The sequence below is a fragment of the Helianthus annuus genome, chromosome 2 (genome assembly GCF_002127325.2).
Source record: "Helianthus annuus cultivar XRQ/B chromosome 2, HanXRQr2.0-SUNRISE, whole genome shotgun sequence".
NCBI classification, from domain to species: Eukaryota; Viridiplantae; Streptophyta; class Magnoliopsida; order Asterales; family Asteraceae; genus Helianthus; species Helianthus annuus.
Genome location: NC_035434.2, coordinates 162415488 through 162487576, shown reverse-complemented (window position 1 = coordinate 162487576; position 72089 = coordinate 162415488). Strand labels below are relative to the sequence as shown.

Sequence of the window (72089 nt, the reverse complement as noted above, 5' to 3'; positions counted from 1 at the left end):
GGGAACGTTTGATAAATAAGCGGTAACGAAATCGAAAAAACGTCAAATTTTTCCAAAATTTACACTAAAAACGTCAAAAATTTTCCGGCCAAGCGGTAACGGAGGCTACCCCTTACATCAAGGTAGATCCGCCCCTGTACGAAGACATAGTATGCTTTGGGTGCAAAAATGTGGAATATAGTTTTATTTCAAAAGTTTGTTAATCAGAGCCGGCCCCAAGGGCTTATGACTCTAGGCAAAGGCCTAGGGCCTCCAAAATCAATGGCCTCATAATTTATATTTTGTTTCATATACTATATTAGTTTTGGCCTACATAAACAAAGTGTAAGGCCCAAATATAACAGCTCTATTTAAAAAAAAAGGAAAACTTTCTTGCAGCCTCCAACCCTCAACGCGCAAGTGTATCCCCAAAAAAAACTAATCATTGCTTGGATGTCTCAACTATCTATCTCAATTGCAGATTCTCAAGTCTCAAAACAGTAACAACTATTATTTTGCAACATCTACTAATCTTGTGTTGTGTATATATATTGATGATTGCTCAGCCCTACAAAATAATTCAGTTTTGCGATTTTAATCTTTAGTGTTTGTGATTTGGATTTGCTATCGAAACTTTCTTATTTTGATTTGCTATTGAAACTATTATTTTGTGTTGTGTATATATATTTGGATTAGCTATTAAAATTAAAAGTATTATTTTGCTACTAATTTTGATTTTCATTTGAAACTTCTTAGTTTATAATTTTTTGGGTCTCAAGCCCGGGTAAAGGAAGAGGGCTTTTAGTTTATATTTTTTGTTGTTTGCATACCCTTTTTGAAAAAAAAATGTATACAAATTAAAGGGCCCCAACTTTGTGTTTCGCTTAGGGTCTCCAAAAACGTAGAACGACTCTGTTGTTAATGGTTATGATGTCGAGTATGGAGAAACTTGATTACTATGTGATTCGTCTCACATTGGTTAACTTTGTAAAAAAGTTGTTAAGCTGAATGCTCACTTTATGGAAAAGACAAAGAGGTCCTTGATTTTGAACCATGATGTATTGCAAAATACATACTTTTATCGTGTATAGTTTGTAAGTTTTATCGTTATTTTTAGCTTAGTTTAGTTTAGAATTGCGTGCTATTGATCTACATTGCGTTTTCCAGGTCTTGATACATAAAATGCTGAAATTGGAGCAAAACCGAGCTAAAGTGTCAAATGTCAAGTTCCGGAATCAATGTATAAAAGTGTTAGAATAATTTTGAAGTTTTTGGAAGTTGGAGCTGAGTTTAGAGGTGAACATTCTGTGAAAAAAGCTCACTCGCGTAGCACTAAGGTGATAGGATACTCAGTCGCGCTACGCGACTGAGGTAGCGTTGACTTGGCTGACTTTTGAGTGACTCGCGTAGCGCTAGCGTGAAGGAAAGACCAGTCGCGCTACGCGACTGGTGTGAATGAAGCATCTGATTTGTGGATCGATTAGGGTTTGGTATAAAAAGAATTATTATCATCATTATGATATAATATACGAACCAAGAACCCTAGGAGACTTTTGAGAGCAGATTTTTGAGTCTTTCGAGGTGATTTAGCTTGCAAGAATCATCCGGTTGAAGCACGGAGCGTAGGAAAGAAGATTGTTCGGGTCTTATCTCCCGGTTTTCATTATTTTCTTGTTTCGATACTTTGATAATGAATTCTTGTTTTGAATTTGATTTGTTTATGTTAGACATCATGTTTCTTGGCTAAACCCTAGATACTACCTAGACTAGATGATGGTTTGATGAAAGTTTGGATCTTTTAACGGTTTTTTATTGTTTGACTATGGATTGATTTTGAAAGTAAAGTGTTCTAGATATTCTGATTTGGTGCGTGTGCGTATTTACTTTTGATTGTGGATTGTTTGCTGTTTCACATAGATTTTAGTGACGGTCTTTATCACATAATAGATCTGTGTTGATTATTTGCATCCTTGCGGGTTCGGGTGATCTTTGGGTAAATCGGCCGATAGCCTTAGAAACAGTAATTGAAATATAATTAGAAGCAAATATTCTGCTTAACTTGTCGCTGAGAGGCTCGAGTTAGTTATTAGGTCGCGGTGCAATATATAGTTAAATTAGATTTTGAGAGAAGTCGAAGTTAGTTCCCTAATTGCATTTGTGTCTAGTAAACCAAGTTAGAATCTGGAATTGCCTTAGATTATCGCGCTGAGAGGTAGATAGTCGTATTAGGGCACTTTTAGAGTCGATAGAGGACTGAGAGGAAATCTAACAGTCGGTAATCATAACAGCCTTGTAGGGTTTCCTAGGTTTCTTCCTGAGAAGGGTCGGGAAGTCTTAGCATTGAAATACCTTAAGGTTTAGTATTTAACGATCCCGGCTCCATACAACAATAAAACCGTTAGAAGTCCATTCATAGTTAAACTGGATTCAAGTCTAGGTAGTCCTTAATCTCATCTGAATCAAAACCCTAGTTTTCGTTCGTGTCTTAGTTAATTTCAATTTAATCATAATTTTAGGACTTTAGTAAACCCCCCCCCCCAAACACAATATTCGTTTAGTCGTGTCAGTGTCTAGTCTAAGTTGAGTCGTTAACGTAATTCATAGAGTCCTTGTGGGTTCGACATCCGGACTTACTTTGCTGTGCTAGAGTTGACCGGTACACTTGCCGGTGAGTAGTTTAGTCAGGTTAAAGAGTCTAGATTTTTATTACTTGAGTCTTAATTTAGGGTAATTTTAGTTTAATTAGTTGAACTACTTTTTCCACATCAAGTTTTTGGCGCCGTTGCCGGGGACTCTTGGCAGTTGCGTTAATTGCTTAATTTGGATTTCAACTGATATCGTTACGTGCTTTTGTGTGTTTGTGAGTCGTAGGAGTCCAAGTAATTTTAGTGTCTTCTTTTTCGTATTTTTCGAGTCCTTTGTTGGAGTTGTCTTACTTGTTTATTCTTGGTTTTGCAGTTCATGCCCCACACGCGTTCGCAGGGACCAGTGAAGCCACCAATTGACAAGTCTTCCTTCTCCACACCCAGTTTTTCGGTAAGAAAATCTTCAACTTCATCTACCGCCCCTTCAGACTCTACTCTCCAATCTAAATCACCGAACTTCGACTTTACCCCTAAGTCATCACCCCACAATTCCCCACCACCCTCCCGTCACCATAGTCCACCACCAGTTCACCAAATGGCCGAAAACCAAACTGTCCACCAGCGTTCCACCGCGGGTTTTACCGCAAACTCACCCATCACCCTACCTGAAATCGCCAATGATAAGTCTTGGCAAATTCCTTCATACATCATGACTGCCATTAACAACTCTTATCAGTTTCATGGTCGTGATGATGAGGATGAGCCAGCACATATCAATCGCCTTACCCGCCTGTGTAGCACCTTTGGCATCGAAGGTGTTAACCTAGATGCCCGTTTCCTCCAAGTCTTTCCCTTTTCACTTGCTAGCCGCGCAGCCACCTGGCTTGATTCGCAGCCACCAGGTACTTACACCACTTGGGCTGGACTTAGAGATGCCTTCCTTAAGAAGTACTTCCCACCCGCGAAGGCCTCTCGCCTTCGAGATCATATCCATTCCTTCAGAATGGAGCCTGATGAACCCTATCACTTAGCTTGGGAGAGGTTTCAAACTTTACTCTCGCGTTGTTCCCAACATGGATTGTCGGATTGGGCCTTAGTAGAAAAGTTTTATAACGGTCTTACCCCTGAGTTCAAAGCCCGATTCGACACATCCGCAGGAGGCCACCTTATGGGAAAGAAAACTGTGGCTGACTGCAATGACCTCTTTGAGAGCTTCGCTCATGCTGATATAGATCATAGTGCTACCGGCAGGAATTTCAATCCTGTGATTACTCCCTCATCTTCTCGAGGAGTGAACCAAGTCGTTTCAGACTCAAAGGTAGTGTCTCAGCTTGAATATATCACCAAAGAGTTGCTAGAAATCAAGAAGAAGGTAGATAGATGTGAGGTTTGTAGAGGTGGACATGACACCATAGATTGCCCAACCATTACCCTAGAGCAGGTCGAGTATATAGCAGGTCAAAATAGGGGTCCAACTAACCCGTTCAACAATAGTAACTCTAATTGGCGTGCTAACAATTATCGTTCCTCAGGTAATCCCCCTGGTTTTCCATCAGGTCAATATCAAAGTAGGGGGCCAGTTTTTTACTCTAGTGGGGGTCGGGTCAAACGGGTCAATTTGCTAGTTCAGGAGGGCAGTTTAGAGGTGAGGGGTCAAACCAAGAGGTTCAACCTAAGAGTGAGGGGTCAGGAGGTAGTTTGTCTAGAATAGAGGACCTTCTTTCCCAATTATTGGTTAAGGATCAGGCTACCCAACGTACCTTAGAGGACCACGCTACGCTTTTAAAGAATAATCATTCAAGCTTCTTAGACCTTCAAAGGCAAGTTGGGGATATTGCACGCCAGTTGCACGAACGACCTCCCGGTCAATTTTCGGGCAACACAAAGCCCAACCCATCTGGCTCTTTGAAGGCAATTTCGACCCGTAGTGGTAGGACCTTAGGAGAGATAGTGAGACCCGAGAGTATTGAGATAGAAGAGGAAGAACCCGTAGATGAAGAGATTGAAATGGAGGCGCCCGGTAAAGTGCAACCTAGGTTAATCCCAGCAAGTACCGCACACACCGGGGCGCCTTCGAGTGAGAAGAATGTAGGAAAGAAACCCGTTCAAGTCGTTCCTTCACCGAATGTTGATATTTCCCGGGCTCCTTTTCCTTCCCGCCTTAAAAATCAAACCTATTCCAAAGAGTACGGGAAGTTTTTAGAGATCTTTAAGCAACTTAGGATCAATCTTCCGTTCATAGAAGCTCTCCAATCCATGCCCAAATATGCAAAATTCCTAAAAGACCTTCTAAAACGCAAGGATAGGTTAGGAGAGGTTTCTAACATCCCCCTTAGTGGAGGATGTTCCGCCGTAGTGTTGAACAAGGTTCCGGAGAAATTGACGGATCCAGGCCTTTTCACCATCCCGTGCTTGTTTGGGAGTGATACCGAGTGTAGGGCCCTAGCCGACCTAGGAGCGAGTATTAACTTAATGCCATATTCCATGTATGAGAGGTTAGGTCTAGGAGAGTTGTCACCTACACGCATGTCTTTGTCGCTAGCCGATAGGTCCGTCAAGTATCCACGAGACATTATTGAAAACCTTCTAGTCAAAGTGGATAAGTTTGTCTTCCCTGTAGACTTTGTCGTTCTTGACATGGAAGCCGACGAAAAGGTTCCCATCATTCTAGGGCGTCCATTCTTGTGTACCGCCAAGGCCATCATTGATGTCTTTGACGGGAAAATCACACTTCAAGTCGGTGAGGAGAGGGTCACTTTCGAGATAGCACGCTCCATGGAACACCCTAGTGGTTCCGATGATCTTAGTAGTCCTTGTCATTCGGTCTATTTCATAGAGTCTTTCTTATCGTGTGTTGACCATTTCTTTGACTATATTAGTGGAGCCGACCTAGTTGAGAGTAGGATAAACGAGATAGTTGAGAAGGTAGAGGAGGTTGTTAGTGAGAGTGAAGAGGTAGACGAGGATGAGTGGGTCCCCGAGGTACTAGAATTGAGTGAAATTAAGAGTGAGAGTGAGAGTACACCTATAGAGAAGCCCGCCCCTTTAGAACTCAAAGTCCTCCCGTCCCACTTAGAATACGCTTTCCTAGGTGAGAGGTCCGAGTTTCCCGTCATTTTTTCGTCTAAGTTAGAGGAGGGAGAGAAGGGTAGGCTATTAGAGGTGTTGAGAGTGAATAGGGAAGCCATTGCATGGCGTCTTTCGGACATCAAGGGCATAAGCCTCGCCTATTGTACCCATCGGATACTCATGGAAGATGACTATAAGCCGGTGGTGCAACCTCAAAGGCGTCTTAATCCGAACATGCAAGAGGTTGTTAAGAAAGAGGTTCTTAAGTTGTTAGATGCCGGGGTGATTTACCCCATTTCCGATTCACCATGGGTTAGCCCGACCCAAGTCGTCCCAAAGAAGGGTGGGATGACGGTGATCATGAATGAAAAGAATGAGTTAATCCCTTGCCGTACCGTTACCGGATGGCGTGTGTGCATAGACTACCGAAAGTTAAACGACGCCACCCGGAAAGACCACTTCCCCTTACCATTCATTGACCAAATGTTGGAGCGTCTAGCGGGTCAACAATTTTATTGTTTTCTCGATGGATTTTCGGGTTATTTTCAGATCCCCATCGCCCCGGAGGATCAAGATAAAACGACGTTCACATGCCCTTACGGCACTTATGCGTATCGCCGCATGCCTTTTGGGTTATGCAACGCTCCGGCTACTTTCCAAAGGTGCATGGTTGCCATATTCCAAGACATGCTTGAGACTTCCATGGAGGTCTTCATGGATGACTTCTCGGTTTATGGCACCACTTTCGATCAATGTCTTTCTAATCTTGATAGGATGCTTAAGAGGTGCATAGAGACAAACCTTATGTTGAATTGGGAGAAGTGTCACTTTATGGTGACGGAGGGGATAGTGTTAGGACACAAGGTGTCAAGAGAGGGTATAGAGGTGGATAGGGCCAAGATAGATACCATAAGTAGATTGCCTCCACCTACTAGTGTTAAGTCCGTTAGGAGCTTTCTAGGTCATGCGGGCTTTTATAGGCGTTTTATCAAAGATTTTTCCAAAATCACACGCCCGATGACTAGGCTTTTAGAGAAGGATGTACCTTTCGTCTTCGACGAAGAGTGCATCAAGGCGTTTGACTTCTTAAAGGAAAAACTCGTGAGTGCCACAATACTTGTGTCGATCGATTGGAGCTTTCCCTTTGAGCTCATGTGTGATGCAAGTGATTATGCCGTAGGTGCGGTCTTAGGTCAACGAGTCGATAAGCACTTTCATCCAATCTACTACGCGAGCAAAACTCTAAATGATGCTCAAGAGAACTATACCACCACGGAAAAAAAAACTCTTAGCCGTAGTGTTTGCGTTTGAGAAGTTTCGCTTGTATCTTGTGCTTTCCAAAACCACCGTGTTCACCGATCACTCCGCTTTGCGCTTTCTCTTCCAAAAGAAGGATGCAAAGCCACGTCGTATTAGATGGATTCTTTTGCTCTCCGAGTTCGATATAGAAATTAAGGATAAAAAGGGAGCGGAAAATGTGGCCGCCGACCACTTGTCACGATTAGAGGATCCAAAGAGAGAGGAGGTTCGTGAGGATTCCATAGGAGATACCTTTCCTCACGAAACCATAGATTTTGTTAGTGCCGAGGTAGAGGGTTTGCCATGGTTCTCGGATTTGGCAAATTATTTGGCAACCGGAGATCTTGTGAGGGGTATGTCGTACCAACAAAAGAAAAAGCTTCTTAGGGAGGCTAGGAAGTATATTTGGGACGACCCTTACCTTTTTAGGATAGGAGGAGATAGAGTGCTTAGGAGGTGTGTTTCAAAGGAGGAAGGTTTAGACATCCTTAGACATGTGCACGAGGGTTTAATGGGGGGCCATCACGGAGCAAATGTGACGGCACAAAAGGTTTTTGATAGTGGGTTTTATTGGCCAACGGTAGTTAAGGATGCCGTAGAGTTTGTTAGGACTTGTGACCGTTGCCAACGTACCGGCAACATCTCATCCAAGGATGAAATGCCTCAAAATCCCATCCAAGTCTTGGAAATCTTTGACGTATGGGGCATTGACTTCATGGGACCTTTTTCATCTTCAAGTGGGAATAGGTACATCCTCGTGGCCATTGATTACGTTTCAAAGTGGGTCGAAGCTCAAGCTTTGCCCACCAATGATGCCCGAGTGGTGGTGAGATTCCTTAAGAAGTTGTTCACGCGTTTCGGAATCCCTAAAGCTATCATAAGTGACCGTGGCACGCATTTTTGCAATTCCGCCATGGAAAAGGCACTTGCACGCTACGGTGTCACACATCATCTTTCCACCGCATACCACCCGCAAACTAGTGGCCAAGTAGAGAATGCTAATCGAGGGGTGAAGAGAATCTTAGAGAAAACGGTAGGAAAAAGTAGAAAGGATTGGTCGGAAAAGCTCGACGACGCTTTGTGGGCATTCCGTACCGCCTATAAGACACCGTTAGGCACAACACCCTTTATGATCGTGTATGGCAAAGCTTGCCATCTTCCGGTAGAATTAGAGCACAGGGCATTGTGGGCATTGAAAACCGTAAACCTTGACCTTACCGAAGCCGCAAGGAGGAGATTCTTCCAGATTCATGAGTTGGAAGCATTGAGGGATGCCGCTTATGAAAGATCATGGAGTATCAAGGAGAAAACAAAGGCATTGCATGATAGGAGGTTGCGAGGTTTGAAGGATTTTAAAGTAGGTGACAAGGTACTTTTGTTCAATTCACGTTTGAAATTAATAGCAGGAAAATTGAAATCGAGATGGAGTGGACCGTATGTGGTGAAAGAAGTGTTTCCGTACGGCACGGTGGAGCTCTACGATGAAGTAGATAAGGGAGTTTGGAAAGTGAACGACCATCGCTTGAAACATTACTTGGGAGGTCCAATTGATTCTACCGAAGAGGAAGAAATTCCTCTAGAGGACCCACCCACCTTCGCCGAACAGTAATTGCGTAAGGCTTCGTTTGTAGAGTTTGTACCGTTTGTTAATTGCATTATTTCTTGTGTTTTTCGTAGTTTTTGTGTTTGCGTCTTGTGTGTTTTTGAGAAATTTTGCAGGAAACGTACCTTGAAAAGCTGGAAATTTGAGGAAAACGCGGATTCAGGTGAGTCCCATACTTAGAAAATATTTTGGGATGATTTGGGAATGGGTTGTTAAAACATCAAAATTTTTCTAAGGCAAGAAAGTGGAAATTTCACGTAACATTCTGTCCAAAATAGCCAGTAGCGTAGCGCGAGGCATACACCAGACCACTCGCGCTACGCGAGACCCATGGGGTTCACTAGCCAATTTGAACCTTTGACCCTTTTGGACCTTTGAACCCTTTCAACCTAACCTTTTCACTAGCGTAGCGCGACACATACACCACATCACTCGCGCTACGCGAGTGACATGAACAATCAGAAAAAAAAATTAAAACCCTAAATTCTATCCCCAAATTCACAAACACCACACCGTCTACCACTTCTCCACCCGATCGCCCACCACCATCCTCACCACCAATCTCCGCCGATAGCCACCTCCATCGCCACCAATCACCACCATTAACCACCTGTCCACCACCATCATCATCCTCCGGCGATTACCCCAACCGTCCACTATCATCACCCGATCACCCACCGCCATTCACCCACCATAATCTCCAACCCTCCGCCGATCACCCACCACTTCACCGATAACCACCATCACCTCCACCTTTATCTCCATTTACCCACCGCCATACCTCCAGCAACCACCCACAACTACTGCCCGTCCACAGTCACCAGACCATCACCACAGTCATCTCAGTTGCTCTCCGAGTCGGTCGCGTATCAGGTATGTGTGTTCCTGCTGTAACTTACGAGTCGAGTCCGTTGTGTCGAGTTGCGTCTGAAGTTTGTATATGTGTCGGTGTTGATTCCAGTTTGGTCTGCAGGTTGTCCAGTATATGCGTGTTTGTTTTGTGTCGTTTTGTGTCGTTAGATTGTCAAGTCTTATACTAAGTCTGTCATATCCGAAATTTCTGCCTTTCTGAATATTGTGCTAGGGTGCGGGTGGCACGGGTTGGTTTTGACATTTTGATTGATTTGAGAGGCGTGAGGTTGGGGGTTTGATAGCTTATATAGGGGAGGTTTTGTCCGCGGACTTATTGATCATGTTATTTGGACGCGGACGTTTGTTAGGATAGAATGCCCCTCAAGTGTGGGGAGGCGTTGCGCGGTTTTCACATAAAGGTCGCATTTTTTACAAAAATTACGCGCCTCGCTTCCATTGCTTCCACACTTCGGAGTTGTTTTGATATCTCGGCACTTGGGATTGCTCGAGGGCGAGCAAGGTGCCGGAAGGGGGTAGAAGTGTATGTTGCGTCATTTGCGTCAAGGTGTCGTGTTTTGCGTCGTTTAGTGTCGTTTTTAATTTATCGAGTCGTCTTAGAGTTTTGTCCAGTGTCGGTTTGCGCAATGTGCATCGCTTGATCATCGGATCGTTTCGCTCGTACTCAATCTCCATTCGGGCGAAGTTCGATCCGGTTTTCAAGCCGATATGCGTAAAAAGTCACTTATATCGAATAACGGCCGCGAACGAAATGCTATACGGCCGTCGTTCGACTGTATATTTTTATATTATTTTTGGCTAAAAAAAAATATATATATATATATATATATATAAAATTAAAAAATTTAAAAATCAAAAAAATAGTTTGTTATTCCTGATGATCTGCTTGTTTTGTCTTGAATATCAATTGTTTTGCAGATATGGCGAGTAGTTCTCGATCGGGTCGGGCACAAAAAAGAGCTGCGGGGCAGACTGCACCGGGACAGGATCCGGTGATTATCGAAACGCCCATTATTCAGATAGCAGAGGATGATCCCAATCTAAGGAAGATTGAATACTCGACATCATACAATTTCATACCGGATGAGTTGATGAATAGGGCAGTGAACCATCCGATCCTTAAGTTTGAAGAAGATACGTATGAGTGGGATAAGTTTAAAAAATTTAAGAAAATGGCACTGCTTCAGCATAGGGTGATAGATTGGGAGTGGTTGACTGAGATAGGTGCAGAGCAGGAGGTTAGAGAGTTGTTAGGAGAGAGGTTGATAGACGCGATGAATTGTATTGACCCTCACTATGTAGAGCTTGTGTTAGAATTCCACAGCACGTGGATGCATAAGGAGGGTAAGTTTGAGCAGGGAAATGCGTTGTCATTCAGTTTCGGTAGGAAGGTGTACGAGATGAACGTACCTAAGTTTGCGATTATTTCGGGGTTATATACTGAGGAGGAGGTTAGGAGACCCGAGTTCTCGACTTGTTTGAGGGGTGCGTATTCAGAAAATAGGAGGTATAGTGTTGGAAAAGCGGAGTTGAAGGCGCTTTGGGAGTCGATTTCGGATGCGGATTTTGGACAGACAAATCTGATTTCGACGGTTAGGAATCCGATATATAGGTATGTGTTGAGGTTGTTAGCGACGACGTTGGTTGGGAGGAAGTCTGGGGAGAATAAAGCTAACTGGATTGAGCTTTTTATTTTGATGTGTCGGGTGCAGAGGAGAGAGTTTAATTTGGCCACAGTGTTGGTAGATTCGATTAGTCGAGGTAGGAGAGGTGGCGATAGGGCTAGGTTGGATATGGGCCCCTATATTACTAGGATTGCATCACATCTTGGGGTTTTGGATATATATCAGCCTCAGTTCTTGCATAGGGGCCCGACGACTGCGATTTTTGGGTTAGAAGACCTGCAGAAGGCAGGCATCGCGTCGTGGGAGGCACCATATGGTTGGGAGCCGATTAGAGAGGGCCCACCTGTTCAGCCACCGCAGAGAGGGCCAGTAGATGTTGAGCCGCAGCAGGAGGCAGGACCGTCAGGTGCACAGCAGCCGCCACAGACACCGGTACAGCCGGTACGTCAGGCTGAGAGGAGAGTCCCGTTACCAGAGCCCCTCACTTTAGAGTCATTCTCTGGCTATGTGGAGCAGAGATTTGACAGATTGGAGCGTATGATTGAGTTATTACACAGGGGACAGGGTGCACAGACGGGTTCCGATTCTACTTATCATGTTTATGAGGCGAGCAGCCATGAGACAGATAGTGGTTAGAGATCGTGGATGGATAGCAGGTGGATGAGCAGCAGCTGATGATTATATCTTTTGATGTTTATTTTGTCTTTATTGTTGTTTTCATCCTTGATTGATTGGTCTGTATTTGATATTGATACACGTTAAACAGGTTGGGTTGGTTGGGTTGGTTTGATGAACACTGATGCATCTATTTTGATATATATATATATATATGTGGTATGTTGGTAGGTTGTTCATTGTTTGATAGGTGATTATGTTAGCCGCTTTCGTTCGCGTGTCCGAGGTTGAGTTGTTTGCTGAGCGCGTTTCGAATTGGAGGGCTTATGTGGAAATGACTAGCACTTTGACAGTCTCACATATCAGCTAAGTCGTTTCCCTTTTGTTGTTGTTGTTTTTATTTTTATTTCGTCGTCTAGTTTTTTTAGTTAGTTCGTTATTTATTTAGTAGTTGTTAGGTAGTGTCGAGTCGTGTTTTCGTTCTTGCATTAGGGACAATGCAATCTCTAAGTGTGGGGATGGGAATACATGTAAATAATCGAGTCTTAATTATAAAAATCCAAAAAAAAGTTAAAAAATTGAAAAAAAAAAACAAAAAAATTGAAAAATCAGAAAATGTCTTTCGAAATAAAAAGAAGTTTGCATTTTTGAACGGAAAATGATAGAAAAGACAAATTTTTGCTCGGATTGAAATAATAATAATATGAGATTATAATAAATCGAGCTTGCGTCTAGTTAGGGATATGTGGATAGGCCCGGGTTTTGGTTCTAAGTCCCTTTGAGTTAATATACCTTAATTGTCGGTCTGCTAGTGGGTTCTCGCCTGGGAAATATGGGAAACTAAAACCGGCGAAAATAGTATAAGGGGTGCCGTTATAAGCTAAGATAGTTAGAGTTTTTTTATCATATCTCGCTGAAAAAGAAAAAAAATATAGAATAAAAGTGAGCTAGAAACTAAATGAGAGTAACACATTCCTATGTAGTCTGGGCTGGGGATAGCGACTCTACAGCAGGATTACCGCTAGGGTGTGTGAAATCGACTTGCCGAATAAAAGTACCGAAACCTATGTAATCTGTGATTGGGGATAGCGACTCTACAGTCGGAATACCGCTGGGTTAGGGAAAGCATCGTCTAGTCTCATGAATGAAAAAAAAAGGAGCAAGCTAGAAAAAAAAAGAGAAAAGAAAAAAAAAATTAGATTTGATATCAAACTCTCTTTATCTTGGTATAAAACGGTTAGGAATTGGTCAAATGATCGTTCGTTTAGCCCTATAAGCTTGAGTTGGGAGTAGGTGGACTGTTGATTCAAGCGTGAGACCCTAGGTAGACTGACCGCACTTAAACTAAATTTACATGATAAGGGTTTAGGATTAGATTCGGGTTTAAAGTGGACAGATATATTCGCAATCGCAGCTAACGCAAGCTTTGGTTTTAATTAAGTATATCTATGATTTTCGGTCCGAGTAATTGTTTGTTTCTGATTCCGTTGCATAATTCTTTTTCGTGGACGAAAAAAGAGTAAGTGTGGGGATATTTGATGTATTGCAAAATACATCCTTTTATCGTGTATAGTTTGTACGTTTTATCGTTATTTTTAGCTTAGTTTAGTTTAGAATTGCGTGCTATTGATCTACATTGCGTTTTCCAGGTATTGATACATAAAATGCTGAAATTGGAGCAAAACCGAGCTAAAGTGTCAAATGTCAAGTTCCGGAATCAATGTATAAAAGTGTTAGAATAATTTTGAAGTTTTTGGAAGTTGGAGCTGAGTTTATAGGTGAACATTCTGTGAAAAAAGCTCACTCGCGTAGCGCTAAGGTGATAGGATACTCAGTCGCGCTACGCGACTGAGGTAGCGTTGACTTGGCTGACTTTTGAGTGACTCGCGTAGCGCTAGCGTGAAGGAAAGACCAGTCGCGCTACGCGACTGGTGTGAATGAAGCATCTGATTTGTGGATCGATTAGGGTTTGGTATAAAAAGAATTATTATCATCATTATGATATAATATACGAACCAAGAACCCTAGGAGACTTTTGAGAGCAGATTTTTGAGTCTTTCGAGGTGATTTAGCTTGCAAGAATCATCCGGTTGAAGCATGGAGCGTAGGAAAGAAGATTGTTCGGGTCTTATCTCCCGGTTTTCATTATTTTCTTGTTTCGATACTTTGATAATGAATTCTTGTTTTGAATTTGATTTGTTTATGTTAGACATCATGTTTCTTGGCTAAACCCTAGATACTACCTAGACTAGATGATGGTTTGATGAAAGTTTGGATCTTTTAACGGTTTTTTATTGTTTGACTATGGATTGATTTTGAAAGTAAAGTGTTCTAGATATTCTGATTTGGTGCGTGTGCGTATTTACTTTTGATTGTGGATTGTTTGCTGTTTCACATAGATTTTAGTGACGGTCTTTATCACATAATAGATCTGTGTTGATTATTTGCATCCTTGCGGGTTCGGGTGATCTTTGGGTAAATCGGCCGATAGCCTTAGAAACAGTAATTGAAATATAATTAGAAGTAAATATTCTGCTTAACTTGTCACTGAGAGGCTCGAGTTAGTTATTAGGTCGCGGTGCAATATATAGTTAAATTAGATTTTGAGAGAAGTCGAAGTTAGTTCCCTAATTGCATTTGTGTCTAGTAAACCAAGTTAGAACCTGGAATTGCCTTAGATTATCGCGCTGAGAGGTAGATAGTCGTATTAGGGCACTTTTAGAGTCGTTAGAGGACTGAGAGGAAATCTAACAGTCGGTAATCATAACAGCCTTGTAGGGTTTCCTAGGTTTCTTCCTGAGAAGGGTCGGGAAGTCTTAGCATTGAAATACCTTAAGGTTTAGTATTTAACGATCCCGGCTCCATACAACAATAAAACCGTTAGAAGTCCATTCATAGTTAAACTGGATTCAAGTCTAGGTAGTCCTTAATCTCATCTGAATCAAAACCCTAGTTTTCGTCCGTGTCTTAGTTAATTTCAATTTAATCATAATTTTAGGATTTTAGTAAACCCCCCCCCCCCAAACACAATATTCGTTTAGTCGTGTCAAGTCTAAGTTGAGTCGTTAACGTAATTCATAGAGTCCTTGTGGGTTCGACATCCGGACTTACTTTGCTGTGCTAGAGTCGACCGGTACACTTGCCGGTGAGTAGTTTAGTCAGGTTAAAGAGTCTAGATTTTTATTACTTGAGTCTTAATTTAGGGTAATTTTAGTTTAATTAGTTGAACTACTTTTTCCACATCAAACCATAATCTTGTTGGGGTTGAGATACTTGAACATGTCAAGCCAATAGTGAATAGAAGATGGTCCAATGTTTCATTCAACCAGGCGGTACGAGCCTTGAGCCAGGCGAGGCGACTTGTGAAGTCGAGTTGTCGAGCCGGATTGTGATAATAAATAGGAATTGAATTGATGTTCCTTTTGATTCAGGTGGCTTTGATCGAAGGCAAAACTCGAGGAAGAGTTTTTCGAAGAGGGGGGTATGGTGGGGGTGCAAACGAGCCGAGCGGCTCGCGAGCTACTCGAGATCGGCTCGAGAAAAAGCTCGAAACAAGCCGAGCTTTATCGAGCCCAAGCCGAGCTTGAGCCTCAAAACAAAGCTCGTTTGTTTATCGAGCCCGAGCTAGAGCCTCGCATGTGAAAAGCTCGTTAGGCTCGTCGAGCCTTATCGAGCCTTAGTGTAAACGAGCCGAGTCGAGCCGAGCTCATTTAAACTTGTTTACAAGCCGACCTCGAACCTAAAAATAAGCTTATTTAGTAAACGAGCCCGAGCCCGAGCTTCACTTATTGAGCTCGCGAGCCTAAAAAGTCTATTATTTATATTATTTTTATTTAATATACTAATTAATAGATAATAAACGAGCCGAGCCCGAGCCGAGCTCGAGCTTAAGAAAATACAAACGAGCCGAGCTCGAGCTTTGAAAATGAAGCTCGAATCGAGCCGAGCTCGAGCCCGAGCTCTTATAAGTTAATCGAGCTCGAGCCTGGTATGACTTGATATCTAGTCACTTGATTGCTTACATTGATTCTGCATCGGTATGACTTGATATCTTTTGGAATTGTGTATGGAATTCACTCTCAGATTAAACAATTTCTTGAATACACGAAATCAATAATTAGATAAAACAATCTTTTTTAAGAACAAGAAGTTCTTCTCCGTGAAAACTGAAGTATGAAATCGTTGTGTGTTTATTAAACCTCAATACGTTCTTCGTATACGGTTAACCATCGCAACATTTCAGTTAATGGTTAATAGTTGGCAATTACAACTGTTTGCAGCTATAACATTTAAATTAGATATATCCGTGGTTAACATTAGTGGAAATGTCAAGAAGACTCAATCAATGTTAACCAAATTATTATAGATCATTGTTTAGTTGTCACTGATCGATTGCAACTCATTTCAATGTGATTATCTTGATCTTGTTGTTTGCTTTTTAGCTTAGCTTGGCATTTCAACCCTGTAATCTAGTTGATCATTCTGTGTTAAACACATTTGTATCTAATTTAGGTAAATCTAACTTGTGTTGGTGGGTGGGTATTGATCTTGTTGATGGGTGATAATGATATTAGAGCTGACTCGCTGAGAGTATCCTGGAAGCAAATTTTCTATAATCTATGATAGAGGTATGATTTGTCTACGTCCCCCACTCCTCAAACCCTACCAATAGCAAGGGCAGACCTACCCACAATGGTAAGTGGGCGGTCGCACCCCTTGAAAAAAAAAGATTTTAGTCTTAATTTTCGTCAAAAGTCCCAACCGCACCCCTTGGATTTTTTCAACCGCACTGCTTGAAATTTTTCAACCGCCCTCCTTAGAAAAAAAATATGATGAATATATAAAAAAAATTAAACACTGATTATTATGAATATATAAGTACATAACACAATTTGTATAATTATTCTTTAACCACTTATTCACTTTACTTAACCCAATTTACAATCTAATTTTATTAACCCAACCCAAAAAATTATCCTTTTTACTGATTGCTTTTTATATTGTTATATGTGGAGATTAGGAGAAAATATTGATGTATAAGTGTTTGATCTTTTTATGTTTTTTTTAGTAGTTCTAGACTTGTAGTTAATGATTTTGTTGTTTTATTTTAAGCTTTGTTTGTTTAAATGATTACTAATCTTATTTTGTTTAAGTGTTTACTGTTTAGTGTTGTTTTATGAACTTATGGAGCAATTTATATGTGATAAGACTACAGGTAGAGAAGTTACGACGCGATTTCTCAAGAGGAACAAGGTTGGACCACGTTTTTCGTCGGATTCTTCTAATTAAAGACCAAGCTATGTCTTAGAAAAGTTTTTTTTTGTTCTACTTAATGACTAGGTTAAAAAACCCGTGTATTACACAGGGTTTGATCAATAAATTATTAAATAGGTATTAATGAGCCGGAAAAATATACGCCGCAGTTTAAAAATAATAATTAAATAAATGAAATATTCATAAATAGTTCAAAAAATAAGCGTTTTTAACATTTGACCTCCTAGAGATCAAACATAACTCAAACAAATCTATTCATAAAAAAATTAGTTGAAGTTATCACATCTACAATACATATATAAACATATACAAAGAGCAAAAATAAGCCATGATATAAATCAAATTAGGAATAAAAAATGTTAATTACTCGAATACTTTCGGCTATAAGGGGGGAAGGGGCAGCCTCGGTTAAGGGTGCTCGGCTTCGAAGCCGCATGCGAAACAACCCCGCCACCCCTTCATTCGAGTAAGCGAACAGCTAGGGAAGCTGGCTACTCTTTATTGAAGGTGAAGTTGGGGGTTTCTGACCTTTTAACAATCATATGACCGTTAAATTTATTGAAAAAGTTAATTTTATTTATTTTAAATCATTATAAACACCTATCTCACCATTTTTATTTTAATAGCATTCATAATCTATCAAACCTTCCACCATATTCTCAAATACCCATTTTTATTTATGACTAATTTCTCAAATGATGATCTCGGTGTTTAGTGTCAATGGGCACTTATACAAACATGGGTACTATTTAACCAATGGGATCTAGCCTGCCTAGTCAACGTTTATGAAAACGTTTCCACATCCAACCGATATGGTTGCAAAGAAGTTTAAGAAATTGCAAGAAGGGACAAGAAAAGATGTGGAACACGCTTTGTGTTCTAAAAGGAAAATGAGGCATACTTAGGCGACCCATACAGACCACAAATGTTGACAGGATTAGGAGCATGACGTATGCGTGCATGATATTGTACAACATGATTTTTAAGGATGACGGGCATGTCTTCTCGCCAGTCCACATAAGGGATTCTTTAGTTTAACCCGTTTTGGACAATGATGCCCTTGGTGAGATTATGGATCCACATACGCATTTCCGACTTCGCACTGATCTTGTGACACATATTGCAATTTAAGATCCATATTATTTAGAAGATTCAGACGAGGAATAGTTTATTTTTATTTTGTATTATGTTCAATAATTTATTTATATAGTTAAATTATGTTTATTTGGTATTTATATGTTTAATTTATTTTATGTTAGAAAAAAGTTTCGGGATACTCTAGAGTATGTGCCTCTAGTGTTTTTAGAATACTCTAAGGTTGATTTAATGTAACAGTGCAGGATTTGGTATTTAATTGTTTAATTATCTGTGATTTTAGGATATTTAAGGTAGATTATCTCACAGTGCAAGATTAGCTAGTCTTAGGTGGTGTTTGTTTTTTGGCTAGAAGCTCTTCTGAGCACTTATGTCTGCGTCGCGCAGAGGCGCGCAGACATAAGATTCCTGCAGCTTGTTTGTTTTCTTGAAGATCTGCAGACCAAAAACGTCTGCCTCACCTCTTCCCCAAGCAGACTTGTCCACAAGTCTTCTAACCTCTGCAGACCTTTCTCCCCCTAGCTCCACCTCCACCTGCCACCACATCACCTCTCAGCCACCACCTCCACCTCCACCTGCCGACACCACCTCCACCTCCGACACCACCACATCTCCGCCATCACCTCCACCATCGTCAAAACCCACCACCAAACCCATCAATTAAAACAAAACCCAATCGGAGACCATCATCATCATCGGAGACCTCCACCTCCGAAACCCATCACCTCCACCTTCAACAATCACCACCTCCATCTTCACAAGAACCGGTCGGAGAAGGAGGTGGCAAAGATCGTCTTCAGAAACCCCCAAATCGAAACCCACCGGTTCTCTCCCTCCTTCTTCCTCTCCGGTTCTCTCCCTCTTTCCCGTTCTTTCTACAGAAACCCCCAAATCGAAACCCACCGGGCCCTTCTTCATCTCTGGTTGCGACGGGGTGGGTGGTGGCTGAAGTGGTTTAGGTTGGTTGTGGTGGTGGCAGGTGGTGCGGTGGTGGTGGTGACAGATTGTAGAGAGAGAGAGAGAGATAACACAGAGAGAGACATCTGTGGTTTGTGTGTGTTATGTGTGAAGTGTGTGTGTGAAGATGTTTTTATATAAAAAAAACAAACCCTCTTCTCCTTGCAGACTGCAGACATTTGATCCACCTCTTCTCCTGAAGATGTCTGCAGATGTGGTCCGCAGACTGCATACCTTTTCTCGCAGAAAAAACAAACACCACCTTAGACTACTTTAGGCTTATACCTCTTCGCCTAATTATAAGAGAAAAAAATACAAAAGAATATGTTAGAATCATATACTAAGAAGTGTTCTATTAGTTAACCCTGATACAATAGAACATGTTAAAATCACATGTTAAAAACTATGCTATTGATAAATCTAGACGGATATAAATTAAATATGTGTAATTTTGTTTTTTTAGTTAATTTAAATTTAAATTAATGACACGAATTGTTTTTAGATATTTTGTTTTTCAAAATAACTTAAACTAATGCCACAAATTGTTTTTAGATATATTTTTTTTAACTAAAGTAATGTACGTAATCTTAAAATTCTTTTTTAAATATTCATATCGTTGTTGATCACTATTGATATCTCTGATAATATTTTATTTTATTTTAATTTAATTTTAATAACATTTTTATTAAATATAGGAGATAAGTTTAAAAATTATTATTTAATAGGAAATAAAAAAATTGAAAAATAATGACAAGAAGCATGAGAAAGGGAAATAGAGTTACTTTACTTACTTATGATGGTTTTTTATGTTGTTTACTGTTTCACTTAAAACTTTGTTTATTAATGTGATAAGAAGTTAAGAAATAGAGTTTGATTGTTTGAAAATTGAAATTGACCCAATCTAACCCGATCTGATTTGACCCGTGAAAACTTTGTTTGTTTATGTTTACTTGTTTTACATGATCTGACCCGCTATGAATCGAATTTTTTTATATAGCTATGGACTTAAAATCTTTAATTTTTTTCCGCACCCCGGAAAAAATTACCGAGTCCGCCACTAACCAATAGTTGATAACCCATGATTTTATTAGTGATATTTCACGGTAACTTGATAACTATTAATTTTATTATATATAAGTTTATATTTTGTCGCATAGAGCTCTCTTAAGAATCCTCAAATTCTCAAAGATGGGCCTGCACATCTTCATACATAATAATCTTGAACTAATAATAAAAAGTATTTAAAATAATTGATATGGTGATTGTTTATTTTGTTGAAGATGTTCTTGAAACTTGTACTAATGTGGCGTTGATCACTGCTTTAAATTCGTTATGGAGATTAAATATCACATGCTACTAAATATTATTATGTCCTTACAAATTTTATAATACAATTAGGATATATATATTTACTTATTTTTCTCAATAATACAACTTAGCATATATACGATAAGTTTGGATATATTCCTTCTATCTTGTATTAGAATATATATTTTACAAAACTATTTCACTTTATATCATCTGGATCACACGAAACCGTTTGCAAGATAATATAAAAAACGATCACGAACATTTATAATATTTTTTTTGAACGGCCAACAACGAACATTTATAATATGAATAAAGTCAGATGAAATGATGCAGAGAAACAGCTATGCATGCATGCATGCAGATATCAGATATGGTTGATGGGCACATTTTCCAAAGATTCCCTGCAACTTCCCCATTAACCTATTCTCAATCATCACTCTTTCTTTCCATTTTTAGGATAAAACTATAAAAACCTTGAAAAAAGGGAAATTACCAAAATCTTATTTAACCAACAACTTACCAAAAATCACCCTAATCAGTCCTTAGAACAAGGCTTCCACAATTGGATACGTCGATGAATGGTACAATGACACGTGTCCAAAATATTTGATGAGTCTGTTGTCGGCGTGTCAAAGCCAAAAAGGTGGCTGATGCGTCAGTACCTGACTCCTCGTTTTGGCTTGGTTGACTCCTTGTTGTGGCTTGGCCGACTCCTCATTTTAGCTTGGCTGACTTCTCGGTGTGGTTTGGAAAAACGTCATATGACAATAGAAGTATAAGAGATTTTTCATTTAGTTTGAAAAACAAAACGACTATTTTTTCGTTCATGTTGGAAGAAAACGCCTCAAGCCACCAAATAAAAGGTTTGCGTATTTATAAACTCCACAAAATAATATGGTATCTAAATTTAATAAATTAATAAAATTAAAAAATCATGTTGAAAATTAAAATAAAATTTGAGGAGTCAGCCGAGCCACAACGAGAGGTCAGCCGAGCCACAACGAGAGGTCAGCCGATCCACAATGAGTAGTCAACAAAGCCACAATGAGGAGTCAACCAAGCCAAAACGAGGAGTCAGTCAAGCCACAACGAGGAGTCAGTCAAGCCACAACGAGGAGTCAGCCAAGCCAAAACGAGGAGTCAGCCAAACCAAAACGAGGAGTCAGGGACCGACGCATCAGCCACCTTTTTGGCTTTGATGCGCCGGCGGCAGACTCATCAAATATTCTGGACACGTGTCATTGTACCATTCATCGACGCATCCAATTGTGGAAACCTCGTTCCAAAGACTCATGAGGGTGACATTTTGATAAATCAAGTTGGTCAAAAGACATTTTGGTTGTTTTCCAAAAAAAAAAAAAAAAAAAGCTTCAAAATATTTTGTTAAGCTTCATTAAACAATAATTTAATGGTTTTGTTTGATTGAACTTGTTTGATGATTAATATAGAGGTTAAAATACACGTAATTTGCTAAATTTAATGTAACCAAGCCCCCCCCTTTCTCCTCCTGTTTTTTCGTTTAAATGTGTAAGTTTTATTGAATGTTTTCGAAAGTTTCATATGTGTTATGTCCGGCCTTCTATTTTTTTCTTTAAAACTTTTGACTATTTATATTTAAAAGTTTAAGATTCGTCACTGAACGTAGCCCCGTCATGGGTGAAGACCAGACTAGATCAAATCGAGACCAGTTTTGGTTGAAAAGCGATACTGGGGACAAGATCAGTTTTGTCTCGGTCGATTATGGTCGAGCTAGTTCTTTGATTTTTTTTCAAGCTAGTTGTGGGTGTACTATATACTGTATTGTGTATTCTATAATACTCATGAGTCATGAGTCATGACCTAATATTTTAACCTCTCATAAACAATTTTTAGCTTTAACACTACGTTTTATGGGACTCTAGTCTGAAAGAAAAAAAAAAACTAAATAGTATACGAATGATGAAGTTAAAAACTACAATTGCTATATATTTTTGCGTAGAATTTATTTGTTATCAATCGAACAAAACCGCTAGAGTCTGGATTCTTGTTTGGTGAACATAAAAATCTAGCATTCAATGTTAGTAAAAAAAATAGAGAAAAATGCCCGGATAGTCCCTGTGGTTTCGTATTTTTTCACCTATAGTCCCCAACTTTCTAAAATTACCTGAATAGTCCCCAACTTTTCATTTTTTGTTCCCGGATAGTCCATGGGTCTAACTTAAGTTTGTTTTCTCTGTTAAGGGGGTGTGAAATGACAAAATACCCTTTCCTTTAAAAGGCCAAACCACAGGGACTATCCGGGCATCTTCTACATTTTTAGAGAAAAACCACACCACCACACTTTCCGGCTAAATTAAGTTCCGGCGACTTTAATATATATATATATATATATATATATATATATATATATATATATTACAACTTTAACAACAGCAATCAAATCTTAAATTATCTTCTACTCCCCTCTCTCTCTCTCTAAACAAAGAACAACAGATCTCTGTAAATCTCACACACAAATACACACATCTTTGAAGAAATGAAACCCTAAATCTAGATCATTCTCCCTCTCTCTCCCCTTTCTTTCTCTCTCTAGCGGCTGTGGTAGTGAACAGCGGGGTTAGGTACGGCGATGGTTTTGACGGTGTGGAAAATTGGCGGAGATCGTGGTGGTTCTGACGTTCAGTGATGGTGCTAGTGGCAGTTGATTAACGATGGTGAAGGTTTGCGGTGGCTGTTGGGTGGTTTTGATGAACCGACGGTGAAGGTGATGGAGGCCGGAGGACCCGTCGGAGAAGATGAAGGAGTTGCAGGTTACACGGCGGTGGTCGGCATAGATGATGAATGTCAATTCGAAGTTGAACGTGGTGCAGACGGAGAAGAAGGAGATGACGACGGAGATTGTGATGAAGGTTGGGTGATGATGAACAATGAAACAGAGAGGTGGTGTGATAGTTAATGACGGAGGTGAACGGATGTCGGAGAATCGGAGAACGGAACAAGGTTGCAGGTTGGTCGACGGAGGTAAGTGGCAGGTGGTGGTTGTGTGGAGCATCAGAGATCGACGGTTGTTCGCGATTGCGCCGGTGAGTCAGACTCGGTTTCTCCGGTGACGGTTACGTCGCCGGTGAGGAACGTGGTGTTTGTGGTTTGACTCGGTGTCTGTGGATTTTGTTTGAGTTTTTAAAAAATCGATCAGTAAAGTTGTAATATATATATATATATATATATATGTATATATATTAAAGTCGCCGGAAATTAATTTCGCCGGAAAAGTTCGCCTGAAAGTGTGGTGGTGTGGTTTTTCTCTAAAAATGTAGAAGATGTCCGGATAGTCCCTGTGGTTTGACCTTTTAAAGTAAAGGGTATTTTTGTCTTTTCACACCCACTTAACAGAGAAAACAAACTTAAGTTAGACCCAGGGACTATCCGGGAACAAAAAATGAAAAGTTGGGGACTATTCAGGTAATTTTAGAAAGTTGGGGACTATAGGTGAAAAAATGCGAAACCACAAAGACTATCCGAGCATTTTTCTCAAAAAAAAAAAAAAATACTTTGTATCATTATTTTACATTTTTATCAAGGAGAGAGATTCAAGGAAACATATTAAAATCGATGAATAAGTTTTTTTTTATATACAGTGCATTATAACGAAATAAAACATTTTTTTTTATTTCACTAATGAAAAAAAAAACTAATTCATAACATCTAAAAAAAATCAACCCTCAATGTTCCTTCCTATAAATACTACCTCCACTCACTCTCATTATCATACCTCACTTTCTCTACCATTTACTTCTTCTTGTGAGTTTGAAGCTGGTTCACCCATGGCCTAACATGGTGGTTGCAGAATGTCCGGGTGCAGCCAAGGATGACTTGCCGCCGGCCAACCGTTGGACCCCATGCATGGATCATCCGTCGGCAAGTTGTCCTTGGCTACATTCTTCATTATGCTTCTCATGCTAGGCTATTTATCATTTTTGGGTGATATTACATTTGATATTGTTCGATTCTTGTCAAAAACATCTTTTGCAATTAAATGTCTTCATATCGTTAATGAATTAAATGATTCATGTTCGCATATGTATCTCAAACCAAATGTAACAAAACATAAGGGTTAAATACATAAGTTATGCTATTTCTAAATTTTAATTATGAACATGATTATGAAATAGTACTATTTCATGTTTATAATTACACTAGAATATTGTTGAAATGATATGTTTATGGGCTCTCATTCTATTGGGTTCAGCCATATATTTTGGGCCTCTTGTTACTAATTTGTTTCATATTGCTAGTTTGTTGCAACAGTTTTTGATGTGTTGGATATTTTGGAGGGTGTAAAGTGGTAGTATCAGGGGTTGAAATGGGCATCTTCCAATTCTTATGGTTCTTTGTGTAACCTTTCAAGTGCAGCCATATATAAGAGTTCTCTCTCTCATTCGGTTATTAATTCACTACAGAAATCATTATCTTCTATATATTAAATCTAGGGTTTCATTATCCTTCATCTGGTTTTGTATGCGTATCAGTCCATATGATGAGTTGATCTCTTTCAAGTTTGGTTGAAGCTACTGAATCGTTTTGGAGTCACTGTGCATCAGAGTTTCTACAAGTCTTTCAGGAGATTAGTTCTTTCTACTCTGTTATTTATTTGTATCCTTTGTATTGTAGTTGTTGTTGTTAGATCTTTGATAGATCTGGTGATCATTGTTCCTGAACATCTGATTGTTTGTATCAGATGTTTATTGTTCTGTATTCTGTTAACAGATCTTACTATTTGTAAGATCTAGGGTTTTGGGGGGTGTTTTTCGGTTTGGGTAAATAATAAAGTTTTGTCACCGTTTTTGTCGCTTCTTTGTTGTTCAGTATTGATTGAATGTTTGGATTGTTGTTTTCTCATACCATTTTTTGACATGGTATCAGAGCCTAGGCTCCGATCTATGGTCGATATTGATTCTGGTGTTCTTCCGCTATAATTTTTTGACGATTTTTTTTTGGTTTGTAGATCTGAATCCCTTGGTTGCTTATTCTCTATTTCTTGACAGTTTTTTTTTTGTGTTCATTGTGAGCTCTTGCATGATACTTTTCTTTTTAATGATTACGGCAGTTATTGTGTTGTTAATCTGCAGCTAGAGTTGTGAGAGTTTTTTTTCTTTGTATTTGGTTCATAGATCTGTTGATCTTAAGTGTTGATTGTCAAGGTTTTGAGTATATAGGATAGTTTCTCGTTATTGGTCTTTAAGTTTAAGAGATTTAAGTGCTACGGATTAGGGTCATGTATTTTGTGTTCTCGTGTTTTGGGTCTGAATCTATTTTTTTAATAAGTGTTGTTCTGTTTTGATCCTTTGCTTGAAGTGTGCAGATTGGATTTGATTAGATCTATTTGATTATTGACTGTAGCTAATCTGATCTTTTGTTTGGAGTTAGGATTTATGTTCTTAGAAACCGGTTGGGTTATTGTACGTGTGATACTGAAGTTGTAACCCTAGATCAAGGGTTTGATGTGCGGCTGAAGGTTTGTTGCGGTTAAAAGTGCTGTGAAGACTCTGCGTTGGTCTTTATAATCGCTTGTTGATTATAGGTCAAACTGACCAGAGGTTGGTATATTTCTTGCTGATCTGTGATATTGTAATCCTAGAAGATTACATACTCAGATTCTTTTGAAGGAAGTTATAAGCACCCACTGTAAGATCGTTCCTACCCTCTCCTTTTGTTCCTGTTGTTGATTAGTTGAAGTCGGGGTAGTGAGGACTCGCATTATTATTTGTTGGTTATAGTTGATTATATAACTATTCTGTGTTTCTTGTGGTTTTTTTTTTTTTTTTGTTATGTGTCTTAGGTTTTGGCTCCTGTATTAAGACCTGTCCAGGCACTATAAGTGACGAACCTGGAATCTGGAAACTGATACAGCTTCGCCTTAGTTTTTTTTTTACATCTAGTTGATTATTGTCTGTTAGAGGTTTTTTTGTTTCTTGGCTGTCTTTATTTCTTGTCTTAGTTTTACAGTTTTTTACATGTTAATATTTGTAAAAAGGTGTTTGTCATATGGGTTGTGTGTGAGTGTTCCCTCTGTTTGTGTGGTTTGTGGTAAAGAGGTTGTTTAAAATTCTTTCATTATATGACTATTGAAATTGCTGAATGGAACTTTGTTTTAATATCATAAAAGGTTTATAACAGAGTTTTATTTTTAAATTTAATGGTCATCTTGGGTCTTAAAATTGTGTTATAAGAGCTGTGTTTTTTTTGCATGATTGGTCGCTTGATTTTCATGATAGAGGCTGTTGTCTAAGTAAAAAAATTGGTTCCTAACTCTGTCATACGTTGTCTAGTCTATAAGTTTGTCTCTGATAGTTGAATCATGTGGTTCATTGTATTGGTTCAAGATAGTTTCTTGTTTGTTATTATGGCCGTGTTTGTGGGATATTAAGTCACTTGTTTTTTTGTATGTTATTATTTGTTTAGGCTGTAATTGTTGTTTGGTATAGAAGTGTGTACTTCTTGTTGTTATTGATCTTGGTTCTTGAATCTTGTTTCTCTCTATAACTTGTTGCTTCTCTGTACTCATCATAGACTTGGATTTTTTTTTTAGTTAGAATTCTGTTTATTTTGAGTAGAGTTGCTCTGTATCATGTTAGAGATTCGTATTGTTTGTTCCCGGGAGTATCTACTGTTTCTTGGATTTGCTTGATTCTTGTAGATTTTGTATAGGTTATCGTGCAGTAATCAGTAGGGTTGTCTTGTGAGAGTTTATTGCTGCTTCTAGTTAAAGTTGGTTATTGTTGGTTGATACTCATGTTTACAAGTCTTGTCTTTGTCATGAAAGTAGTGTGATTTTATGTTTTTCAGATGTGTCTGACTGTAATATGCTTGATCTGGTTCATATATGGTGTTGTCTACATTTTCCACAAGATGTAGTATGATTTATACAAATGAACTTCATTGTCTTGGTAAGATAAAGTGTTTTTTAAGGAACAAGTGTGTAACTAGGATCCTGTCTATTGATTATGTTGTTCTGAAGTCAGGTTTGTTTGAATTGTTTTTTTTTTGGGTATGCTAAATAAGATTAGCATATGTTATGTGTGGTTCAAACTTCAATTTTTTTTTGGAATATTCAATAAATTTGTACGTGTTTTCTTGTTTTTAGTGAACCTTGTATCTATATGTCTTGATAATAGAATATTGTATGTTCATTGTATGGTTCAGTATTTTCAGTCATGTTTAATAGGTTGTTTCTCATGAAAAATTCTATTTCTGTTGTTATATGGTCTTCTACTTTCATTAAGTTTAAACCTGGAAATGTTGTTGGTTTGTTCAAGGTTATACCGGATATTATGAGCTTAGTTATGTGTTCTATGTATACTGAGCTTTGTTCTTGATTAAAGTTGCTAGTTGTGATAATCTCAAGATTTTAATATTGTTCTCTAACCTCTGTCTTGGGTTATGCAATTCATCTTGTCTTGAACAATGGTAAAATGTTTTTCCGACTATAACTGTTTTTTGATGGTTCTTAGTTCTTTAAAACTGCATCAGGATGGTTTGTTTGACCGTGTCTTCATGATCTTGAATGTTTTTACAGCCTTGTATCTTTTCTCGTGTGTGAGATGTTTTTTTATTGTAAAGTCATGTGACATTATTTCTAAAGAGTTGGTTTTGGCTGTTATGTGTATGTGTTTGATTTGGATCATGTGATCCTCAGTTAAATCAGGTTTGTTGTTGGGTCTTGTGATTCAATCGTAATGGTGTAGATGTTTTCTTTGTTCTGAATCGTGTGATTCAACTCTGTTGTTTGGACCGTTGTAGTGTTTTCTGAATATTGTCCGTATGTCTTATTGTTTTAGTGTGGTATGATTAGTCGAACCTTGTGGTTTGAGTGTTCTTTAATCTGTTGATCTATCAAGATTGTTCTTGATGTCTATGTCTGCCTTGCTTGAGGTCTATATGTTGAGAATCTTTGTCTTGAATGTTGTTAAAATGTCTTTGGTTTGCAGTCACTATGTCTGCTTGTCTATAGTTTTGTTTGTATGGTTAGTTGAGCTGTGTGGTTCATGTTTAACCAAAGTTTTGACAAGATTATTTTGTATATGTGACAGCCTTGTATGTTTTCTCTTGTGAGAAATATTGTTCTGGTTGCAAATTGTATAACTTTGTGATTAATCAGGATTTGTATGGCTGTGTCTTATAGTCTTGTGTATGTCTTGATATTCTCAGTCTTGTTACTTGTATGTATGTGATGTTAGCCTTGTATATTTCTTTTATGTAAGAGATATTTTTTTGTTGGTTATAAAAGCATGTGACTGTGCATTTTGCCAGAGTTTGTGTAGGCTATCATTGTTGTCTAGTGTTCTTAGTTAGAACTGTTTCTCTGTCTTGTTGACTGTTTTTTATAGAGAATTCTTTGATTTGTTGTTAGTGTTTGTGTTTTCTTCAAAGGATCTCTTGTCTCGTATTGTAATTGTCTGGATTCCTTGTATATCTGAGTTGGAATATTGTTTCTTGAATTTCTATTTTCTTGGTTTATTTCTCTAGGTTGTTGTGAATATGACTGTTACAGGTGGATCAGTTAGTATTCTGTGTTATATAGTTCTTTGATAAAAACTTGCTGATAACTTTGTTTTACCTGTTAAAGCTTAGTAAAAATATCATATCAATTTGTATGTATCCTAATTTCATGAGAGGTCTTCTCACTTTGAAATAAATATGCATATTCTGTGAAAAGGTTTTTTGCTAGTATTATTGAACTTGAAAAGGTTCATATAGATGTTCAGGTTGCGTAGAAAGTGAGTGTTAACTGATGAAAGGAACTTGGTATTTTTAGACGTGTTTGCCACCTGGATGAAGGGGGCATGTTAAAAATGTTGTAAATGATATTTTCAGGCTGTCATTCAGGTTGCAAAATGGGTATTATTAACATGTATAGTATATGAATGTTGGGTATGTTTGATTTGTTTAGACCCAATTGAATGAAGGGGGGATGTTGAAATGATATGTTTATGGGCTCTCATTCTATTGGGTTCAGCCATATATTTTGGGCCTCTTGTTACTAATTTGTTTCATATTGCTAGTTTGTTGCAACAGTTTTTGATGTGTTGGATATTTTGGAGGGTGTAAAGTGGTAGTATCAGGGGTTGAAATGGGCATCTTCCAATTCTTATGGTTCTTTGTGTAACCTTTCAAGTGCAGCCATATATAAGAGTTCTCTCTCTCATTCGGTTATTAATTCACTACAGAAATCATTATCTTCTATATATTAAATCTAGGGTTTCATTATCCTTCATCTGGTTTTGTATGCGTATCAGTCCATATGATGAGTTGATCTCTTTCAAGTTTGGTTGAAGCTACTGAATCGTTTTGGAGTCACTGTGCATCAGAGTTTCTACAAGTCTTTCAGGAGATTAGTTCTTTCTACTCTGTTATTTATTTGTATCCTTTGTATTGTAGTTGTTGTTGTTAGATCTGGTGATCATTGTTCCTGAACATCTGATTGTTTGTATCAGATGTTTATTGTTCTGTATTCTGTTAACAGATCTTACTATTTGTAAGATCTAGGGTTTTGGGGGGTGTTTTTCGGTTTGGGTAAATAATAAAGTTTTGTCACCGTTTTTGTCGCTTCTTTGTTGTTCAGTATTGATTGAATGTTTGGATTGTTGTTTTCTCATACCATTTTTTGACAAATATACATTTAAAATTTTCACATGTTGCATATAACATTTTATAACTGGCAAAATAGTGAAATGATATTGTCATATTGACATATTGTTATGATATTAAAACCGCTGTTATTATCAAAATTGTATTACAATATGGTAAGAATACGGGGTGTGGAGAGGCTTGCGTTGGGGGCACTGCATAACATGTGGCAGGTGTGGGCTTCACCAGTCCACACCCAGAAAAGTGGGGTGTGGAAGGGGCGTGGCCAGGCCAACGTTGTGGAAGGGGCTAGCCAAATGGTCATCAACACCCAGCCATACATTGCCAGTCACGTCACCCCAAGCCAAGCAGTATTGCCACGTCAAGCGGGCAACGCTAACCAAAACGCCAACCCAGGGTGGAGCAGCCGGCGTTAAAAGGCCAATAACGCCCAAAATCCACGCCCACACCGACGAGTCTAATATTTCTTACATACAATGATAAAAATGAAAAGGTAAGTTGCATTGCATTATAAAATAACTATATTATTATATTTATGATGTGTATGATATATTTTAAGCATAACGTGTGTTCTTAAAGTAGGATTCGTAAAAATGATGGGTTTTTTTTTTTAAAAAATCATTAATTGGCGTCCCTAACCTCAACTTTAGCTTAAAAAGACAACAAAACAAAAGAGTGATTATATATCTTTTGTTAATCCGCTAGTAAGCATGGTTGCTAATGAGATACAACAGTTGGAAATTTGGTGGTGGGTAATCTCATTTGCAACCAATGACTAACGATGTCAATAAAGGATCACCGTCGGAAATTAGTTCCCTAACCTCAAACTATAGCTTATAAAATATGGTCACCCAACCCAACTTTAGGGATATAAGACCATCTACAAAATCTAAAAACACTAAAAAACATGTCTCGTCAAGTGTTAAAAACACTCTCCTTCAAAAACACCCAAAACACACTTGATAAGAAAACCTAAAAAGTAAAAACACTAAAAAAAACATTGACACGTTATTACCAATTTTTATTTTCATCCACTCATATCTCTTTCTATATATAGTATTGAAATAGTAAAGTGGCCCCACTCAAATCTGTTTTTTCATGTTTTTAGCCAAGAACTTCCTCCACAATAGTAAAACCAGGTGATGTGGCGTTTTTGAAAGCTAAAAACGAAAAAAATCTGCTATTTATGGATGTTATAAGACAACAAAGAAACAAGGACATGTAGCAGGGATGCAAGTATGCAATAAAGAGCAATGGCCAAGTTGATGCAAGGAAACTGTAGAGTTGAAGTTAGGGGCTGTTTGGTAGCCTCTTAATGATCATTCAGATGCTATCTCTTAATGGTTTAAAACCTCTGAATGAATAAGAGGTAACCTCAAGTCTGAATGGTTAAGAGGTAACCTCTAAATAGTAAACCATCACATGTCACATTCTTCTACCTTCTCATTGGTAAAATCTTAATGGTTACATTAAGAGGTTGCCTCTTAATGACCATTCAGAGGCTACCAAACAGCCCCTTAGTGTTCGTTTTGTGGAATGTAATAGAATTGGAATTGGATTTAAAGGAATTTCTTTGAGATCCCATAATGTGTTGTGTTGATATAGTTATCAACGAAACTGAAATATAATACGTGTAAAATGACATAACTACTTTATATTCAGAAAGAAAGAAGGATGTGAACCGACGATTTACATTCAATTCTAATTCATTTTCATTCTTTTGTTGAAACAAACAACATAAGGTGTGAATCTACATTTTAATTTTATTTAAAATCCATTTTATTCTTTGAAACAAACACTACCATTTAGGTTAAACAGATCATAAACCCTCTGTTCAATCTTCCTTGATTGTATGATCAATAATCTTTTCATACCATTGTCATCAGCAAAAAAACAAGCACATGTTACAATATATAAATAAACCTGTATATACATACATACACTAACACCATGTTTAAAAGTAAAAACAAACTTTCTCTCATATACATACATATATTAGACAAATTTAGGCTTCTAAAAACACACTTGCAGCTCAACTTTTGTACTATTTACACAACAAAAAACATAGTACAAAGCTACCCTGTACATACAAACACTAATATACTACTAACATTAAACATATGACCATTTTTTTATAATCTTAATTCTTAAACACACATCATCTCCCAGAAGACAACAATGTTTTATTTTTATTGTCTTCTTTCTTTTCCAATGTCGATTTAAGAGGAACAGGAAGAGGGAGACTTGACTCGGATGATGAGTTCGACGCTGCCACCGCTGGCATTGGCGGCGGTGCAACCTCCTTTTGCGGGTGCTCGGGTTTTGGAGTATACGCAAAAGAAAGGTCCGGGTTGGCCCCGAGTGCCACTAATTCTTTCTCCTCTAGACCTTTTGGCGGGCCTAAACTGCATCGTTCCGGCTTGTGTTTTGCTAATGCGTCTTTAAATTTCTTGATCTGTGTATATATTATTATTATTATTATTATTATTACGTTAGCAACGCGCAATAAAGGATGATAAACGGATTTGATAAGCAATCCCAAAAATTGATTATTGAGTGAAGTACAAGGATGGTCCTTGACGTTGACCAAAATTTTAGATTTGGTCCCCAACTTTCCAAAAGTACACGAATGGTCCCTATGGTTTGCACTTTGTAATATATATTCCGTCCCCAACTTTTGCTAAAAGTGCAGTGGTTTGCACTTTGAAACGCATTTAGTCCCTAATTTGGACCTGTTGAAACCTTTAGATTTGTTAGTTGGGGACTAAATGCGTTACAAAGTGCAAACCACAGGGACCATCCGTGTACTTTTGAAAAGCTAGGGACTAAATCCGAAAATTTGGTTAACCACAGGGACCATCTGTGTACTTTACTCTTGATTATTTATGACTAGAAGCACCATAATTAGGCAATCACTTTCAAAACATAATGCCAAACACCCCCAAAAAAATTAAAATAAACGGTAAAAAGAGGTTATGTGGACACGAACCGTAGCATTGGTACAGCTAAAGCTACAAAGACGACCCTCAGCGCCTCTGTAAAACCGAAAGAAAGGAAGAACATGAACATTGAGGCTATAACACATAGACTTGTGCTCCTCGTAGTTCACTTGTAGAAATTGTACGTCCGGATTCATCTCTGCTAACTGACATAACTGCAAATCACACAAAGAGAATTAGGTTATAAAAAATGAAAATTTTGCAATGCAATGTAATACACCTTCTTTTTAAGACATATTTAGAGGGTGATTGGAATCGTTTATATTAGGGGTGCAAACAAGCCGAGCTGAGCTTGACCAAGCTCGAGCTTGGCTCGTTGGTAGTTTTTCAAGCTTGAGCTCAGCTTGGGCTCGGCTCATTTATTATCTATTAATTAATATAAAAAAAAATAATATGAATAATAGCCTCCTGTAGGCTTGCGAGCTCGATAAGTGAAGCTCGGGCTCGGGCTCGTTTACTAAACAAGCTTATTTTTAGTCTCGGGCTCGGCTCGGCTCGTAAACAAGTTTAAATAAGCTCGGCTCGACTGGTTTACTAGACAAGTTTAAATAAGGGGTAACTGTTATTAAATATTAATAAACACTAATATTACACTAAGGCACGGCGAGCCCGACGAGCTTAGCTTCACATGCAAGGCTCGAGCTCGGGCTCGATAAATAAACGAGTTTTATTTTAGGCTCAAGCTCGGGTCGGACTCGATAAGGCTCGGCTCGTTTCGAGCTTTTTCTCGAGCCGATCTCAAGCAGCTCATGAGCCGGCTCATTTGCATCCCTTAGTTTATATAAAACCAACTTATCGAACACCAAGGATAAACTTGTAATTTTCAATCCGCAGAGAATATTTGGTTTGAAATAAGCAGATTCAAAATGCTTATCGAAAACAACTTATTTCACACTAAATTAAGCAGATATCTATAAACACTTTCTTCATCCAAACACTATAAAGAGATTAAACGTTCTTGCAATTTGTCTGTTCTTTACGTTATAAAACTAATCGAGAGAAAATACACTAATTTAAGACATACCTTGGGATGAAGAGCTTTGCAACCGCCACAACCAGGTGAAAAGAAATCGACAACAACCAATTTATCACCCGCGTTCAAAAGCGATTCAACAAGATCTTCCGCACCTGTTATTTCCTTCATGTTTGGTTGAACACCTTTCTCCCACCATCTTAAAGATTTCCCAATGCTTATACTCATCTGTTTAATCCCAATTTCAAAATCATTAATCAGGTTTAATCACTTAATTCGATCATTTCATATTACATTTCATAAAAATAAGCTGCATACTAAGATAAATCGAAAACGGAAAAACAAGAAACCGGATCGAATTCTCAACCATCAAGATTTAACAGTTTTCTTCCAAGATTTATAAATATCAAGATCCAAATCCTCATTTCTCAAAAAAAAAAAAAAAAAAAAAAAAAAAAAAAAAAATCAAGAAAGATCAAAAAAGTTTATACCTTTTGTGGGGTCTTTGAGCATAATAGATAATAATCAACTAATAAAACATTATGCATGAATTTCTATCTAGGTTCTTTGAGCATAACAAAAAAAATAATATTATTGAACTAATTCATATATAAAATAAAAATAAAAAAAAACTTGATAACAAGATAAATAGAACCCACTATTAAAATCAAACCCTAAAACTAAATTTCAAAACAAATCACTTGACATCAAAACTAAACAATGAAAAAAGGTAATAACATACAAAAAATAAAAAAAATAAAAAAAACAAACCCTAAAACTAAATTTTAAAACAAATTACTTGACATCAAGATTAACCAATAATGGGCAATAAAGTGATACAAAAAAAAAAAAAAAAAAATTCTAACCTTTGCATCAGAAGCATTAGCCCCATGGGTACAAACCCTTCTTTCTTGACTTTTTAAAGTCAAACTCCGACCAAAAAACTCACCATCACCAGATGACCGGGCGGTCAAACTTGATCCTAATTTTGACCAAATCGGCATCTTGACCATAACAGGACCCAAATTCTCCAAATTACTACAACCAAAACCACAATTACCACCAGAAAACACACAATCACTACTCATAATCTTCGCCATTCAATTTAATTGCAGAAAAATTGGGTCTTTTTGAGGATTGAAATTAGGGTTTTTGGATTTGGGTCAAAGGCGAAAAAGGGGAAATTCAAAATTTCTTGTTGTGTGTAAGAAGGAAAAGGGGTTGTTTCGAATTTGAGATTGAAGAAGTTGTTGTTGGGTCAATTTCACTTTTTTGAGTTTTTTTTTTTTTTTGGATAACATAATCCAATGGTGGATAATGTGGTACTGGTTTATGATGATGGGGACTGTTTTGTGGTGTTATTGGTTATACCCCTTGTGTTTCTATGAGAGTTTGTTTTAGTCCTCACTCCTCAGGAATATATAGTTTGTTTATAATTGGGTTGGGGGGAGGGGGGTTTGTTAGGCAGGCCTTACATGCATCCCTGAGGATAGATAGACTAATAAAATAAAATAATAATAATAATAATAATAATAATAATAATAATAATAATAATAATAGTCGTAAGAAATACTACATAAAACTTGTTTGATGTAAACGAGTTTAAAGTTCAAACATTAATTATCTTAAGCATAAAACAAGTTCAAAGTTCAATTATCTAGTTGTAGAATAATTAAGAAAGCAATATTTAATCTAATAAAAAAGATAGTCGGACGACTCGACCTTTGATGGGCCATTGTAGGCGAACAAAACTGTCAATATGGCCTACTTCAGTTCAATCCAATTTTTAAAGCAATCACATAAGAATACTTTTTAAACTGATTCAACCTTAAAATGAGCAATCTCAAGTCTCAACTTATCTTGAGTTATAGTACTATGCTATAAACAGACTTTCCATCGACACCAATCATGATTATACTATGCTATAAACAAACTTTCCCTCCATCGGATTCTCATAAAAATCACATATGAAAACATGCATGCGATTTAACTAATCTTCCATAAAATAACTCTTTGGTGTAAATCTTGATTAAACGTTAAACATACAAAATCAACTCTTTTTAAATGGTTTTTTATCATAACTTTCTTTCTTGTTATTTACTAAGACTCTTATTAAAATGCCACAACAACAAATTACGAACAAACAACAGGTAAATGGGCCACAACCTGTGCCGCCACCCCCTTTTGAGTTGCAAAACCCATTCTACTAAAGACGAAACGACTCTTAAAAGCCGAGAAATTACTATTCACGATTCATTGGACTCTGAATTTCACGACTCTTTTCATTGATATAAAAGTTATACTTTGAATTATACACCCAAAACCCAAAGAAATGAATAAATACAAACCTAGGGGAAAATAAAGAACAACCACAAAATTCAGGGGGCAAAATGTATATATAAATGAGATCTAGGACCACGGTAAATAGTAAATATGGATAATGGATAAGATCCTATATGGTCGATGGTGAAGCACGTGACCAACCCTTTATCACCCACGTGGTACCACAAATGTTAAAGCTGGAGAATGTAAATTCACAACATTACCCTTGTGTGAAAAAAACAAGTGGATATTATTTGGATAAAACTATTATCAGCACAAAAATGGGGACACTACATGTTTTTGCCACCCACGTTTCCTACCTTATACAGTTTTCATGATAGCCACGTGTCAGGGTAAAATCACTTCTTTGATGAAACTTGACCCGACCCGAGTTTACAATGTGATATGTAGCATCTTTGATGAAACTTGACCCGATCCAAACCCAGAACCTACTGATTTTTAAGTCTTATCTCACTTTCAAAATACCCCTAGGCTATAATGTCATGTGCATGTAATTGCTAAATAGAGTTAACTCTTTGTTATACGTTAATCTAGTGTACTAAAACATATAAATGATTTGAGTAAACCTTCTCTTTAATTTCTCTCCCAATCTAAAATTCAAGATAACATTGGTATTGAACTCTTCCAACAGTGAGCTACAATGCCAATTTATGTGGACAATTTAACTAGGGGTGTTCTTCGGGGTTTTTTTTTCGGGTTTTGGGTTTATCGGGTTGGGTTGTTTGGGTTTTTGAGTGAGAAAAAGTGACCCGATAATCGACACATTTAAAGCTCGGGTTGTTTGGGTTTAGGTTATTCGGGTTCGGGTTAGTTTGGATTTGGTTATTCGGTTTTCAGGTTTAGAAGTAAAATGGAAAAAAATATATATTTTTTTCATAAAATATCATCAAAATTCCTCATACTACTAAAAATATCATCAAAATTCATTATGCTACTACTAAAAAAAATATCATCAAAATTCTTACATTATTTAATAATATGGTATGATAATGTTCAAAAATCTCAAAACCTAATCTTCCTCATACTAAACACTCCAAACCAAAACACATCTATAAACATAAAAAGACGGCGATAAACATTCGGGTTTTTTGGGTTTTTGCTTGGGAAAAATTGACCCAATAACCGATCCATTAAATGTTTCAGTCGATCGGGTTCGGGTTTTTTCGGGTATTCTCTACTTCCGGTCGGGTTTTGGATAAAAAGAACAGCCCTAGATTTAACAAAACAACCGGACAACAATTGACCGAGGCAATTCAACATCGATTTGAAACCACAGTCACAACAAAAATCAATAACAATATACAATGGTGATTATCAGCAATTAGACAACAGCAATTTTCAGTATTGATCAACAAGACTCAATTAACAAGAACCAAAACAATGGCAATTAGGTGTTCTTGCAACTAAAAAAAATTGGAAAAGAAGACTCACTCTTGTGACCATATACCATATCAAGTAAGAGGTGTGTTTGGGCCAATGAGGGCCCCTTTCGTGTGAAGGCTTTATGTCGTCGCTCCCAGGCTTCGGTGTAACCGGGTTTTTCAGCTTCTAGCTGGCCCGTCTCTATATTTTTATATAGAAGCTTGTCGTTCCAAAATAAAAGGAGATAGACTGACTCGATTCATATTCACTCCTCCATTCACCGTTCATCATACAGCGCTATTTCCACCAACTATTGACTTTAAAAAAAAAAAAAAAAAAAAAACACAATCCACTAGCTATATAACGAAATGAGACAAAGAAAGAAAGGAAAATAACTGATGCATCAACCCATACGGGCCATACTTCTGGTTCCACGCTCCATCTTCACGTGCATTGCTGATCTCATGACTGCATGAGCGTCTACGTGTGCAGGTGGCACGTATCACAAAAATTCTAAAGTCGGGCTTAACAACGACCAACATGGTTTTGACGTACAGATCTTGATGATGATGATGCAAGCTATTTTTCACTAGTTTTTCCAGCAGACGTATTCCGCCCAAACTGAATGATCATTGGCTTCCCTTTAAAAACAAATCCATTAACCAGATTCTGCAAGTGTTCATAACAAAATCATAAAAAAAAGTACACAATGACAATATTCTTTAACCAAAAAAAAAATAAAAAAAAATAAAAAAAATATAAAATAATAATAATAATAATAATAATAATAATAATAAAATACGTACTAGAGCACGATGAGCGATTTCAATCGATGGGAATGTCACAAAAGCTTGACCCCTCATTCTTCCTTCCTGAAATCAGAAAAACAAGTAGAACTAAATGTAATAATCAGATCACACGAGGGTCCTTTTGGTCATTTTATGCAGGGCAACCTGCATAAAATAGAATTTAACTATAGTTTTCTTTTAGAATTTTAGCGAACAAGTTACAATTTCATATTGACATGTTGAACCGGTAGCATGTCATATTATTGTTGATTTTCAAAACTTGTGGACATGACTTTATTTGTCATTTTACTATAAACAAGTTATAAAAACTGTCGCCGCGTTGCGGCGAACTTATTTTCTTATTTAGTCTGTGTTTATATGTGTTTGAAATCAATACAAGCGTGTTGCACACGGAACCGGTGACAAGAATAAAAAGAAAATGTAGAAAAAAACACTAAAAAATAACCGAAAGAAAATCAACTAAAAAAGTAAAAAGTTGTATGGTAATGATGTTGTTCGGTAGAAACCCGTAGTCAGAGATGAGCAAATAGTAATGGGTACCGGTACCGAATTTCCTTTCCTGAACCGAAAGATCCTAAGTACCAGTTCGGTACTGACGTTTGGCGTTCCCGATACCGGTTCACTACCGGTTTTTACATTCATATAACGATACCATAACCGGGGTATCAGTTGGCACCGAGCTCATCCCTACCCCTGAAACTAAAAAAAAAGGTGTACGATACCGTTGTTCGTACGGTACCCGTGATCAGGGATGAGCAAATGGTACTGGTTAGCAGTACCAAATTTCTCGAACTAAAAGACTATCAAACTCAATTTGGTACCGACTTTTAGCTTTTGAACCGGTATTTTTGATACAAGTACCGGTTGAAACCAAATTTATCAAACTTAAAAAGTAAAGAGAATAACAATTATTATAATATAATATATAAAAAATACTGTTCATTTCGTTTTGATTTTAATATATAGATAATGTAACATAGTGGCATTTAAATTGACAATGAATAACTAACTTTATCTTTAATATATGTTATAGAAAATATCATTTTTCAAACTTGTAAATAGATTTATTTTTAGTTCTTTTAACATGTTACCTGCATTAACTTCACAGAAAGATTCGATTTAGCTGTCTCAATGCTTCCAAAGAACGAGCCTGCAACATAAACAACATCGTAGATGTAACTTGTAAGCTATCATATGCGCGATAATTATTTTCGTTAAAAGACTAATTTATAAAATACTCTGAATTATCGTTTACCAAACACGTAGTAGAAGTCATCTACAACAACATCTTTAGCCAGATTTTTAATGTACAGCACATGTGCAGGATTTCCAGCATTATAATTCTGAAACAAGTATAGAAAACCGTTACGAAAATCGGTTATGATGTTGACATGTTTTTGTTCATTAAAGGTTAGATCACGATAACCTTAAACATTGGAAGTGATAATATTTCTTCCGGAGGCAATTTCCCATGCTCCAATTCTTCGACAGTGGCAAATGGTTTAGTATTTAAATTATTATTCTCCGTTTCGACTGTTTCTATTTCTTCTGCTGTGTCATCATCTACTTTTTCGGGATGTGTTTGTTTAGGAGTTATTTTAATCTGCAACCGAAAATACGTTAGTAGATACTTTTGCGAGAAAACAATCATTCGCTAGACTAAGTACTATTTAAATAATAACAATAATAATAATAATAATAATAATAATAATAATAATAATAATAATAATAATAACCACCTGCAACACGGGGTTCTTCTTTTTTATCAATGGGATCTCTTTCGGAATTAAGGTGGCGGGTTTTAATCCGACAGCCTCGTGTGCTATATCCTTGTCAATAGCGGGACCCACAATCGCTTCTCGTTTGATACGCTTGCGCCGAGAACCGTCATTTTCCTATAAAAATAGCAAAGGGTTTCGGATGATTAGAGGGGTGTTTGGATGTGTGTTGTACAGTAGCTCAAATTCATACCGTCAAATGAAAACGTATTATATTTGGCCCGACTCGTTTTCGAACAAATTCAAGTGAAAACGTAGAGAAACTAGAAACGTACATAGAATAGAAATAAGCATGAAAACGTATTTTATTTCACCCGACTCGTTACCAAAAAAGAAATTACGTCTGTGTATAAAATAAGAATGAAAGCGTATTATATTTCATTGACTCGTTTCAACTTTTTTTTACATGGAAACGTAAACCAACTTGAATTTATACCGACACGTACATGAAAATATGCATGTAAGAAAATAGTGTTTTTAAGTTAAAAAATGGAAGTACGGGGATAAAATTGAAACTTTCGAAACTCAAAGGGGTCATAACTCATAATGACATATTATAAAGTTTTCAGAATTAGATAATTAGTCTGTCAGATAATAAAATATCTAAAATCAGATTTAAAAAAGGGTAAATAGGTAATTTTATTTTACCTCATCGGAAGACTCCAACTCAGATTCACCACTCGAGAGATGAGCCAAATTGGAGTTTGTATCCATAGGCGGGGGCGGTGGCGGTTGTGGCGGTGCAGGTGCTGAAGGTGGTAGGGGTGGGGTCGGCAGTGCCGCACGAAATGGGGCTGGAATATTCATTTTATTCATCAAGTGCAACACCTACCACAAACAACTTTGTTATATAATAATATGAGTGATTTTTCTTCATTCAAATTAATAAATTATTACCTGTGTATAAAAGCGAGGAACAGCAATAAGAGCGTTTAAGATGTTGGTCAGGATGTTTCCGTCTGGTGGGGGGTATGCGTACCTACAGTCGTGCAAGTCAGTTCACTAGTGGGACAAAAACGTAAAGATCCGTATAAATAGGGGTCTGAACAAGTTGAGTCGCTCATGAGCTACGCGAAATCAGCTCGCTAAAACCTCGAATCGAGCCGAGATTAAACGAGCTTGAGCTTTTACTGAAGCCCATTTAATAAACGAGCTCGAGCCCGAGCATCACATATCCAGCTCGCGAAACTAAACGAGCTTTATATTTACATTTATGTATTTTTTTTTAATTTATTGAATATATATTTATTTAACAATTTAATTATAAAAATAAATAAATTAATTAAATAATTATATATATCATAGTGTATATATAAAACTAGTTTTTTTAACCGCTGCGCGTTGCGGCGGCGCCGTACACGACGTGATAAATTATAGATTACAATCGACCCGACTCGTTTTCGAACTAAATTTAAGTTGAAACGTAGAGTAACCGAAGTCATACCGTTATGAAAATGTATTATATTTGACCCGACTTGTTTCCAAAACAAACTTTACGTCGAAACCTAGAATAACTCAAAACGTACATAAAATAAACACGTGAGTTGGCGTCGACACGGCGTGATAAAGTATAGACTACAATCGACCCGGCCCGACTCGTTATCAAGCTAAAATTACGTCAAAACGTATTGTAACTCAAATTTATATCGTCGAATGAAAACGTATTATATTTGACCCGATTTGGATCCAAACAAAATTTATGTCAAAAAGTAGTCCAACTCAAAAAGTACATAAAATCAACACATTTTATAACTGACCCAACTCATTTCCAAACAACAATTGCGTTAAACCGTAGATGAACTCAAATTTATATCGACACGTACATAAAAATAAAAACGTAAGAAATTAGTTTTAGGGTAAACTCAAAACTTTAGAAACGTGAGGGGGTCAAAGTGGCATTTACAAAATTAAAGAGTTACTCTTGACATAATACACATATAGATATATGTAAATAATTATAACAAGGCAGAAACTAAATAATAAATGAGCGGAGCTTGAGCTTAAAAACTACCCACGAGCGGAGCTTGAGCTTAATCTTCAAAATAATTCACAGCATTGAAACAAAATTGAAACTTGAGGGGTTAAACCTCTTAAAAGAACAGTGATCTAAGGTGGAACAACGATAAAAAATGAAACTTAATTGCTTTTTAATGACATCTGCCCTAATAATCTTATAATACTTTTAGAAGAACATATATTTTTGGGAAAAAACAAAAGTGGCAGTACAAACTTACTCAAGGTGAGGAGGAAACGGGTACTCGACCCCGAGTTTTTCAGCGATAGGTTCAAGTGTCGGTAACGTTTTCATCATGTTCTCCTGCTTTGAACCAGTGGCTGCAGATGCATCATCTCTTGATGACATGGCATCGCTTCCGGCCGTAGGAGTATTCAGTTGAGATCTAGTATCGTGTGGTGGTGGTTTACTAGTAGCTCTCTCAACTGACAAAACTTTACCAAGAAACCTTAACCTAGAAGACCATAAAATATACATATAAACATAGAATAAAAAGTATTTAGCCTGTTAATCTGGGAAAAATTACAAGTTTTGTCCTTTATCTCTATACCACTTTTCAGGCGGTGTCCTTTTTAACGAATGTTGACAGGCGGTGTCCTTTACTAGGTATTTTGTTGCAAGTTTAGTCCTTTACACCCAACCCAGTTAAAAAACTCTGTTAATTGTTGGGTGTAAAGGACTAAACTTGTAACAAAATACCTAGGTAAAGGACACCGCCTGTCAACATTCGTTAAAAAGGACACCGCCTGAAAAGTGGTATAAAGATAAAGGACAAAACTTGTAATTTTTCCGTTAATCTGCTATGGTATTGGTATATTTACCCATTTAATTGGCGTTGTGCTTGAGCTGCCAAACCTTCGTTACTAAAATCTACAAACGCACAGTTCCTCATCCTGCAGTAAAAGATTTTATGCCAACGTGATTGAAATGAAGAAACATTGAATCAACACTAAATTACATTCAATAAGTTAATTCCAATTTGAGCCACCCCAAAGTGTATTTATAATCCATAAATCCCTCTCAAATCATTTTATACACAAATTAAAAAACAGGAAAATTGGATTTTAATAATCCCAACTTTGACCTATTGGCGGGTATTAATCCCAACTCGGGAAATGTTTACTGACAGTCCCGACTTTGTACATATTTTTCTTTAGCGATCCCATACTAACTGAAAGTTAACGCAATTAGTTTTTGCTGACATGGACTACTTATGGGGCAAAAAAGTCGCCGTTTTGATGATGTGGACCGCCGTTTTGATGATGTGGACCGCTTATGCGGCAAATAGTCAAAGTTTTGATGACGTGGACCGCTTATGCGGCAAAGCGATCCCATACTAACCGAAAGTTAACCTAGTTAGTTTTTGCTGACATGGACAACTTATGTGGCAAAAGTCGACATTTTGATGACGTGGACCGCTTATGTGGCAAAAAAGTTGACGTTTTGATGATATGGACTGCTTATGTGGCAAATAAGTAAAAGTTTTGATGACGTGGACTGCTTATGTGGCAAAGTTTTACCAACATGGACTGCCACATAAGCAGTCCACGTCAACAAAAACTAACTGGGTTAACTGTCAGTTAGTATGGGATCGTTGAAGGAAAATATGTTTAAAGTTGGGACTGTCAGTAAACATATTTCCTGAGTTTGGATTAATCCCGACCAATAGGTCAAAGTTGAGATTATTAAAATCCATTTTTTTCTAAATATTACTGAACCTATATAATTTTTTAAATCACCGATTAGTCACAAAAGAATCTCATTTTCTTTCGACAAAAGGTGTTTAGAACTTTAAAGTTGAGATTATTAAAATCCATTTTTTTCTAAATAAGCAATTACCCATTTTGAACCGTTACCCAATCCGCCCATTTTACCACCTCTATAAACTATACCCGCATATACCTTCCGGTAGTGCATGGACAAACAGAAGAAGCACCATAATGTGAAAAGAGCCGAGACAGGGTATCATGCGGAATAGCTTCGGGAAGATGCCGGATCAAAAGTGTAGTTGCTTCATTCTCTAGGGGCCTCTGTGAAACTTCACCCACGCTTTGGTATGCATAGCCATGCATCCCTTGAGAATAATTTGGCGGTTGAAAAGGTGGAACATTCGCCATTATTAGAGAATCTTAAGTTATTACCTATAAGCTGCTAGTTTGGTCTGTAACGGGACTATTCTGTGCAACGGTTGATAAAGTCATTAGTCATTGGTTCGAATATCAAAGTTAAAATACAAACACTAAATGCTGCCTATTTTAATTCCGTAATTTGCAAGAAGCTAACGAAAATGCAGTATAAAAGAATTGAAAACCGACATTTTTTTAAACCATTTTACCTAGCGTTTGTTTTGAATAAACCACCATTTCTGCAAGATACTCAAAAGAAAATATAACAGGTGATTAATCTTGAACAAAGAAGATTAATGTAGGATTATGTTTTCTTCATTAAAATCTCCAAATAACAGTCAGCATTACAGTTATTTGCTCGCAAAGTGAATCATTATTCGGTCTGATAAACATTAAGACATTTATGAGGAACACACAGACAAAATGAAAGTGATTTAATAAATCAAAAGGGCTTCCAACAAAACCCTAAAGATATAAAATCAACAACAGATTCTATAATCAATTAAATCGACAGAAACTAAAAAATCAAAGAAGAATATACTTCATACATTCTTTTACGCATTACGTCGAACACCTGGTGTGCTCCTGTTCTATCAACCCATAAAAAGATAAATCATAAAGAAAAAGATACAAAAAATGAAAAAATCAAACTTTAAGCACCAATTAAACAGTTTACATAACACATTAACACATCACCATTCCATATACAACCATAATCCCACCAAATTGGCTACAATTTCTACAACTGACAAGTGATTCGCACCCAATTTGAGCCGTACCTGTAACAAGCTGGAACGATAATCAGATTGCCCGTTACTTGTTTTGTTTACTTCTGTTCTGATGGAGCAATTAGGAGTCGAATGAAAGGATGCAAGCTTCAGTTTCTGTTCGATCAAGAAGATACTCTCAGGATGGGGAGAATGGGCCCAATATGTCACCTTTAGAGTAGTCCAATTTAAGGTGGGCCCAAATTGGTTTATTCACTCCAATTCGGAAGTAATCAATCATATTCACTCCAAACCGGTTTTTTCTTGGCCGGTTCTTGGCCAAACCGGTTTTAGGTTGAAACTGATTCGGTTTCCCACCAGTTTGGCTAGGTTATAAGGCCGGTTTGTAACACCGGTTTCAGTTCCGTTTTGTTTCAATTTCAGTTTCAGTTTCAAATCGGTTCTTACGCACACTTTTTTTTAACCGTTTTGACAACAATTTTTTTATATTATATAGAACACTACTTTTATTATTATTTTGTATAACTTTTGGATTGTTTTATAGGTTAAAAATAACTGTTTATTTGTAATTTAAAAGATATCCAATAGCATAACATTTTATTAAATAAATGGACCGGTTTTTCTTACCGGTTTGGCCAAAAACATTGGTTCGTTCAGTTTGGTTTTTGGCGTGGAGAATGAGAACCGGTCCCAAACCTGTGGTTTGTATAGAAGGGGTTCCAAACCGATTTTGATTCGGGTTGGTTTCATCAAACCGGATAGGCTAACCAATTTCTTCTTCATCTCTATTCCTCGCCTCCCACATGCCACAAGATGCAAATTAGACTAAAGGGTATGGAGAGCTCCATCCCCATGAGGACGGGCCGCCACATAGGCGCCACATCACCATCCCATGGAGGATGGGCCTCCTTGCATTTTGAGGGGGTGGAGGATGGGGCCCACATAATTCACAAAAACAATTACAATATATAATTTATTTGATTATTTAAAGAGAGGAGAGAGGAGAGAGAAAAAAGAGAGAGAGAGAGAGATCAAGGTTCGTCGACTTCGTCTGTGGGGAGCCGGATTCGCCGGGACAGAAGCAGGGGGCGGTGTGGGGGACCGGCGTCGGGCCTAAGCCAGCCCCCATACCGCTTAGTCTTAGAAGGTGACCCCTCTTTTATTAACCTAGATTTAGAAAAATAAGAGCTAGAATAAGAATAGTTGAAATAAGAGAAGCAATAAATAGAATCTTGATTTTTGAGCTCATAGAATTATAACACGTGACACGACCTGTTACTTATTTATTAAAGGTGTGTGTATATATATTCATTCTTAGGGTGGATATACAATAGGAAGTTTATTTGGCTAGGAAGTGATCTTGACCATCCATTAAGTTAATCAAGGGCTAAGATTAAATCAGGGAAACTGAAAGGAGGAAAAGAGGCGCGTGAGTTTCTTCAAGGGCATTCTAGTCAATCCAAGCCAATAGTTTCTCTCTCCTCCAATTCCCCCCCCCATTTTTTAAACGTTAATAACTCTTTCATACGACATTATTTTTTTATAAAAATTGCACCAAAAAAACGAGCGTTTTTTTATCTTTAAAACGAGTATACTATTGCTATATTTAAAAAAAATTAAACCCAGTTCTGTAAAACACAATAGAAAAACCACCAGTTACGTAAAACGCAATGAAAAAAAATCCTAAAAATGACATTTTTCTAAAACCCAATGCACCAAAAACACAAAGAAATGACTTATTTGTAAAACGCAATGGCCAGAAAACACAAAGAAATGTCTTATTTCTAAAACGCAATGGACTGAAAACACATAAAAAAGTGTTTTACCTAAAACGCAATGCACAACAAACACAAAGAAATGTCTTATTTGTAAAACGCAATGACCAGAAAACACAAAGAAATGTTTTATTTGTAAAACGCAGTGCCAGAAAACACTTAAAAATGTCTCATTTCTAAAACGCAATGACCTAAAAAAACAAAAGAAAGTGTTCTCTGTAAAACGCAATGGACTGAAAACACCTAAAAATGTGTTTTACCTAAAACGCAATGACTAAAAACACTTCAAAAATGTGTTTTACCTAAAACGCAATGACTAAAGATACTTAAAAATGTGTTTTTTCTAAAACGCAACAGCCAGAAAACACATAAAACTCTCTTATTTCTAAAACGCAATGGGCACATAAAACTGTTTGTGAACTGTTTTTGAATTGTCTGTGAACTGTCTGAATTGTCTACGAATTACGGTCTTCGAAATGAGCCAATTTATGGAAAATTAATTTTTCTGATGCGTTTTTAGTACAGCAATTTAGTCGAAAAAAATTTTTTCCGAGCTGACCAGGTCAGCTCAACCCCAGCCAGGGGCTCTGCCCCTTGGACCCCGCCAGGGGCTGTCGCCCCTGGGACCCCGCTACCAGGGGCTGCCGCCCCCGGACCCCGCCAAGATCGTAAAACGCAATGACTGAATAAAAACCTAGATCGTGAAAATGAAATTAAAGCCGGTTTCTTCATCAATTGACGAAACACTAGTACACAAGTCAACTGTTGGTGCAATGGATTTTTTTTGATGGTGCGGCTCAAGTATACCACCGCATCATCATATCTGCATTTGCAAATCACCACCAAATAAGAAAGGATCCAGCACCATTTAATATAGTATCGCACCTTTTAACAAATATAATAAAATAATCTACTAATATATTTTTCAGCATTTCCATCTCTCCCCCAAAATTGAGCTTCTCCCCCCAAAATTTTCAGCCAAAATACGTCGATCTCTTCCTTACCACCACTTTTACTCTGTTCTTCATTACTCAATACGCATCTTTCTCCTCTCCCCTAGAACCCTAACCAACCGACAGAAACCTCCACCCCAATCGAAAACCCTAATTACTAACCGGCGGCTACAAACCCTAATCGGAGTGTAAGAGGAGGATGTTGTTCTACCTTTTAAGTTGAGCTTGAACCGTCGGTCCACCTCCTCGGCGCCGCCGCACCACCAGGTAATCATGTTGCCTTTGATTGTCTCTAATTAGTATTATATATTTACAAATTTCTTGAGTTAGAATGTCAAAGTTATTGAGTTAAAGAGTAGTATAGTAGGTTATTGTGTGAATGTAAAGTAAGAAAGAGCTGAGTTAGAGGTTAATTGTTGTATTTTTTTGATAACTAGGTTTGGAGAGTAGTTGAAGTGTGTTGGTGTTTGGGTCTAAAGAGTAGTTGCAGGGATGGATACTTCAAAATTGGTTAGAAAATTGATTAATGAGATGAATATAAAATGACCCAAGTACCCAACCATCCGAACACCCTCTTATTCTTGATTGTGGTGATGATATTTTGGTGTGCTTTAGTGGTTGAACACTCTTGTGAGTCTTGTTCTTTCATTCTATATCTTGTCATGGACTCCTGAGAATATAGTTTAATCTTTTTTATTCGGTTCTCTTTTTGGTCACCTGCTACTTGCTATTTAATAATTACAGAGGTTTGGATTTTGCAGGTATCGGGCTCTAGAGTTACTTCAGTCGCCAATATATGGCTCTGCAGTTGGTGAGTTGATGCAACTTTGCAGTGATGTTTCTTCAAGTGTATTACAATTCTTGTGGATCTAATATTTCTTTCATTTCAATCACAGATTTATGGGCAATGGGCGCCATCATGGCTGAATTATTTACTCTTCGTCCTCTTTTCCCAGGTTCATGGTATAGTATGATCCTTGCAATCGTATTTGACATACTAATTACTTGTAAAATAGATTAACAAGAATCGCTTTAACCATACAAAATTACCTGTTAACTTACTTGCCCGATCACTCGATCAACAATTTTATTTTTAATTCTTGGCAAAGCTTTGCCAGTTTCAGGTCGCTTGTAGTTTTATTTCAATGCTCCGTGCCGCAGATAACTTTTATACCCAAATAGATTTGCAGTGAAGCGGATGACACCGCGACGACACCATATCATCGTTAACAGGTAGTTTAATCCAAAAGTGTATTAGCACTATTAGTTATATATTTTCTAAGGATCATTTTGTTAATATCACGTTATGTTTTGTTAGGCGGTTTCTACGGATTGGGATGCAAGATTTGAAAAGGTTAGTTCGGGTTGCAAGGCGTACGAAGTCGTCATTTTGATACAAGTTAGATTCTTTCTTTTTGGGATGCTAAGGTTTGAACATGTCAGTTCGGTTCTGTTCAGGTCACTGTATATGTTTGTGTTTCATTCCGGAAACATGGTACTTTTTGGAAACGTGTTTAATATAAGTTAGAAATTTTTGTTTGTTATTTGTTTTTATCATCTATATATATAATATATGAATAAAGTGTGGGACACGTGTCCCTCTATTATGCAACCATTTTAGGTTTTTGGCGGGAAAATGTGGGATGCCTATGGTTCACGCACGGGATCCGAATTAGTTGGCCCATTTTGTTTATTTTGACCCGGGTATATAATATACCTAAATTACGTAAATCATTCATTCTCCAAATTAAAAACCCTAAATCGTTTCATCTTCTTCCCAGCCCTGCTCTTGTCAAGTGAAGATTAATGTTCGGATTCAGCATCGGAAGTTAAAGGATAGTTTAAGAAGTTACAGATACGCAATTTGCAATTATTTAGTATCAATCTTTTTTGAAATTTATAATTACTATGTTGTTTACTTGGTTTTATCAATGAAATTTGTGATAATCCACCGACTCTGTCTGTTTTTATGTTACTAACAATTGCAAAATATTAGGTTTTGTTGTTTCATCTCTGTTATTGTTTCGATAATTCTTTTTAATTTATTTTTGTTATCAATTTTGTTTATGTTAGTATTGTTCATGTTTGCACGAAAAAACCTAAATCAATGATTCGTCTGTATTTACTTAGATTACTAACATTGTAGGTCTTTACATTTCTTCCTCAGATTTTGCCTCATCCTTATCTGGTTTTAGCTCAAATGGTCAAATGTCAAAGTGTACAGGTTACGGTTTTCAAACTCTTTCTTGATAGAATTCTGTTATAACTATGGTATGAGCAATTATACTATTAAAATTTCTTTATTTGCAACATCCAAAAAAAATGCACACATTGTTTATAAAAAATCATTATTTAGGTAACTGTAAATATGTTTATTATTTTTTTTTTATTTATTAGTTTTGATAGCAAACCAATAGTAACAGATTAGGAAATTAAAACCGTTACCCAAATTATTTTGTCTCCCAAAAATTTTTATTTTTGCAAATGATTTATAACTTCCAAAAATATCTTCCATTTATGCCATAATTTACTCAACTTTTATTGTATAAATAAGACCAGAAGTTAAAGACTCTGACTCGACATTCGAATTGTCTTTCTTTCTCGTGCTGTGTTTTTTCGAAATCTGAGGTTAAACCATTTTCCCTATTTTTAATTGTTTTATTCATTTTTATATAGATCAGAATTAGAATCAGTTACTAATATTATCTTTCTTTACCAGTGAAATGGAGAACAATCATATTACTATGTTCAGGTCACTTAATGCTCATTCCACCAATTATACCATCAAAGCTAAGATCATATCTATGTGGGATAAAAAAATGAATGGTTATGATAACCAGATCTATCGTGTTGACATGTTGTTAATGGATGAAGAGGTAAGATATTTAAAGTTTTTATATTATTATTAATATCCTTTTTTTATCAATAAATATACGTGTTCATTTTGTATGATTCGTTATATATAATTTAAATTTCAGGGTGCCTTCATTCAATGTAGCTGTTTACATAAGCTTTTCAAACGGTTCCTTAAGTTTTTGGTAGTTGATGACTGTTTATTGATTCATAAACCATCCCTAGCCAAAGATACGACCAAAATTAAGGTTACCGGAAAAGATCAGAAACTATCTTTTTATGCTTTCACGTCTGTTCTGAAAACTGATAACTGGTCTGGTCCTCGGTACTTATTTAAATTCACTGATTTTAAATCTGTGTTGAGTAAAAAAATTGAAGTGAATACACCAATAGGTAACTACTGTATACTTTTTATTTTTTAAATCTTTTAATTATGATTATTTGTATGTATTTTTTCATTATATTTTAATATACAGATTTCATCGGTTATTTGGTTGTCTCATATCCTATTGAAGATGCAAATAGGAAGGATGGATCTAAAACAAAACGAATGACCATTACCTTGAAGGATCTCGAGTAATAATGTTATAAACAAAAATTTAATATATATGTTTTTAAGTCACTATCTGTATTGATATATTATTATGCTATAAAATAATTCAGTGACTTTTAATATTTACAGAGATCAGAAGATTAGTGTAACGTTGTGGGAAAATTATGCAATCACTTTGTCAAACTACATGAATGACAAAAATCGACCTGCTCATGTGGTTATACTTGTCCATTTTGGAACAGTTAACATATATCAAGGTATTAACCCACTTTTTTCCCATATGGTAATCTAAAAATGTATTTTAATTATGCATATGATTATTTTATACCTGTCATCGCAATTAAATGTGTGTTACAATCAGGTAAACTTGGACTGACTAACATGTTTGAAGCAAGTCGTGTCTTCATAAATTCTGATATTCATGAGATCAAAGAATTCAAAGACAGGTATATCATTAATAACTTAATATTCGTTTTAAAAAAATGATTAAATTGTTAATTAATATATTATACTTTAATAGATATCTTGAGAAGGAGTTTTCTAAATCATCTTCAAGTAAGCAATCATGCTCACAAGTGATCTCGAATACAGAAGATGAGTTTCTAAATGCTGAAGATTTTGTTATGAACGGTTTTATTGCTTCTATTGATGTGGTATGTATATCAAACATATATATGCTTAACGTATCTTATATGTCATTTTTTCATACTTATTTGTTACTACAATGTTTATATACTTGATAGGAGAAAAAGGTTATCATTGTTGGTACTGTTATAGCTATTTCAAATGATAAGCCGTGGTATTATTTATCATGCAATGTTTGTAAGAAGCAAATTGAAGAGAAAACTGAGTTGGTTGAAAGAGATGATGGCAGTTTTGACGTGTTGGATGACAAGTCGTTTGAGTGTATAAACCCAGATTGTGATGCTGTTGACATTGTTCCTGTTCATCGGTATCTATACATTATTACAATTAATTTCAAAAGTAATTTTATACAATTGTTAACATTTTATCGTATAATAGATACAAGATACCTCTAAGGGTTCAGGATTCAACTGGAACCATTTCCTGTACTTTGTTTGATTATGAAGCTATTAAGCTTTTGAAAAAAACCTCGAAAGAACTGCTAGATATCTACTCGAAGGTACAAATATTTATCATTCTGATAAAGGTTTTTCATGTTTTATTACACAATTTATATATATGTTATATATCTTTCTCATTATACAGGTTGACACTTTCACCGAAGGATCGTTTCAATCACTTCCATCTGAGTTTGATGTGTTGGTGAACAAGAAGTTTGCATTCCAAATAAAAATTTCCAGTTTTAACATTACCAACCAGGTTGAAAACTATGGGATTTCTATGTTATCTTCTGATGAGGATCTACTTTCTGCTTTGGAGAAAAAATGGAAAGTTAATGAGGTTACGCTTTTCTTCCAAGCATAATAATATTTCGGTTATTGATAACTATATGTCTTTATTCATAAATTGAAACAGTTCTAATTTTTTGTAGTCTGACTTTTCTGAGTCAAATGTTCAGAGTTTGTCCGATTCAGTTGGTAATGTCAAAGGTTTAGGGAAGGTATTATACTTGTGTTGTTCTACACTTTTTTTCCTGTATATAGATTACATTTTTATGAAACTGATGGATGTTTTTATCTATGAATTAGTTTCAGGAATCTCAATCTGTGATGGGTGACAGCGTTACGCCAGATCCTATAGATGGTAGTGATCAAGAAGCGACGAAGTTCGAGAACATTAAACGTAACCTGGAAGATGTTTATGATGTTGATGCTGTTGATAGCTCTTCTACTAAACGTCGTAACAGTCCTGGGAAAGTTGAAATAAACGATGCTGTCGGCTTGGATCTCCTCACGCCAAAAATTGAGAAATAAGGATTTTGAAGTATGGTCTTCAAATGGTGTTGCATCATTGAACGTTTTTACTATTTTTATAATTATGCTTTTTGTGAAGACAATTTTATTACTTTGACGGTTATTATTGCTTCATATTTGATAATTTTTAATTTGACGTGAGTGTTTATTACATTTTCATATCGTTTGGTAAAGTTTGTGTTTATTTTAATGAGGTTAAAAGATCTTTGATATAAGTTTATAACATGGTGCAAAATGTGAATTTACCGATACTATAATTTATATACCATGTTATGAACAATATTTCAGACAAAAGTTGAAAAAATTTATTGTGTATTTCACGGTTATATAGCATTTATTATTCAAAATAATGGTTGGTAATGTTTAGGTTATAATAATTAAATATATAATAATGATAAGATTTTATTCTTATTTATTTTATTCATTTAAGTCCTAAAATCTAAACCCAAGATACTTATTGTTACATTCGTAGATTTGTAAATGATTTATAACTTATAAGAATATGTATCATTTACGTATGGAAAATTTCCCATTGAAATTTAGAACAATATGAATATGAAATTTCCCATGAAAATAACAAAATATAATTCTATATTAAAACAAGATGTGATCAATTCTATAATTGATATTTAGAAGGTATCTTAAGTATGGAAATTTCCCATTTTAACATTAACAATTCCTATTTTAAAATTCTTTACTCATATATAAACACAATGAAATCACTGTTTTTGTAATTGGTTTTAGAAACACAATGGTTGAGCTTCCTTTTCATTTGATACTTTTCCAGATATTAATAAGGATCGATACGAAATCAATACATCGATTCAAATTGGTCTCTAAACAATGGCTTGATGGTTTATCATCACGTGAATTTGCTTTTAAACGTGGTTGCTATGTTGAAGATTATCTTGTAATGGTTATTGAGTTTTAGTGTTTACAACTCTAATTATGGCTTATTATACCAATGTTCATTATTCAATAAACTCACATGTTTGACTTATTTTTTTTTTAGGAAATGCTCCAAGACCAAGGTTTGTTCATTTCTTCGTCTGTTTTGATGGAGTTGTGGCCGCGTGAACTCATTGAACTGTATGGACTTCATGATCAACATGCAAGTGAAGAGAACGTAAACGTTATAGAGGAGATGGTGATTATTGAAAATGGTGAACGTACTATATATCAAGTATACCATAATGACAATTAGCAATTTTCCATTGTTAAAATAATATGTTTATGGTTTAATGGAAAACCTTATTATGGTTCTTAATATTATATATTTCGGGTTTATTCGAGTTATGTATATTTATTAAAATATTTTAACAAATATAATGATTTATTATATAATTATAAGATCTGAATAATTTTTGGGATCACAAATAACTTTCATTACAAACTTACGCAATCAGAATTAGTATCAACTAATTATGTACTTATATTTTGTGCTAGAATTTAGCAACAATTTGCCTAATTTATCTATCGACTTTCTATAAATGAAGGAAGTAGTGTGTATAACTTTTTGTCATCAATCATTTTCTTTATTCAATGTTTTAGTTGCATTTTCCAGTTCATTTTTAGATCTGTGTTTTTTGCTTGTCATTCTTTCCAACAAGTAAGTTTGCATCCGTTTACCGTTTCATTGTCTGGAATAATTTACTTTGAAACTAAATCCTTCTGCTTATTATTATCCGTCAGGTATGTTTACCACTCTTATTATCTTATTTGATAAACGAATATACAATTGTTTATTACATGTTTTGATAAAATCAACGTTTTTGTTAGTTTGATGCAACACGTCAACAAGATGATTAACATTCATTTATATACTTATATATAGTAGAGCTAACGGATAATAGTTTCAATTTACATCTACATGTTACATAATCATGTAGCCAAAAACCTAAAACCATTGTCTTCATAACCAATTATATGGTTACCCCCCCAAAACCCTTATCATTCACAATCCATAAGCCAACAAAATATAACACTACTACCATCCTTTCACATATTGTTCTATTTTCGATCCACACTTTTTAACTCGAGCACCTGTGTAGACGTAACAAAGTTGAAGTGTAGCATGTCACCATTCTTCAAACTGTTTGCACACATAAATTTATCCCACTTCACCATTTTGTAACGCGGTTTGCCACCATTTGCTTCTGTTTCCACTTCATTACACATGATTTTTCCATCCAAAGTCTGAATCTTTAATGCATGAAGTTCTTCTGTAAGACCAGATCTCCTTGCAACCTCAACAGGAAGACGCTACAAAAAATATGTTACATGTTATTATTATAACTTACCTTATTAACTACTTACATTATCTTAAACATTATATTTCAAATTTCCATACCAATCTGTTTTCTCCTTTTCGAGTAAACTCATAATTTTCAGTATCAACTTCAGCCTTTGATTGAATTCCACTACCAAGCTTCCTTTTCTTTTCTTTTCCAATTTTTGATACCTTCTCTTTGTAGTTTACTCTCTGTGAATATAATTATATTTATGAATGATATGCATTTTATTATTGTGAAAGATGTTATTCAACAATAAATGAAAAGTGTTATAATACATGTGATTAAAATAAACTTTACCTCTCTTTTTTGAGATGATCGGCGATAGTTTCCAACTTTTGGTGTCACCACTTCCGGAGTCTTGTCAACCTCCTTTCCTTTTTTTGATGTTGATTCAATCACCTTTACAAAACAATAGTATTTTTCGTAAATCTATTAAATATACAATGGTAGGGATCAAAATTATAAATAATTAACGGTTTTAACCATTTGCAAAAGCTGTGATTATGTATACCAAATCTTTATTACCTCATCTTTGACGTTAACCTCAAAGCTAGAATCATTACTTTTAGGTGATGTAACTTGCTCAGAATCTAGAATTCCTTGTCTCCTACTCAAAATCTGTTAATTTTCATTTCCAAAGATGTTATCTTCATATTTAATGAATGTTCAATTTCATTTTTATTCGAAACTAATGCAACAGTAGTATATTATTTCATTAATCAACATTTTATTATATACTTTGAGTAAATTATAATCCAGTACCTCATTCATCACTAAATCTCCACTTGTCTCCCGTTCACTTTCAGATTCCCCAAACTTCTGCTGGAAAAAAATAAGCAGAAATATAACCAACCTGAATTATGTGATATATGTTGTTTGTAAGAAATAAATACTTACATAGCAAACACTTTCTTGGAATGTTCTTTTAGATATGATTTCACAAAAATCAGTATCTTCGGACTTTTCGTGAAACCCCAATTCAACTTCAATTCCTTTCCTGAATACCCTCAATTGAAACACAAAATTATCAATCTTCTCAAAGATCATTGTGTCATCCTCCATAATTTCCAACCTCTCACACAGTTTCGGCCATCCGTCCGTAAAAGCATATGTAACATGAATCTTCGATGCCATCACATCCCAGTACTTACCAGCTGCATATACTTGGTAAATGCCGTTTACCTCGTGATTTTTGAAAAACATGGTAACAAACTCACTTGGAATTACCTGCAAGTTATTAATGTAAGTATATAAGTATTACTATTAACAATCAAATTTCAATTCAATTATCTTATAAAGTTTGAATAACTATTAATTATTAAATAGTATGCTTACCGTAAGACCCAACTTTGCTAAGTTGTTCATTGTTATGAATGATTCATCACACACATTCTTTACGAAAGGATAAACCTCCAACTCTTTATCCCCCAAGCTTCTAAACAGCAGCCAAGTGTTTTTTAACAAATTAAGACTGTTAACAACAGCCCTCCAACCATCTGTTAACACTGGTAGATTATTCATGTGTCTAAGTCTTACAGTCCAGTGTCTACCGTCTTGATGATGAACCTCTATGTTCATGTGTTGCCAATCTTTTCCCCATTTTTTGATCACAAATGGAACAGGTACCAGCTGGGTTAACAGTTACATGAAAGAATAAAAAATAGGCTTATGTCAATATTACATATTACATACGATGTTTAGATCCATCAGTTTAGAGATGAAAGTACACATACCAATGATAGATCTTTAGGTTCTTCCATCAGTTGAACAAATGATGATACCATCTTTTAAACTGCAATGTACTCATATATTTTAATTTTTTCTTAATTTTGATGTTTTGATTTTCAATTATAAATATATTTTAAAACAGGTAGAACATATAAAAGACAAATATTCCAAAACAAGTATCATTTTCTGACTAAAAATCATTCTTGACAATATTATGAACATTTAATAATTAAACAGTACTGAGTTATAAAGCTAATTATTTTCCTATTAAGTTATCCGACCCCTAATTGTATTTTTTGTGTTAATCTCATATGGAATTATCTAATTTTTTTCAAAATTAATAACTTATTACAAAGTCAATGTTATTTAAACATGTAAGTAATCTTATTCTTAGTCAGATAGTTTAAAATTTATAGCAACCCACTAAATCAATGATAATCAAAACATGCAATCTTTAAATACTACTGATATATGATTTCATAATGTAACTCTGTTCTAACTTCATTCGAATTAAAGTTACTTATACATTTCACACATTATTATTACTCAAATAGTAGTGAATGAGTAGTATATCGATGATAAGGATCATACCTTTTTGTTTAAAATCGTCCGAGAAGGTATGGTGCAATCCCTTTGATTATCTTCCAATTTAGAAATTCTGATTTTTGTAAGCCCTAGATGATGAAGAAGACGGTTGTTTGTGTTTTAGTTTTGTAAGATAAATGATGTGTATATTGTAATGATGAAAGTTTTTATGGGGAGTAGTTATTGATTGATGGGTTAGTAAATAAACGGCTATTTGATGATTACTTTTTTTTTATTATTATTTCTTATGTATGTTTTTCAATTATATAAATTGTATATTTTTCATTGATATAATTTGTATGTTTTTCAATTATATAATTTAGGAGATGTTAAATAAGAGAAGATTAGAAAATACCCCTTTGAGTGATATCACATTAGTTCCGCAATCAATTAACAGTAAGTTTTGTTCTTACAATTATTTTTTACGTTAACGGTTAAATTAATTTGTTTCTTTTATTATATTTTTTTATTCCCTTTTATTATTTTATAATTATTTAGGTACACTTGGAAGGACACCATTGTCGAACATTACTAATGGTAAAATTTTACATTGTAGAATTCTTCAAATAGCTTTTTTGCTTTAATATTTTTTGTATTATACTGATAAATTCTATTTTTTTAATATATTTAGTTACAGATGATTCAGTCCCTTTATATTGTAATTCAAATGGTATGTCACATTTTAATGTAACGTTTTTTTATTGAAATTTGTTTATAATATAGATTTTTTTTATTTTATATATAAACTGTTTGTTTCAACCTAAAAAATTAATAAAATGATCATTTCAGCATTACTTGCTGCTCATAGAAGAAAAATGCGGAAGATTTATCTTGATAATAGGCGAACAAAGTCAAATAAAAGAAGAAGTGCACCAAGTGGTAGAGGATCCTCTAAAATTGTTAACAAATCTCTGTTAACCGACGAAGAAAATCATAATCCTAATCTTCCTTCGTCATCTAATACTTTTCAGACAGTGCGTAACTTTACATCTTTAACAACGACAACACCCTTAAGTGGCATAACAACTGGTAAGTAATCTGATAATATTTTAAAAGAATATATCATCTCAATTATTTATATATATATGTATGAAGTAGATTTGCATTACAATCAAAATTTTGTTTTACTAACATTTAATTATGACATTCACAGGTGCTATTACTTTTAATAACCAATCAACCCATACGCCTAGCAGTTCTCAGTTTTCTATTGTTTCAAACATTGTTACACAAAACAGTAACAACATTCTTCGATCTTCTTCTACGTTGACTAAGCTTAAATCTGGTAAACAAAAGGTTTTACCTAAGAAACGTATTATCGAACCTATTCCAATGGTAGATCTTACTTCTGATGACGACAATGAAAATTTACATTCCATTGAAGACCCTTATAAAGGTGTATCCACAGGTAATAACAATGTTACTTTGATTTAACTTAAATAATATTTTTTTAATAATTTATGAAAATCATAATTGAAAATGAATGTTATGTTTATAGATTATTTGGATCACGGTAATCAAATCCTTAGATGCGAGATGTGTCATTCATTATTATGGTCTGACGAAGGTGGTAAAGGTCGAATTACATTGGGTAAGTTAACTTATAGTTTATGTTGTGGTTATGGCAAAGTGGAGCTTCCAGAATTGAAAGAACCTACTTCAGTATACAAGGATCTATTTGGAAATTCTAATGAAAAAAGTAAGTACTTTTTAAAGAATATCCGACGATACAATTCTATGTTCTCCTTCACATCAATGGGTGGAAAGGTAGATTCGAGTATCAACAGTGGTAAGGCACCATATGTATTTCGTATTAGTGGACAGAATTTCCACACATTAGGTGGTTTGGTACCTGCACCTGGTAAAGATCCAAAGTTCTCCCAGCTTTATATTTACGATACTGATAATGAAGTTTCAAATCGGAAAAGGTTATTCAGGTAATATTACACCATAGTTTATAGTATTTTAGTATTTTCAATGTACCAATATTTTGATGTTAGATACTATCACATATTTACCTTATGCGTTTCTATTTTTTCAGTGAATCTACAAATAAGTCGGATTCTCATTTAAAGCAATTAGATATTCAGCTCATAAAGTTTATAAAAGACTTCCTGGATCATAATAATGAGTTGGTTAAAAGTTATAGAATTGCAAGAAACCACTTCAATGAGAATCCTAATGAAAATTTCAAGCTTCGTCTCATTTACAAAAGAGATCTTGACGGTCGTACTTACAACTTGCCCTCAACTTCAGAAGTTGCTGCATTGATAGTTGGTGATCTACATAAAATAATTGATCATCGTGATATTGTTGTTGAGTCTCATACTGAAGGTCTTCAACGAATCAGTGAACTTCATCCATCATATCTAGCACTTCAGTATCCAATCCTTTTTCCTAATGGTGATGATGGATATAGAATAGACATTCCTCATAGGGATGGTATACGTACGTTAAAGAAAATTCGACCCAAGTGTACAATGAGAGAATTCTTTGCTTATAGAATTCAAGATCGATCATCTGCCTTTTCTATAATTTTAAAAGCTCGGAGATTGTTTCAACAATTTTTGGTAGATGCATATACCATGATTGAGAGTGAAAGGCTTAATTATATTCGTTTTCAACAGAAACATCTTAGGTCTGAAACATATTCAAATCTTCAAAACTTGAAAAACGAAGGAAAAGATGATCTATCAAATACTGGTATACGTGTTTTATTACCATCTTCTTTTACCGGCGGATCACGCTACATGCAACAAAACTATTTAGATGCTATGGCTATATGTAAATGGTTTGGATATCCCGATTTTTTTATTACCGTTACATGTAATCCGAAGTGGCCAGAGATTAAACGATACTTGAGAAATACTTCAATTAAGCCTGAAGACAGGCCAGACATTTTGTGTAGATTGTTTAAAATAAAGCTCGATTCACTTACAAAGGATCTAAAGGACAAAAAAGTATTTGGAGAATTAAGTGCAGGTATAATTATACTTTTATATATTTTTATAATACCATAAATATTTATAATTTATTTTTCACCATTTACTAAATATCATTTTTTAATGTAGCCGTTTATACTGTGGAGTTTCAAAAACGTGGATTGCCTCATGCTCACATTTGCATTTTTTTGAAACCGGAATCCAAAATTTTGTCCGTTGATCATCTTGACAAGTTCATTTCTGCTGAGATACCTGATAAGAGAGAAGATCCAAGCCTACATGCACTTGTGACTGATTTCATGATTCATGGTCCATGTGGAAATGCAAATCCAAGTTGTCCTTGTATGGTTGATAGTAGATGTTCAAAAAACTATCCCAAAAATTCAACCCTGAGACCACCACTGATGCTGACGGTTTCCCTGTATATAGAAGAAGAGACAATGGAAACACTGTTATAAAGTCCAACGTTCAATTAGACAACAGAAGTGTTGTTCCTTATAGTCCGGTTCTTTTGAAAAGATACCAAGCTCACATTAATGTTGAATGGTGCAATCAAGCTGGTTCTATTAAATATTTGTTCAAGTACATTAATAAAGGCGCAGATAGAGCTTCCCTTGTAGTGTCAAACCGAGACGGTACAGAAAATGAACAAACAACAAAGGATGAGATCAAAGCGTATTATGATTGTAGGTACGTTTCAGCCTGTGAAGCTTCTTGGAGGATATTTGCAAATGAGGTTCACTTTAGGTTTCCTCCAGTTATGAGACTTCCTTTTCATCTTGAAGGTCAACAAAATGTTGTATTTGGTGCCGAGGACGATATACAAGAAGTTTTGGATAAGCCATCAGTTTCTTCTTCGATTTTTCTAAAGTGGTTTGAGATGAACAGAAACGATGAAAATGCACGGAAACTTACCTATGTTGAGTTTCCTACTAAATTCTGTTGGAAGTTAACAGATAGAGTATGGAAACCACGTAAAAGAAAGCTGTTACAGATCGGACGGATTCATTCTGTTTCACCTGCTGTGGGTGAACCGTATTTTCTTAGAATTCTCCTAAACAAAGTCAAAGGACCCAAATCGTTTGAAGATATTAGAACTGTTGGATGGTCCAGGTGTTTCCAACTTCAGGGACGCGTGTTATGCTATGGGTTTGTTAGATGATGACATGGAGTACATTGAAGCAATTAAGGAAGCAAATTTTGTGGGTGATGGTCGTTTACTCGTGCACTTTTTGTTACTTTGTTGTTTGTCAAACACATTGTCCAAGACCTGAATATGTATTTGAACAAACATGGAAATTATTGGGCGATGACATATTATACAATAGAAGAAGATCAACAAAAAAACAAAGGTTTCTTTTCAATATATTACCCATAACATTATTCAGATAAATTTTATTCACAATCTTAATCCTTATTTTATTTTTTTATCTTTACAGAACTTGTAATGTCAGATGAGAAGGTTGATCAAACAAAAGCTACTAACCATAAATGTTGCTTTGGGTTTGATCGTGTATCACATGCAGGCAATAAACGTTGACTGATCCATGATGAGTCATGTGATAATCTGATTCATAACACAGCCTACTATTAATATGCTTTGATTTAATGGCCGACAACCATGTGATTTCATATGTGATTGATGCTTATACATAATACATAACACATGATGATGGATTGGTATTGCTGATAGGTGAATGAATAATTAAAGTGATTGTATGATTAGATTAGGTTGATCAAATGATTGTTATAACCGATGTAAATGTTAGGCATACGATGATTAGGGCTGCCATGTGTGTGTGTTAGATAGGACCCCTTCTCAATTGGCGGCATTGGTCAGTCTTTATCAGTAAAAGATCTTTAAAAATAATCGGTTGTTGCATGTGAAAATATTAAAAAGTGTCAGGCCATTTAATTGAACAACTATCTTGCCGCCACTAACAAATAGCGGCCCAATGAAAATTTCTTTTGTTGCATGAAATAGAGTATGTCGGCCATAACAACTTAGAACCATGTGTATGTGCCGCCCATTTTATATAAAGGTCAAATGAGAATCATTTACACTTTTATAATTGACCGGCCATTTGTTTGAATATCACTAGATTGAACGGCCCTATCATTTTAATATAATCTGTGGCCCAATCGCAAACATGTCAGATCATTAAATAGATCTACTGTTTTGTAACGTGCATGTGATTTTGATGAGTTTAGTTAAAAGGCCACATGTGTTGATCATTTATTGGGCCGAACAAAGGCCCAATGGGGCGGCTTGTATATATGGAACTCTCACGTTATTAATTAATTGAGCCGTATAGCAAACTGATTGAATTGTTGAATTATTGGACCATAAGCGAAATGTATAAAAAGATGTAAGCAGTCAAGGGTTATTATGTGTACCTGATGAATGAGGTGAATACGTGAATTACAGCATAGCATGTACAATAATATGTGTAAAATGCTTGGGTGAAACTTATTTGATGTATAGGTAGAGAATGAAATTTATTTGCGCACGAAACTGATTATTAATGATAAACACGATAGGTTCTGGTTAACCAACTTGGAATACGTAAATTAATCTTACCGAGCAAACCTAAGGTGAGTTCACTGACTTTTCTCAAGCATGCGTCCCGGTGGTTTTGGGACAACTGGTAAACATTTGGAAGGGAAACATTGGGTAAATAACTTAATCGGTTTTGGTTATTGCCTGGAGGCAATGGGGTGATTAGTTGATAGCGCTATTAGGTGGGAAACCTCACACTGGGCCGTAAGGACGGGCGTGAACTAATTATCTGGGTATGGCTATGGTTGTTAGAGGCACACTCCTCGGATACATATGGGCACTCTCCCTAGGGTATCTAACGAAGGCAACATAGCAATCGGTCGTTAAGGGGTACCCACTCCCCGGATACATATGGGCACATTCCCTAGGGTATCTAACATGAGCAACATCGTAACGCAACATTAAATCGCATTAACATACATATGGTAACATAACCTGTTAACAAAACCTTGAACTCACCAGCGTAGTCTGACACACTTGTTTACATGCTTGTAGGTACTTATTGAAGGAACTTGGGAGCTTGTCGTCTGACGCTGCTAGAGTGGTTGTGGTCATGATAAGCAATTACATTGATTTGGTTTTGATACATTTATACGTACATACATTTATGCTTCCGCTCAGTACTTTGGTTTTGGTTTAACTTTTCAAACGATACATTTATTTCAATTGGGGTATCTCAATACATTATAAATCGTGTTTGATATGATTGGTGGCTCTTTGTTGGATCGTTGCACCTCCAATAGGGACATACCCTAGGTGGTAACTTGGGGGTGTGACAGTTTGGTATCAGAGCCACTGGTTATAGAGAACTCGGTTTTAAAAATGTTTTCATAAAACCAGACTATAACCGAATTGATCCAAACGATGACCATGACACTCAGCTTCAGACTGCAAGGTTCGTTCCTCGTTAGCTTATGCTTTATATGCCTAGTAAACGTAACTATACTTATAGCATGCACGATACGACATGGTAGACATCATGACACATTGATAGTGTAAATAACGCTTGCATCTAGTAAATCCTAATCTTGTTGGTAGTGCATATTTTGTGTTGATTGGGGTGGGAGAAACTTCAAACATAAGTTAAGAAGCATCGAGAGGAGCATGCAAACCGCCTTATTATCATGGGTGCACACATAATAATAACGCGTGGTGCATGCAAATCCCAATGAGGCTTAACGAGTGTAAGAGGGGTTCTTCCCTGTTTATGTAGGAACATGGTAATTAATCATCCCTAACGTGATAAACCTGAACACTTTTCTCGTTCTCGACTCCTAAATTTGTTCTCCTCCTATTATAGAAACATGAGTGGACGAGGACACGGTCGTGGTAGCATCAACATGACTCAGGCTGAGTTAACAAATCTGATAAACACACGTGTGGCTGAGGCTTGGCAGCCTACCAAGCCGGTATGAGCTGTACCAAATACTTTTTATCCTATATCGTGAACCCAACTCTTACCCTTGTGTCGTATCTTCTTTCACTCAGCGCACCCAAACAACCAGCCTGCCTGTACGTTCAAGATGTTTATGGACTGTAAGCCACAGACCTTCAGCGGAACGGAAGGGGCTGTGGGACTATTGAGGTGGTTCGAGAAAGCTGAGTCAGTGTTCGCTATGTGCAACTGTCCCGTGGGGGACCGCGTGAAGTATGCGACGGGCACGCTTGAGGATGGTGCCTTAACCTGGTGGAATGCCCAGGTTCAGCTGCTGGGTATTGATGCAGCAAACCTACTACTACTTGGGACGACTTCAAGGAATTAATGAGGGAGGAATACTGTCCTCGTGATGAGATACAGAAGCTAGAGAATGAGTATTATGATCTGAAACTGGTGGGTCTGAGGTTGAGGCGTATGTGAAGCGATCGTATGAGCTAGCTGACTTGTGTCCAAATTTGTCTCGACCTATTCTGAAACTTCAACTCTTCCTCATCATTCATTCCATCGATATCAGAGTTAGTTAAGATAGAAGAAACATCAAAAAAATCATCATTCATTGATTCATTATAATCTGGATCAGATTCTTCCTCATCGTTTTCATGATCGGTTTTATCATCGGTGTCTTGTCTTTCAATATTTGAAGGACCTTGTTTAGGTATGTTTCCAGCAGCAAGCGTGTATAGACGCTTCGGCACAGAATCTCACAACCGTTCAAGTCATAAACAATGAGCTGGAAATTTTGTTTTAAAAATGTACCTCATCACAACGTAATAATCCGGGTATATAGGTTATGTAATTCACAACATTGTCCATTGAATCGTACATAAGATACACCTTAAGATTACGGTCTTTTCTGATCATCACATCCAAAACTGTCCCACAAATTAACATGGACCTTGAATGTTAACTTGCTAATAGATGGTAAACGTATTGTATTTTCAACGAAATCAGCAGGAATTATCTGCGTATAATATTCATGCAGTTTAAATAACATAAATTTGTTAGTGAAAACCATATAAAAATATTGTTTGTATACTCACCAAATTATCATTCGACTCTTCTGTGAAGCGTTGACAGAAGTACTCAACATTGCTTATCGTTTTCTCGGTAGACATGGAGGTAAACAAAGGAACATTAGATCCGAAGATCGGATGGTCTTGCATATTCTTAAAAGGTGTTAACAAGTACGAATACAAGTCAATTTGCTTAAACATCAGAAAACAACCCTCCGTAAACGATAGTTTGGCTACAATCAGTTCCCAACCATCCATGAACACAAACGCATCTTTATGTTTAGTCAAAATTACTTCAAATTCCTTACCGTTCACACATTTGATAATGGCTTGATTGTTTGGTTCAGCATTCAATAGGAATCTGTTGCTATATTGATTTGGTATTTCCTTGAAAAACATAAGATGGATTAACATAAAGAAATGAGGAAAAAATGATGTACTTATAAGATTAATTATCTTACTAGATATTCTGAACAGTCGGAGGAAAATATTTTATAAAAAGACGTCATAGTTATCTGCGTTTGAACAAACATGAACTAATTAGATTAGGTATTCCGTTGAATAAAAAACATAATCAATGTACTGCACATAATCTAAACAACATATTCACATAATAAAATGTTTTCCACAATTATCATAATGCAAAAAAAGATGATGATACCTAATATAATCAATTTAACATATCTACAAAGTAAGACCTCATACCATAAACATTTAATATATAATAACGGTAATCTAACATATACTTACTAATATTACATCTTCCATTGTATAATACAAAATAAAAATTCAAAATCAGAATGTTTTAAACTTACCTTAAACATGTCTTTTATCATATATCACATTCAATACATCAAAATAACACATATCGTTCAACTAATCTCATTAACAATCACCCGAATGTGCTAAATCTATATATAAACATGAATAGAAACTAAAATCCATAATCGAATATTAGACCTTCAAACTTAACAATGCTTTCAAAGAGTTAACAAAAACAGTACAATGAAATTCAGAATTTAAGATATTGAAGCATACCTTTATGATCCGAATAAGTGAAGAAGATGAAGATGATGTAACCGATGAAAAAGATGGAGGTTATTGGGAAGTGGGAGGAAATCTTTCTATATGGAGAAGACATATGGGGAAAAAGATTTTGTACAAAGAAACCCAAATAATTACATTTTGTTAATTATTATAATATAATTTATTAACTTTACGGAAAAATGTTTATTTACACTTTCTTAATTATTATAATTTTAATATAAGTTTTTAATTTGTTAAAAAGATACTAAAACATTATTAAAATAGTTTTAAACTTTCTAAATTAAATGTATTAATTATCGAATCATCGATTCATTCCAATAACATAATAGTCAAACTCTTTCTAAAAAAAAAGATATATGGTAAATATAAAATTCATAAATCAAAAATAAATACAATCATCTTAGTATTTACTTTATATATAGATTTAGTTTAAATCGTAATATAACATTTTAAATTAAACAACTTCCAAAATTAAAATGTCATTATAAATACATGTTCAAAGTTGTTAGAAATTTATACATTACAAGATAAAAAACTTTATTTCACCTCGAATTTGAAAAGGTATTAGTTTAATTTTGATTTTTTTTGTACTCTATTCTACCAGTAATATATAAATTTATTAATACCACTTTTTTGTTCATTTTCTACATACAAAATTAACTTTTCGTTTATATTATTGTAGATGTCAACTGATGAATTTATCATGAATACTCCTTTGAGGAATATATATGATCTCTGGCAAATTATGAAGGTGTGTATATATATTTATAATGGCAAAAGTAGATGAACATTGTCTTTAAATTAAATATTTTTATAAATTTTATTTTATGCAGCCTCAATCTGTTATCATACTTGGTACTATTACTGGTATCAATAAGCATTTTGGTTGGCACTATATGGAGTGTCCTAAATGTTTAATCGAGGCTGGTACAGATTTTATAGACAGCCCGAGTATGGAGGAACAATTTTTCTATGTTTGCAACAACCCTAATTGTGATGAAAGTGTTATATATCCAGTTCCAAGGTAATATGATAATTTGTTATCTTCTTTAATATTTATATGTTTTGTAAAATAATCTGTTTGTATATATGTGTGATTCTATTTAACTTAATTAGATTCAAAATAAAAGTTCAAGTGGAAGACAACAGTGATGATGTTCCACTAATATTATTTCATCCTCTGGTTGATGAAATCATTGAAAAGGTTGTTCTAAAGTCGGCTGAACAATTGTTTCAAGAAAATATAACACCTGTATGTATAAATCATTTTTCCCTTTGTCTATTTTTTTCATTTTATTTTCTAAAAATTTCTTATTAACTTTTTCATACAATATTTTGATTCATAGGTTGTTGGAAAAGTAATCTTTCCCGTGGATTTAAACAACTTGATTGGAAAGAAGTTTGCCTTTAAAATTGAGATAACAAATTATAATCTTACTAACTTTGATGAGATGTATTTTGTCACGAACTTGACTGATGATGAGTCAATTATTAATGAGCTCAAAGAAAAGATGAAGATTACGGAGGTAATTTTTTTTTTCAATACACGTTTCATACTTATTAATAGTTATAAGATTTTTAATTATATTATTTTTTAATATATTTTCACATTTCTTTTAGGTAAATGATAAAGAATTTATAAAGAAGAAAAGTCACATCCCAAGTGTGAAGGACGATGATGTTAACACCAGTTGTGATACCAATAAAAATAAAAAACGTACATTGGATGACGTCTACGTGTCTTCAACTTCAAGTACTTTCAAGACTTTGGAGAAAGTTAGCAAGAAATTAAATTAGCTCATATTTCTATTATTTAAAATCAGATTTTTTGATTTAAACATTCAAATTTTATCAATCATTACATGATATTAAACATTCATTGGTATTTCAATATCAATGTCTGCATTTAACAGAGGGTTTTTATATTTTGTGTTGGTTTTCTTTGTGCTGAATTTCAATCGAATCTCGATTGAATTCCAATCTAATTTCAACTGAGATATCAACATTTAACTTGATTATAATATACCAACATTTAACTTGATGATATTTGCCTTTTTTTATATTAACTATATTAATATATATCTAATATATCGTATACTTAATTGTAAGGTTTCCAAAGATATGTTTTTATTTGAACAGAAACATAAGTTGGTTGTTAATAGTTATTGAAAAAGTTGTTAAAACATGTAACAAGTAACGACTTTAGATATAATTATTTTTAAATCCCTTTTTTAGCAACATCTATATATAAAAAAAATTTTGACATTTTTACAACTTAAAATATTTCTAACAATTTACACATGAGTTACAAAATTTTGACATTTTTTTAATAATAAAAGAATTAAGTGTATTACGTTTCATGTTTAATTATGTCAAAAAAATTGCTGTATTAAATTATAGATTTGGACGGCCCAATGATAGTTTGGACGGCCCAATGATAGTTTACAAATTAAACGTGTAGGCCAGTATTTGTTGCTATATGTGATTTTGTATTATTTTTTATAAAGTGGCCCAATCAATTTTTATAAAGCGGCCCATTAACCTGGTATAATTACATTTTCTATTACTACAATACCATATGTCAATAAAAAATATATTATTCAAATTTACTTATATACGTTTACACAACTTTCCTATTTAACTTAATATTTGTATTACTAATTTCAAAGATTTTATACACAATTTATAACTGTGTATCCAAAAATACCCCAATCTTTTCAAAATGCCAGTCAAAGCTGTAAACATATTTCAATTAAATAATTATATTTTTATTCTGTTTTCATATAATTAATAAGGTTTAAAAAAATACTATCATACTAAATGAGATTGACTATATCTATATACATTTAACAAAAGTTAACGGGGTTTATGTACATATGTTTTTAATCCTTTGCTATCTGGACCGAATATCCAGGCTATTACAGAGCATTATTAAACATCAACAAATATCACTTTTCAAATCTCCATACAATCATCACATACAAATATCTTCACCATATCCAAACATTATTATAATTATATTTCACTCTTAACCTAATAGTTAATTATATAAAAGCCTATTGAAAACAACCAAGAACTTTTTGTTATCAAGATCATGGGACAAAAACGATAATTAATCATCAAATTAGTTTGTACTTGGATTTAATTCTTGCTTATTGCTTAAAATCGCTGTGAAGTTATAGTCGGAACTCTTCATCTTCTTCGACGAACCATATTGACTATATGTCCGCATACGACAATCATTCATTCATTCTCCAAACGAATGAACCTAACTCTTAAAGATCTCCCGTAGTCACTTTAAATACGTTATATATATATTTACATATATAAATTTCATATTGTATAAGTTTGTATTTTCAAATTTAAAATATTTATTGTACAGTCATACCAATATTAGTCACTTTCAATACATTATATAGTTTTAAAATTAATCCTACAAACTTATAACATAACTCCACGAGATATGCAAGAAATGCGAACCGCCCATCCATGGGTATCCGGACTATATATAGGAGATATTTTAGTAATATCTCTCACAGAATATTTCACTTATTTATATTGCTTCATCTCGAGAACCAAGGAATCCTTTGATCTTCAACAAGTTCATCAAAAAACCTCAAAATCTACATCGGTAATATCCTGCATATTTCATACCTAAAATGTTTTTGGTGTATTGTTTTCATCTTATTTACTTTAAATGTAAAGCTTTCCATCTCCGATTATGTATCTATACATGCAATCGCATACCTGGATCTTTTGTTTGTCTTCATCTAATATTTCTGGTTAAATGTTTGATTCCATCTCCGATTGGTGTATTTTTTTCATCTTTTTTATTCGAAATTATTTGTTCTTTATGGTAATAATCTATGTCTTCAATTTTATACAAGTATTTTGTATAAGATTATCTTCAATCATATACTTGGATAGTATGTGTTTCTTGATGTTTTATCTATAGATTAAACCGGAAACCAAAACAATACTCGAGATTGTTTGGTATGGAGTGTAATAATCTATGTCTTCAATCTTGTACAATGGAATTTTGTTTATATTGTTATGGTACAGTGATCGAAAGTATTGGGTTTGACATAAACTTATTTGAAGATTTCGTGTTTTTATTAATGGATTTTGTTTTCATTAGGTTTACTGTTAATGGTTAGATTTGATGATTTTATATAAATATTTTCTATTTTTTTAATGTCTTTTTTTTTATATTTTTTGAACATCCTGTTTGAAGTATTAAAATTATTCTATTATTGTTATTGTATAAAATTTTACTATTATAAATTTTTTGATATTCAATTGATAGTTCTCAAGTGTTTATACAATAAGTTTTTATACAATCGTTTTTTGTTTATTGTTTTTTTTTGTTATCAGAGTATTAAGGATCATGGAACGTATTGGTGATGACATGATGTTTGAAGAGATCTTATCGAGACTACCTACAAAGGTAGTTTGTCAATTCAAGTGTGTTTGCAAACAATGGTGTTATGAGTTATCTACACCAAAGTTTGTTTTAATACATACTCGACGACTTTCAAACTTACTACAAAAGAAGCTGCTCTCTTTGAATGAACATACCATTGTCGTTGACGACATAGTATCTGGCAACTTGGAAGTCGATACCAGAAAAATCGTCACTTTTCCATACGATGTCCAGCCATCAAGATTAATCATTATAGGTTCGTTTAATGGACTGATTTTACTTTGCATTAGGAGGACTGATGCGAATGAGCTCGTCCTTTGGAATCCAACGATTAGGCGTTTTAAGTTGATATCGGACGACTATTTTAGTCATTATTTTGGTCGACATGACGATACGGGTGGGATGTACGTTGACGAGCACAACGATCTGAAAGTGCTTCATATTAACTGTTTCGCTGGCGCAGTTACTGCTCGTGTATATTCACGACATAATGACTCATGGAGAGAGTTGAGTTTCTTGAAAGGATGTTTGTTTGGTTCAAGTTTTTATTCATGGTTTCACGGAATTTATTCGGGCAAAACAATTTATTTCACTGTTTCCAATTACTGGATTCCACCTGGTGAATGTAACATTGTTGCTTTTGATGTTATATCTGAATCGTTCAGTATTCTTCGTTTTCCCGAGCGTATTCAAGTCAATCCTTGCCAAGTGCATTTTCTAACAATTTCGGACAGGCTCCATGGCATTGTTGTTCGATATTCTGATGAACTAACTGCAGAATTGGTCAAATATGAACATGATGATTGGATAACGGTATTTTCTTTCACCAATGCTCGCATAGTTCAACAATTGGATCCGCAGCAAAGGACGAATATAATTCAAGACAATAAGTGGTTGGTAACAAGTATTTGGGGAGATACTGTAGAAGTTCTACTGTGCAACGATTCTTTTAACTACATTCAACATGTTGACAGCTTTAACGGACC

The 72089-nt window shown here is 35.4% G+C and overlaps 4 protein-coding genes and 1 long non-coding RNA gene across 6 annotated transcripts; 3 read left to right on the top strand and 2 right to left on the bottom strand.

Moving 5' to 3' along the window:
* Nucleotides 1–31788: 31788 nt before the first annotated feature.
* Nucleotides 31789–35289, bottom strand: LOC110926484 (thioredoxin-like 1-1, chloroplastic). Its single transcript, XM_022170253.2, has 4 exons — nucleotides 34748–35289; nucleotides 33933–34109; nucleotides 32899–33063; nucleotides 31789–32364 (listed from the first exon to the last, which is right to left on the bottom strand). Exons 1-4 carry the CDS (start codon nucleotides 34979–34981, stop codon nucleotides 32068–32070), a joined length of 873 nt encoding a protein of 290 aa, XP_022025945.1. The 5' UTR covers nucleotides 34982–35289; the 3' UTR covers nucleotides 31789–32067.
* Nucleotides 35290–37500: 2211 nt separating this feature from the next.
* On the bottom strand, nucleotides 37501–45250 carry LOC110926494 (U11/U12 small nuclear ribonucleoprotein 65 kDa protein). Of its 2 annotated transcripts, none has more exons than XM_022170262.2 (12): nucleotides 45093–45250; nucleotides 44090–44364; nucleotides 43009–43080; nucleotides 42408–42641; nucleotides 41071–41152; nucleotides 40822–41001; nucleotides 40135–40290; nucleotides 39822–39998; nucleotides 39651–39738; nucleotides 39487–39545; nucleotides 38393–38458; nucleotides 37501–38255 (listed from the first exon to the last, which is right to left on the bottom strand). In XM_022170262.2, exons 2-12 carry the CDS (start codon nucleotides 44302–44304, stop codon nucleotides 38166–38168), a joined length of 1419 nt encoding a protein of 472 aa, XP_022025954.1. In that variant the 5' UTR covers nucleotides 44305–44364; nucleotides 45093–45250; the 3' UTR covers nucleotides 37501–38165. The 2 variants fall into 2 exon arrangements, with proteins under 2 accessions (XP_022025954.1, XP_022025963.1); XM_022170271.2 differs by having other exon boundaries at nucleotides 44090–44359.
* Nucleotides 45251–48002: 2752 nt separating this feature from the next.
* On the top strand, nucleotides 48003–48718 carry LOC110907337. Its single transcript, XR_002573942.2, has 3 exons — nucleotides 48003–48036; nucleotides 48531–48580; nucleotides 48666–48718. It is a non-coding gene; the product is annotated as an uncharacterized LOC110907337 (long non-coding RNA).
* A 2838-nt stretch (nucleotides 48719–51556) lies between these two features.
* Nucleotides 51557–53073, top strand: LOC110907343. Its single transcript, XM_035982818.1, has 7 exons — nucleotides 51557–51621; nucleotides 51696–51828; nucleotides 51919–52127; nucleotides 52199–52319; nucleotides 52406–52600; nucleotides 52692–52760; nucleotides 52849–53073. Exons 1-7 carry the CDS (start codon nucleotides 51557–51559, stop codon nucleotides 53071–53073), a joined length of 1017 nt encoding a protein of 338 aa, XP_035838711.1.
* Nucleotides 53074–58456: 5383 nt separating this feature from the next.
* LOC118486396 lies at nucleotides 58457–61784 on the top strand. Its single transcript, XM_035982817.1, has 6 exons — nucleotides 58457–58709; nucleotides 58834–59088; nucleotides 59179–59617; nucleotides 59722–60662; nucleotides 60752–60909; nucleotides 60981–61784. Exons 1-6 carry the CDS (start codon nucleotides 58457–58459, stop codon nucleotides 61782–61784), a joined length of 2850 nt encoding a protein of 949 aa, XP_035838710.1.
* Nucleotides 61785–72089: the final 10305 nt, after the last annotated feature.

Excerpts from the sequence above, each read along its gene's own strand:
- LOC110926484 (XM_022170253.2), bottom strand. The coding sequence starts at position 34,981 with ATGGCGAAGATTATGAGTAGTGATTGTGTGTTTTCTGGTGGTAATTGT. Across the intron at positions 34,110-34,747 it reads CTAATGCTTCTGATGCAAAG|ATGAGTATAAGCATTGGGAA; the intron begins GTTAGAATTTTT and ends GGGATTAAACAG. Across the intron at positions 32,365-32,898 it reads TTAGCTGTACCAATGCTACG|ATCAAGAAATTTAAAGACGC; the intron begins GTTCGTGTCCAC and ends ATATATACACAG.
- LOC110926494 (XM_022170262.2), bottom strand. The coding sequence starts at position 44,304 with ATGGCGAATGTTCCACCTTTTCAACCGCCAAATTATTCTCAAGGGATG. Across the intron at positions 41,002-41,070 it reads TTCCTCGCTTTTATACACAG|GTGTTGCACTTGATGAATAA; the intron begins GTAATAATTTAT and ends TGTTTGTGGTAG. Across the intron at positions 40,291-40,821 it reads AGTTGGAGTCTTCCGATGAG|GAAAATGACGGTTCTCGGCG; the intron begins GTAAAATAAAAT and ends CTATTTTTATAG.
- LOC110907343 (XM_035982818.1), top strand. The coding sequence starts at position 51,557 with ATGTTTGAAGCAAGTCGTGTCTTCATAAATTCTGATATTCATGAGATC. Across the intron at positions 51,622-51,695 it reads ATCAAAGAATTCAAAGACAG|ATATCTTGAGAAGGAGTTTT; the intron begins GTATATCATTAA and ends ATACTTTAATAG. Across the intron at positions 52,601-52,691 it reads AAAAATGGAAAGTTAATGAG|TCTGACTTTTCTGAGTCAAA; the intron begins GTTACGCTTTTC and ends AATTTTTTGTAG.
- LOC118486396 (XM_035982817.1), top strand. The coding sequence starts at position 58,457 with ATGATCATTTCAGCATTACTTGCTGCTCATAGAAGAAAAATGCGGAAG. Across the intron at positions 59,618-59,721 it reads AATCGGAAAAGGTTATTCAG|TGAATCTACAAATAAGTCGG; the intron begins GTAATATTACAC and ends CTATTTTTTCAG. Across the intron at positions 60,663-60,751 it reads ATTTGGAGAATTAAGTGCAG|CCGTTTATACTGTGGAGTTT; the intron begins GTATAATTATAC and ends TTTTTAATGTAG.